Source organism: Equus asinus, chromosome 12, assembly GCF_041296235.1.
Source record: "Equus asinus isolate D_3611 breed Donkey chromosome 12, EquAss-T2T_v2, whole genome shotgun sequence".
NCBI classification, from domain to species: domain Eukaryota; kingdom Metazoa; phylum Chordata; class Mammalia; order Perissodactyla; family Equidae; genus Equus; species Equus asinus.
In genome coordinates, this window is record NC_091801.1 from 6509041 (window position 1) to 6569834 (window position 60794).

At 41.2% G+C, this 60794-nt stretch overlaps 1 protein-coding gene and 1 long non-coding RNA gene across 2 annotated transcripts; one reads left to right on the plus strand and one right to left on the minus strand.

The window, feature by feature from the left end:
• Window positions 1-18119: 18119 nt before the first annotated feature.
• Window positions 18120-22278, minus strand: FABP5 (fatty acid binding protein 5). The gene is made up of 4 exons (XM_014851007.3): window positions 22102-22278; window positions 19415-19587; window positions 18936-19037; window positions 18120-18374 (listed from the first exon to the last, which is right to left on the minus strand). Exons 1-4 carry the CDS (start codon window positions 22178-22180, stop codon window positions 18321-18323), a joined length of 408 nt encoding a protein of 135 aa, XP_014706493.1. The 5' UTR covers window positions 22181-22278; the 3' UTR covers window positions 18120-18320.
• A 12329-nt stretch (window positions 22279-34607) lies between these two features.
• LOC139039874 (uncharacterized) lies at window positions 34608-51207 on the plus strand. Its single transcript, XR_011493098.1, has 2 exons — window positions 34608-34724; window positions 48975-51207. It is a non-coding gene; the product is annotated as an uncharacterized lncRNA (long non-coding RNA).
• The last annotated feature ends 9587 nt before the right edge of the window (window positions 51208-60794 follow it).

The following is a 60794-nucleotide window of genomic DNA, read 5'->3' on the forward strand; positions in this document are numbered from 1 at the left end:
TAATATTAAATCTCCACTGAGGAGGCTTACTGAGCTAAGATTTTTCCTATGATATGGAACACAGCCTGAGGAATACTTTCATTTGTATTATCTTCAAAATTCCAAGGTAGATCCATGAATCTATGTTAAGGAAGGTAATAACTACAGAGAAGTCATAGGATGCCTAGGAATCAGAAGACATGACTCCAAGGTCTAGTTCTGCTACCATCTTTGGACAATGAGCAAACCACTCCAGGCATCATTTCCTAACATAAAATGAAAAGGTTAGAATCGATCATTCTAAGGATCCTTCTGGCTCTAAAAAGCCATCATTTGAAGACAATCTCTGAATGTGTCAGCCTCTTCAGCTGAAACAAATAAGCAGACGAGAGTGGGTCCTGGTGTCTCATGCATGCCCCCATTACAAAGTAATGCAAAGATTTCTGAAGGATATTTCAATGAGCTCTTGTGTTGTGCAGCCCGTCCCTAAAAAGAGGTGCCTGCTGATCTCAGGCAGTGAGACTCAAGGCACATCTGGAAGTCAAGTGGGGAAGGGGTCTGGAAGGAACAAATTCTGCGGAGTTCGAAGTTAAACAGATTTACCCATTTGACAAACTATTCATATACCAAGATTTTCATTTTGTTTTTCCTTGATTTTGTGACTTTTCCTGAACTTTCTATTCTGAGTTTGAATCATATGTAAATGAGAGCTAATATGTGGGCCCAAGTGATATAAGATTGCACGTGGAAAGTCAAGATATTCAGGGGCTCATTTTAAAAGAAAGCTTATTTTTACACCTTCGAGGCATTTGTGTGAATACTTATGACACCTAGTGGTCAAAAACTGGGCAATGGGTTATTTAAGGAAGACAGAGTGGGAATGGCCTGAAGCAGAAAAGGCTGTGGATAAAGAAGTGCTTTTTAGCAACACGCTTATCCCTAAAGGTGTCTAGCTCTGGGAGCTCTCACTTAACAAGAACCAAGTTGAAGAAAACAGAAAATACAAGTGGTGAAATGATCCTTAAAAAGAGAAAGAATCTAAGGAATCTGGAAATATGCCATCTACAGAGAAGGAGGAAGAACTTCATCCATTTGTATTCTTCCCGTCCCGCAGTACGAGAAACAGTCGTTAGAGAACCTAAGTGATCTGCTCCGCTCAGTTGAAGCATGCGTGGGTTCACACCGGTCTTTAGGATGAGTAAAATGACAGGTCAACATGTTTTTCTTTTGTGTCCACATCTTTTTATTTCCCATATATTGACGCAGTCTTAAAAAAATGTTTCCAATAAAAGTAAACTCTCAATTATTCACGATAAGTCTGGTTTTAAAAATCTCCAAAGAGAAGAGATGTGAACCTGTGGTTTCTTTTCAATGAAAACAGTAGATTACCTCCTGTCAATGCGAATAATCCATAACCAACCTATACATCAAAATTGGGGTGAGTTTATTATGAGCCAGAGGGAGGATTATAATCCGGGAAGGCCTTAGAAGGCGTTCCAGAGAAGCATGGGTTTCAGTACAGTCTTATATCATTTTAATCTTAATTTTTTTAAAAGATTTTATTTTTCCTTTTTCTCCCAAAGCCCCCTAGTACATAGTTGTGTATTTTTAGTTGTGGGTCCCTCTAGTTGTGGCACGTGGGATGCCACCTCAGCATGGCTTGAGAAGAGGTGCCATGTCTGCACCCAAGATCGGAACCGGCAAAACCCTGGGCCACTGAAGCAGAGCGCAGGAACTTAACCACTCAGCCATGGGGCCGACCCCCTTATATCATTTTAGAACAAAGAAGATACATTAAACACACCCAGGATACATTTTCAAAGACGTCTTCACTTGCAAATTAGCAGGTCAACATGACCAGGATACCAGGAAAGGGGCTAATCCGGGTGTTGCCAATAGGGTGTAGGAGGGGAAGGATGCATCCTTTATCTTAAGAATGCATTCCTTATTTTAATGGATAAGCAGATGTACAATGTATGTTTGATAGGCCATAAATCAGTCTTTCTAGTTCAAGCCAAATCAGTTTTGAACTCGAATAGTCACCCCATATACCTCAATATGTGAAAATCTCTTGTCACTCCTCTCTTAAAAAATAATGAGAATCAGAAAGATAATAATAAGAGGAAATGCATCGAGTTCTAATGGATTTGAAAAAATAATCTACTGGAGGGGGCAGGTGGGAATGAACACCACTGTTTACAGGGACGTCCTGTTAATAATATTTCCAGAAGTGGTTACAAGTGATCATTCCTTTTGGTTCCTCTCTCAACTTTTTGGCATTTCCCAATGAAATCCATCCTAAGACCTTTATCACAGAAGGTTTATCAGCTCTATTATTCACTTCCCTACATATACTGAATATATTCCATCTTTTAAAACAAAAACCATAATCTATTGCTTAGACTTCTTCCATCTGAAGTATATTCCAGAATGTCAGCTGCTCTTATCAAAATTTCTCTTACAAACTATAGGGATGGTGTTGGATGGAGTTATGTACCTTTTGAATGCAAAATGCCTTGCCTAAGAAGGATGATCTCATTAATATATTAGCCTAGTTATTAATTTCCATATTTTAATCAGTTTGACGTTTCTCAAGAATTATCTATTATTTTGGATTACCTGTACTACTGTTCCCTTTTATTTCTGTAAATAGCCGAGAACTGGGACACTCTAGAATCCTTTCCAGACACTGAGAATTGCCTGAAAATTGGCTCAGTGGATACACATTTCCTATAACTTTGAGGCCAAAAGAGTTTAAATTGGAGTTAGTTGCTGTGCAGAGAGAGAGAGAAAGAAAGAAATCAAGTTCTCAGAATCCAAATGTCTAGTAAACAAGTTCTCAGAGACCAAGAGAAGCCAAAATACCCTTTATGCATTGAAGTTTGTCTTGAGTGGCCTGAAGGAGAAAAGGCTGTAGATAAAGAAAGTCTGGAAGTCAAGAGCGTGGGCCCTACAGAGGCTCCACCATTGACCATGAGCGTATCCAGCCACATAAACATTCTGGGTCTTCCTTTCTTCATCTTATAAAATGAAGATATTTTACTAGATGATGTCTAACTAAGGTCCCCTTCGGCTTCAGAATTTGATTTTTTAAATAATTTATTGTATCTACTTTTTCTTGTTTTATTTTCTCTGCTAATTATGCTACTCAAGTTCCCTGTTCAATACCCTTTGAGATTTGAACTGAGAATAGGAAAACAGAAATGATATCTGTTTTCTCACTGCTATAAGAAAAGAGAAAATAGGAAAATATACCAGAAGATTATCTTGGGAAAGAAAGAATTTCTGTTTTAAATAAAAGTGAATAAATCATGAACTTAATTTAGGCAGTGAGAAATAATGTTAGTTTTATGTGATATGTACAATCATTATTTTATGACATCTTTAAACATTATAGGTTTGAAAATATGGAATTGGTAATTTAGTGTTTTAAGGGGGGAAGGGAGTGAGCTTAAAGATTTAAGGGTTCACAAAGCTAGAAATTGTTTTTAAACAATTCTGCACATTTCTGGAGAGATTCAAATATCTGATATGGAGTTGAAGTCACTTCAGGTTCCTTCCAGCTATGAAAACCTAAGATTCTATATTTCTTTCTCCTGGGTTTTTCTCCCAAATAGTGCTTCCAAGTCCCTCTGAGCTTGGAATTGTTTGATTCCATGACTCCTATTTGCTGAAGAAAACCAGAATATGTCACCATAAAATATACCTCTTTGACATAAAAATTATTTTGGGCTGAAGGCAGTTTAAGAAGTAGTAAATGCAGAAAAAGTTCCCCTTTTCTGCCTAAACACAGGAAATGCATTCTCCTTTTACGAGATAGACTCTTATCAGCCTAGGGAAAGCATCAGAAGAATCTGCAAAGGAACCTGGTTAAACTAACCTTTATCTTCCTAGTTACTTCTTCACCATTTGCTGCCTCTAGCCCAAACCCCTTTGTCTTGTTAATTCTTCACAAATTTATTGTTTCTTTATCTAAAAGATATAAAAGCTTCCTGCTCTGGTCACTTCTTCCAGGCTTCATTCTCTTGTGAAGGCTCCCATAATTGTAGAAAGCCAATAAAATGCATGCGCTTTTCTCCTGTTAACCTATCTTTGTCGTTTTAATCTTCAGACCCAGGCAGGGACCCTAAGAGGAGCGAGAATAATTTTTTCCTCCCCTCTACTGTCAACCCATGAGAACAGGAAAGCCGATTTGTGGACTAACGAAGATAGAAAGGTGAGAAGATTTAGGAATAAAGATCATTTTCACGGTTTTTACCATTTTTAAATTTACCTGGTGAGGAAACAATGAAATGCAGGTGGCCTAGACAGAGTAAGAAATAAGAAACAGAAGTGTAAGCAGACTAGTATTTCCGGGCGATGCCCAGAAAAAAATCAATGTTTTCTCCGTTTGTTTTTAGAAGAAACGCTGTTTTCGCACTCTAGCCCCTCCCCATTCATTTGAGAGACTCCTTCAGGTGGCGTTCAAGTACTCTTTGGAAGTGGGTGTGTGGCTTGTATATTTACGATTGCACTTCTCAGGAAGTGCTGAAGTAAATCCTGTGGCTGAGAGGATTCCCGGACTCGAGGAGGCAGACTGTTTCAGTTCCTGTGATATTTATTTAACGTATAAACAACAGCCTGAGAGCACACATATCATGCACACAATTCAGAGAATACCCACAACCCTGTACCAGCAGATATTTTGATCCAAGAGTGTTAAAAATAAAAAGGCACAGAGATGGGGCCTAATCTGCTAGTGTTGCTTTTTCATATAATAAACTTACGATAGAACTAGATTGAAAAATCAACATGCTAACGTTTCAAAGCTGTTTCTTTCTTAAGCAATAAAATGTTTGTAAAAGCAGTGAACAGATTCACTGTGGAGGAGGGTGTCCGATCCATAGCAATTGAAGAACCTGTATCTTCCCTTTTAAGCTAAATTCTTACCCCATTAGCCTACCTTTATTGAAGCTTATTTTAGGGTCTAGTTCAATATGCTTGACTGTAGAGAATTATGGAGTTTAAAGAAATCTAAACCATGTATATCACTCATGCATTGTACTGTCATAGATGAATTCTGTTCAAAATGACTCATGTTTGTTTAGATAGCATCTTTGTTTCCACTTCAGTCTACTGTATTGTAAACCCACTGAGGGCAGGGGGCATTTCTAACCCAAGGAGAGTTGCCTCAAATAAATATCAGTCTATAATAATAATTTCATGCACACCACACCATCACCCCGTTTTCCCCCACCCCCTTCTCGGCCAGCAAGGACTTCCCTGTTTGACAAAAATACCAGACTCTGAGCTCTTGTCCTTCTCCTGTGACCCCCGGACCCACCACGTCTCTACCCTGAGCAGTTGGGCCCATGTCATCTTTCGCTGTAATGAATCTTCCCTTCTGTGACACGCTGGCAAAACGACCTCCCAAGAACCTCCCTCACATCTGTTCCACTTTCTCTGAGACTGCTTTTCTAGAATGGAATGCTACTGATTTGTAAGCCCTTCTGCTTATCCCGGAAACGGCCCTTTTAAAACACATTCTCGTCTTTGCGCGTTTTAGCAGCAGGCACACCACCGTCAAGCGCTTCCTTTTAGAAAACGCACTGACTCCCAGATGAAATTGAGCACGATGCCGTGAAGTCCCACGCCTCCCGTAAGTGATAATGACATTCGTACTGGTAAACGGTTATTAGTTTTCTTGAGGAGTTACTGTAAAGGATTAGGTGCGAACATGTGTTCACGGTGTCGACTGAAATAAAGAGTCCAGGTGACATGAGTGAAAGACTTTATTCAATAATCAGCATGAGGAGTTCGAACCCCAGGAAAACAGTTCAAGAGCGCTCTGATAGAGCTGCTCCCAGGTGGATGAGGTTAAGCACAGCTTACGTCTCTTTCACAGACAGTGCACGTGCAGGGAAGAGGAAAAGAAAAAAAATTTACAACTAGATTTTGTATGGGTCAAGAAAAAGAGATAAAGTACATCTGGGCTTTTCTCTGTATATTGAAAGTAACATAAACAGGAATTTCTTGGTTACACATCAAACAAGTTCAGAAATGCTGACGTTATCTATCTGCGGAGGGAGGCAAGGACCAGGGTCATTAGTTATTCCCTCAGTCTCCGAGAAATGCAGCTGGGGAGTGTGAGCACGAGGTCCCCCCTTATCTCTCCCTGCTGTGGATCTGTCCAGCTGGCGTCTTCAGTCTTGAGGTGTGGGGTTCAAGGTCATTCTGCCCCAGGCTGAAGGTGCTTCACAGCACGGCATGGGTTTTATTGCACTGACTTAAAGCCTGTGCCGTTTGCTTGCTAGATTCACCTGCTAGGCCAGGGAGAGGGGTCCCCAAAATCTGTCCACAATATCCACTCAAAAAATTCCAGCATTCTCACTGGGGGGCAGAACAGTTTTAAGCGTCAGATAGCGCAGACAGCATCTGCTGAACTTCGAGCTACCTTATCATCGTCAAGTCACCTCAGTCCTATTAGGAGTGTTCAGCAGCTCGATCTGTCGGTCTGCATTTGATACTTAGAGTCTGGAGTCCTTTTAAATTGAGTAAAACAACATAGCCTGGACTTTGGTTTTCTGTAAAAGCAAAGATTGAAAACAATGCCTGTGACAATTGAGCCTTTTTACAGTAAATGTGTAATTATTAAAAAGAACTAGTCAGCTCCATATGCACTGATAAGGACCTAGCTCCAAGACAGGTTGTCAAACTAGTAAAGCACAGTGCAGAGATGCGTGTAGAATTGTGCCTGCTTTTACAAAGAATCTTGCTGGAGAGATAAAACAGAAATAGGTCACCGCGATTGCCTCCGGAAAGGAGACCTGAGCGGTTTGGGACAAGGGTCATAGACAGACATTGTTTACTATATAATCTTTCGAATTTTGTAATATGTGCATCAAATTTATTTACAGATTCAAAATGGTTTATTAATTTTTTTAAAAACTGCATAGGTACTGGAATTAGACACTTAGACTAGTGTCCTGATACAGATAAAATATGACACCCACTTAAATTTGAAATTCAGATAAACAATGAATAAGTTTAAGTATGTCCCAAATAGTGCATGAAACATACTAAAAAATTATCAACTCTTTCTCTGAAGTTCAAATTTAACTGGGGGCTTTGTATTTTTGCGCAATATGGCAACCCTAGGTCCTGATTCCCCCATTTATTTTGTCTCTGACTCTGGAAAGTGAGTCGGGTCAGGTTCCTCTGAAGGAGGAGAGGAAGGAGAGGAAGGCAAGCAAGGATGAGCCTCAGACTCAGCCTGGTTGAGCAAGGGAAGTCTGGAGGGCACGTGGCACTCAGAGTTGTCCAGATCTGCACGAGGGGGCTGTGCGTGGGTGTCCTGCTCCCGCACAGCAGCACCAGGCCGGGGGAGGAGGGGAACAGACTCCCAGGCCTCTCCAGCCCTCTGCCCGTGCAAGCAAAACGCCTCCAGGAGTCTGAGGACATCTGCCCAAGAAGAGCCACCACTGCGCCTGCTGCAAGTGCAACAAAGCTGGGGAAGCAGAAAGGAACCATAAAAACACATCTAAAGGAACAAGAAGTAGGTCACTGGGAGTAACCGTGAGCCAGGCCACTCCTTTCCTGCCTCTGGGTCCTGAGCCTCTACCTTCCCGCTCTTGGGTACCCAGCAGTATGCCATGGCTGTCACTCAAAAGTCCACACCACCTGCTCAAGGACAGTCCCCTGTGCTTAGCTCTGCCTTCAAGAGACTGTTCCATCTTCTGAGTGAGCTGGTTCATGGTAGAACCAGTGGAATCCACTGTTATGTACACTGTGTCACACCTCTTTTACCATAACGTGGGTCCCTTGACCCAAGGCAATGTTGTTTCAGCAGCTCAGACACTCGGTGGCCCTTAGATGGTGGTGTTAGTGGAGGTCCTACAGCAAGAAGGGAAACCCCGTATCTGGAAGGTTTGTCTATCTGTTCAGGACGCACTGAGGCATAGAGCCTTCCGATGAAGAGCTGGAGAAATCCCTGCTGTATAAACGTCCTGGGCGTGGAAGGGAATTCTGACCACCTGTTGCTTCATGACACATCACCGGGAACTGTGGTTTGAACAATGATCGTTTGATTCTCTCTCATGGTTTCCACGGGTCAGGAATTCCCCAGGGCTCAGCACGGCTGTTCTGAGTTCTCCAGAAGCAGATTCTGAGGCAAGAGTTTTTGTGCAAGCAATTTTTTAAAGGAAGTGTTCTGGAAAGGCCTGTAAGGGTGTGGGAGGAGCAGAAGCAGGAGTGGGAGGAGGAGGAAACTGAGGCAGAGCGTGATCTCAGGCAAAGTTCTGCAGAGGCCCAGCTGGCCTGATCCACAGGGCAACACTGGCGTGTCTGTTACGTCTCAGAGCTGTCCTAGCCTGATGCAAGGGTCCTGAGCTCTCCCACTCCCACACCTGTCAGTCATTGGTTGTGTGGGGGACCAGCTGGGCGGGTAACTCCCAGGTCCACCTGGCTCTCTACAGATGCACCTCCAGTGTCCACTGCAAATTGCTTGTAAGCCTGTTTCTTGATTGGTAAAAAGGAAATAATATTTGTATCTACCTCATTTTTTAGGATTAAATGAAATTATTCACATAAATTTCTTATCACAGTATCTGGCACTACTGCAAGAACAGTATTGAAACACATTATTTGGAGCAGGAATTATCCCAAATACACTCTTGGTTTTATGTGCAGTGTTTGCAATAAATTCTGCACAACAACTATTTTACCACAGTCAGATAAATTCCCTTAGCTGTCATAGCAAATGTGACCTTCAGGGACTCCTGAACGGGTCTGGACAGAATCACATTAAAGGAATTTCTGGGAAGCCCATTGTAGATTCTAGCAGCTCACTGTCCTCTTACCAAAAACCCCGTGCTAGACTCTTCTAAGTTAACCGACACGACAGAGGCTTCATGCTGGCTTCTTGGGGTTTGTTGTTTCTGTCATAGTTGAGTTATTAGTAATATTTTACTATATTGGTAGAAAATTAACATTTTAACCTTCTATAGCTATATTTCTAAAACTAGGTTTTCTAATTGGAAATATATGAACATTTGCATGTTCAATACATTTCTAGACGTTCAGAACACCACCTGGCACATTTAGAAGCCTTCAAAAAATTTTGTTGAATTAATGAATATTAGTCATAATAATTGGGGATAAGGGGGAGAATTACAAATCTATAATCTCTTATTCACCAATCCAAAATCCAAAAAGCTCTGAAAAGTGATTTTTTTTCATAATTTAGTTGGTGGCAAAACCTGGATCCAAACTCATTTGGCAGCAGATCCTGAGGTAAACTGACGTGGGGCTACGTACAGTCTTTATTTATCCCTCTTTGTGTGAATATTTCATGTTTCATTGCAGATACGCTAATGTGTGTAATGACTCCGGGTGTCTCTGGGAGAGTTATATAAAATGTGGGTTAAGACGTGGATATTATATATGCACTGTATTCACTTTCTAAAATGCAAAGCAAGTTCTGAATTAAAAAATATATTTGGCCCAAGGGGTTGGGATATGAGTGTCTACCTTTTCTATGACTCTGCCTCATTGTAAAGCCTCCACTGACTTCCCAGCCGACTTGGATGAAATCCCTGCTCCTTCCCTGGACTGCAAGGCCTTGCAGGACCGGCCCACGCCACAAGGTTCTTCCCCCACCCACACTCCCCACCCACTTGCTTCCACTATTCGAACTTGTTACTCCTTCTGCTGGAAATCCTCTCTCCTGTTCCTCTCCTGCCTGGCTCCTTTTCTTCCTTCAACTTAAATTTCTCCTCCCCACAGAAGCCTTCCCTAACCAGCCCATAATTTGCTCCTGCAGCTGGTCTCTATCAAGCACTGTGCTCAGTCCTTCCCGGGAACTATGTGAATGTGTAATTATTGCGTTAGCTTTGTTTGTCGTCCATCTGCCCCTCCAGACTCAAAGCTCCATGAAGGCAAGAACTTCTCACCTTTATTCAATTCTGTATGCCCTGCCCTGGCATCATGTCTGGCACATGGTAGGGGTTCAACATACACTTGCTGAATTGAATGAGTGAATTAATCTACCTCAGACGTGTTGACATTGGGGCTGGATGCAAAGACCTCATCAGATAACTAACCAAAGTTAATATAATAAGGCAGAACTGATTTGTTAATGAGATATATAACTTGTATATAAATTTTTTCTTGGTATAAAGGAAGTTTTTCTCTTAGATCCCTTAAAAAGAATGACTGCAGAGGTACAGATTCCAGGTGTAATTTTAGTAAGAGACATGCTAGAGGTAATGTGATTCTCTACTTGGCAAACAGTCTGCTGGCATTTTTATGAAATTATCTCTTGCATTTGTTGCCCTCATTAACGTTGTGTTGCCTCATTCTGCTCTCTTGCCTTATTTAGTATTTTAACATGTGTCTTTGTGTCCTGATAAGTGGAATTGAAACAGCAACATTTCCCTATCAACTGCCCAAACCTACAGAATTGATTTAAATTTTCTGGGATACTAGCATTACTGCCTATTTCCAGAAAAAAAGAATTTAAGTTCTTATCAGAAAATTCTACTGGTGTGCTGAAACATTTCAACATGAAATCAGAAAGTTTTGAGACTATCTCGTATGTGTCACGATGGTCTCTCCAAAGTTTCTGGGTGTGGGTACTTTCTGGGTGTGGGTACGTATCTCGTAAAATGCTGCATTATACAGGTCAACCTCCAGAACTGTCCATTTTCCCAAAGTCTGCCTGTTTCAGGCAGACTTTTTCTTCCTGTGCTTCTGCCCTGCATGGCTAGGGGAGGAAGCTGAGTTTCGTGGTTAGTGCAACAGACTTGAGTCAGCAAGCTTAGTTTCTATATTTGGTTGGGTGATTTGCTGAAAGCCTTTGTCAAACCAACGCTGTCTAAATCGTGAAAGAAGTCTTTGTTCTTTTACATATAACTTTCCAAACTTCAACGTGAACACCGTCTTCACTGCTAATGTTCTGAAACTCTGAAACATATCGCTAGAATTCTTCTCCCTCGTATTTCTTTTAGGAGCGATCATGTTAGAGAATCCATAAACCAACAAAGCAACCAAGCAAGAGACAAACTGAACCAAACACCAGGGCCTCGGCGGCATTTCCACGCAGGTTCCACATGACCTAGCAGGGCCATCTACGCAGATGATCATGAGAATGGAGGCCCCTGGAGTCATGCCCAAGTTAACACCGTGGCCTTGCAGAAAGCCCGCAAATTAGAAAGAGCAAAATTGTTCCATCATAAATAAAATGTTGGTCCTTTAGTCTGTCCATTAGGGTTGACTTTAGAATCAACCTTTCCCCCACTTTAGATATTTAATTAAAATAGGAAAAAAATGTGCTCCTTGCTAAAGTAGTTAAAATGCCTCTTGGGGGCAAAATATTTTCTATGGTAGAAGTTTCCTTAATCAGCAGCTACTACATTCTACAACTTTGTGAGGTCAGCTTTGTCTGCAGCCAGGTAGTACTTGGCCTGTGTTATAAGAATGGCTGAGTAAGTGCTATGGGGTTCTAACTGAAGGGTAAATGTTTTAAAAATATTTTTAAATGACTTTATTACATCAGTATATAAGAATGTTCATTCAACCATTGTTAATAACTGAAACTTTTTCAAAAACTCAAACATTTATCAATAGAAAATTGATAAAATAATAAAGTTGAAGTAAAGTTAAATATTATGAACTTAAAAAATGTGAATCTATATTTATTTGAGTTTTAAAGGAACAAATAAGTAATGCCAATACAATACTGTGTTGTATGATCTCATGTATACAATATTTTGGATATATACGCATATAACTATGTAAAGAATTATTGGAATGCATCCTAACCAAATATTAATATTGATTTCTATGGAAATGAGACTTCCAGGGCTATTTATTTTTTTCTTTGTACTTTTCTGTAGTACTTTCTAATATAACTACTTATTTATCATTAAAACATAAGTAAAGCTATTTGCATCAAAATGGTTTTGCATTTTTCTTTCTATAGATAGATAAGCAAGTAAATAAAAAAGTAAACATCACCCCAACCCCAAGAGAGAACCATTGTTAACATTCTGCTACATTTTTCTACATATATGCACATGTATATCACACAAATGAGACAATCATCTACATAATATTTTATAGTCAAGATTTGTTTCCTTTTTTTCACTTTACAGTGCATTTTGAAGTTTTTTTCCAAACTCTTGGTAGTCTTTTTATTTTTTTAAATGCCCGTTACTATTTTATTGTATGGGCATATCGTGATTAGTTAACCAATCCCCCTTTTCTAGAAAGTTCTGTGCTAGTGTAAAGAGCATGCTGATGAACAGCCTCATAATTAAATTTTCAACTATTAGGGATGCTTTTTCTAAGACATTAGAAGATGAAATCAGTCCATCTACCATCAGACAAAGGCCAGTCATTTCCTCTGTGGCCTCAAGCACAGCTCACCTCTCTGCCTCTTCTTCTGGACCCACAAATAAATGCTCCAGGGCGACACCGGCCCTGTCAATTGGACTTGGCTCTCTGCAGTCCCAGATCTAGGCCATGTAATTCCTCACGGTTTAGCTCTTTGTCACTTTAAGGAACTTTTAAAAAATATTTTGTCCAGTATTTTCACTTGTTTTTAGTAAGTTATTCCAAATATAAATTTTCCATACTGAAAGTGAAACTAGGGTATTTTTTTCAAAGTCATCTGTCATTTCCTACTCGAGACCCTCCATGGTCTCCCTCGACCCTCAGATCAACCCAGACCCCTCACTAGCAGCTCCCAGGTCCACAGGTTCAATTTCCCACCCAAATCTCAGACGCCTTCTTGTCCCATGTTGCTCCTATTTCAAGAAGCTTCTGTCACTCTGCCACTCTGCCTGTCTCCACGCCTGTCTGCCTAGAACGCTGTGCCCCTCAACGTGACTTGCCTGCTTTCTGCTCGTTATTAAGGTCTCAGTTCAAACATTACCTTCTCTGAGAGGCCTTCCCAACCATCCACATAAAGCAGCTTCAAACCAACTCTCTCATTATCACACGACTTGGTTTAGTTATTTTTCTTGCTGCGTTTATCACTTGATGCCACTTGTTTTCATTGTGTATGTCCTGTCTTCTCACACTAGAATGTCAGTTTCATGAAAAAGGACCCCGACCTGCTCTATCTTGTTCACCACAGCATGTGTCACCAGCACTTTAAAAAAGTGCTCTTTCAAAAACGTTATCATTCTTTTTTCAGACATTTTTGAAGTGTGCAGTGTGGGAGAAGGAGCTATGAGAGGAGGAGAGACTTGAGCCTAAGTAAATGTTCACTTATGTGGACAGATTTTGGGGACCCCTCTCCCTGGTCTAGCAGGTGAATCTAGCAAGCAAACGGCACAGGCTTTAAGTCAGTGCAATAAAACCCATGCCGTGCTGTGAAGCACCTTCAGCCTGGGGCAGAATGACCTTGAACCCCACACCTCAAGACTGAAGACGCCAGCTGGACAGATCCACAGCAGGGAGAGATAAGGGGGGACCTCGTGCTCACACTCCCCAGCTGCATTTCTTGGAGACTGAGGGAATAATTAATGACCCTGGTCCTTGCCTCCCTCCGCAGATAGATAACGTCAGCATCTCTGAACTTGTTTGATGTGTAACCAAGAAATTCCTGTTTGTGTTACTTTCAATATATAATCTAGAGAAAAGCCCGGACACACTTTATCTCTTTTTCTTGACCTATATGAAATCTAGTTGTAAGTTTTTTTTCTTTTCCTCTTCCCTGCACGTGCACTGTCTGTGAAAGAGACGTAAGCTGCGCTTAACCTCACCCACCCGGAAGCAGCTCCATCAGAGCGCTCTTGAACTGTTTTCCTGGGGTTCGAACTCCTCACGCTGATTATTGAATAAACTCCTTCACTCATGTCACCTGGACTCTTTATTTCAGTCAAAACTTATGATCTGGTGACAGAGCCTGACAGACTAGATGTCATAAGACTTCAGTTACTTTCCAGTCGCTGTGGGACTGGTGACATGTCATACCTCCCTGCCTTTCACAATATTTCCAGACACGTGTCATTCAGCTTTGAAAGCAGTTCACCAGCTCCATCAGCTCTTCCGGATAGCCCACATCACACATGACCCACCCACCAAATGGCAGGGAACTCTACGAGGGCAATGCTAAGAAAGGAGAACAGTGAGGATGCGAAACCCAGGGAAAAGCTAGAATTACTCTCATAAACTTAAAAGTGAATTTAAAGTACAATAGACGTTAATAATCACTGATTAATAAGCAGCAAGAATTGAGTAATAGCATAAGTTGAACTGGCAGCATTAAAATCTAGCTGCTAAAAAGATGGTTCTCCATCTATTTATGGTCGTAGGACAATTTCAAATGCCAGAATTTTGATAAAACAGTCGAAGAGATTAAGACTCAGGAGACCACTGAATAAGCTAACCATAAATCAACTTAATTATACTCGCATATAAAGAAGCCTCCTCCTGCCTACAGACACTACAGAGGTCATTCACCCCGGCCATTCATCCTTAGGCTCAGATACCATTAGGCAGGAACGGTTGATGCCTTCGCAGAGCTTGGGGACATAATCCAAAAGTTCAGCCATCGCTCATCTGTACATTTCCTTCTTTGGTGATGGTTTATGTTAAACCATCTTACTTGTAGTTAAATAAACAAATATTTATTGAGCATCTTCTGTGGGTTTCCTAATGTTGTTTCCTAATCGAGTGATGGAGAGAGAACATTGTGAAAATCAAGTCCCTTCTTCACAGAGCTTACTTTACAGTGGGAGGGACAAGAAATAACCAAACCATTTTTCAAAACACAAAAAACCAAGCAAAATATTGGTGATAAGGTCAGGGCAGCAGAGGGGAATAGAGAATACGGGGGAAGGGTGGCAGCTATTATGCACAATGTGGTCTAGGAATGACTCACTGCCAGGGTGACATTTGAGAAGTGAAGGAAGTGAGAAAGCTGAGAAAGCCCAGCCTGCAGATTGCTGAGAGAAGATTGTTACAGGCAGAGAAAACAGGAGGTGCAAAGGCCCTGAGGCAGGAGCACACACGTCAGCAATGGCTAGCGGCTAGAGGGAAATGTTTGAGAGGAGAGTGGCAGGCGAAGAAATTAGGAGGGGGTGTGAGGAGGTGGGGGGACACAGGAAGATCAGATAAGACCTCTGCAAAGAATTTGGCTTCTACTGTGAGTGAAATGAGAAGCCAGTGGAGGGTTCTCAACAGAGGAGTACATATTTTAACCTGTTTTTTAAAATAATAGCTCTGGGAGAATAAAAATGCAAATACAGAGGGCAGAGGAGAGACGGCGGTGGTGTCTGAACCAGGGTGGTATCTGTGGAAGAGGGGAAAAGTAATTGAATTCTAAATACATTCTGAGGGCAAAGCTGAAATAATTTGCTAATGGATTAGATATGGCATGGGAAAGAAAGATGGGTGTTAAAGATGACTCTAAGGCCTTTAGCCTGGGAACTGGAAAAATGACATGCCTATGGATCGAGATGGTGAATACTACAAGAGGAGTAGGTTTGAAATCAAAAATAAGAAGTTTGATTTTGGAAAATGTGTGGTTAGCATCCTGTGCTGTCCAAAACAGCAGTCACTAACCATGGGTGGGTATCTCAACTTACATCTTAATTAACGAAAGTTAAATAAATTAAAAATTTAGTTCCTTGGTTGCACTTCACCACATTTCAAGGGCTTAATATCCACCCACATGTGGCTGGTGGCCACCGTATTTGCAGATGTTACAGACCATTCCCATCACTACAGAGAGTTCCATTGGGCAGGACTGGGGAGACGTTAAGCTTTTCCTATGTGCTGGGTCCTGTGCTACTTGCTTTGCGCACATTATCTCATCTAATATGTAAACAACTCTGTGAGTCAGGCAATGTTGCATCTTTTTACAAAGGAGGTAAGTAGGGTTCAGAAGTTAAGTAACTTGCCCTGTCACATCATTCTTAAAGGGTGGAGAGACAGAAATGGATTCCAGGACCGTCTGCTTCCAAAGCCCAAGCACTTAAATCTCACGCTCTATTTTAGAAAGATTAAACTGGTTTGAAATTTAACATGACATCCAGGGGGAAACGGCCGGTAGCTTATCGGCAACAAAGTGTTAAAGAATAGGAAAGAAGACAGGAGAGCTGAGAGATCTGGGGTAAAAGGGAAACTCCCAAGAGATCCTGTGTGTTGCAGAACCAAACAGAACACATTGTCCAGCATACCACCAGTTAAAAAGAAAATACAAATATTCAATGAAGGCGCTTGTTTATATCTTTTGATAAAGAGTCAATCGATATGAGAGGGCTGCTTAGCAGAAAGAAGGCCTTAACTGACACCAGGTAACATAAGAATGAGATACATTTGCTCACCCAGTGGTTCTCAACTAAGGATGGTCCCATACCCTTAAAGGACATCTGAAAATGTATGGAGAATTTGGGGTAGACCGACGGGTGCCATGAGCATTTTGTTCTCTCGCCCAAAATGTCAACAGTTACCCCATGAAAGGAACACGGGCCTAGTGTCCCTCGAGTGACACTCCACAGCCCATAAACTGAAGCAGTCTAGGCGTTAGAACATGCTGGCCAGCACTACGGGTTTTGCAGTCAGATGAACTTGGGCTCCAATCTGTTCTCACTTGCACCGCTGTGTGGCTAGGTACCATTATCTAGACTCTGAGCCTTAGTTTCCTCATTTAAATAATGCAGAAAAAAATAGTTAACACGCATCATCTAGGGTGGTTCTGAGAATTACAAAACTCTTGAAGTACTTGGCCCCGTGTTTAGTTCAGGAAGTCAGATAAATGTACACTATTATTAAAGTGGGAAAAGAGGATGAAAGAGGAACTCTAGCATGGAGACTAAAATAAGCAAGATGGAAATTCAAATAGAAAGAGAGGTCTAGAGGAGCACTGTCCAATAAAAAAATAGGGACACAAAAATGCCAGCACAGGTAATCTTAAAAATTTTCCTAGCCACATTAAAAAAGGTTAAGAAACAGAGAAAACTAATTTGATTAATATATAATAGGTCACCAACTATATCCAAAAGTTATTTCAACATGTAATAATATAAAAAAGGAGGCATTTTTTTGTATCAAGTCTTTGAAATTCTATGTATTTTACTTACAGCACATCTCAGTTCAGACAAGCCAGATTTCAAGTGTCCAACAGCCACATGCGGCTCATGGCTACATCCTGTGTTGTCACACAGGGCGAGAGCATCAGTTAGTCGAACTTTTACTGATGGCTGACTTTGGTAATTCTCAAGATTCTTACCGACTAAGATTACAGCGCATGGTGTTTTTAGAAAAGTCTGTTACTGCATTTAGCAGCTTTAGACCAGGATCTTTATACAAGTTGAGAAGATGCAGCTTTGCAGAATGATTGAACAGCCATTGATTGGACTCGATATGTCGATTCCCAATCCAGCTCTACTTCCTACGTCCTTGAACAGGTTGACGGTCAAAAACCTGTTTTCTTGGTTGCAGAATAAAGAGAATGGCACCAGCTCCTCTAAGTTTTGCTCTGAGGATCATGCACACAAAGCTTTAACCCAGTGCCTACAAGCTATTTCTCCAAGTATGAACTGCACGTATTTGTATTTGGGTTCAAGAAATGAACAGGAGTTCACTAGAAGACTAGTTATTTATATAAACACAAGAAGTTGTTTAGAGCTGTCCTACTTCCACGGCTTTGGTTAATGAGTACATCGTGTTCTTCCAAAGCTAGGAGTGTTTCTTCTTCTCACAGTGAGGGAAATGATTTGTCCTTGTGTTCAGACATACCTCAACCTCTAGAACACTGCCTGGCACATAGGTTCTCAGAAAGTTTATTAAATGAATTTTTGATTGCTGAATTCTTGAATAATAGTTATAAGTGCACCATTAAAAGTATGATATTAGTCAATGATGGCAATTTAATCCTTACTCTAATATTTAAATTATTAAGTTTATGTACTTATTTCTTAATGAGAGCAGTGTCTCCCAGAAATGTAAGATTCTTGAGTTCAAATAGTACGGGGCAAGCCTAACTGATTGGCAGTGTATTTGCCACAGAAGTAGCTCTACAAATAAATTACTAAAACATAATCTCAATATAGTACCCTTAAGACTACCCGAGAACCTATTCAACTCATAGTTATTAAAACTCATCACTCATTTCCTATAAAGGTAAAAAAAAAAGCAGGCAACACTGGTATAGCACAAACACATTTATTTACTAACCAAAGAGATAATCCTAATTAAACCAACACTTTGAAACAGTTGCATGCAAAATGTTTGTGATAAAGATAATCGCACACAGTAATGAAAAAAAAGCAGCAGTATGAAGATTTGCTCATTGAACTGAGCTTGTTCATCCTCGCAGCTAATTCCTGTCCAAAATGATGCTGGCATTCTTACTCCACTTTTTCATAGACCCGAGTACAGGTGACATTGTTCATGACGCACTCCTAGGACACAGAACGACATTAGAGTTAGATTACTCTTGCACCCCAGAGCAATGGTGCTGGTTAAATGCTAGGATCAGAATCCTACAAACCTCTAACGTACTTCACAGATGAAGAAAATGGGTTTCAGGATTCCTGGGTTTGAAAAGCTAGAACCTGTTATTTTGCTTAAGATGTGACTGTGCTTTACTGAAACTTAAAGTACTGATTTGCGCTATCTAAATTATTCATTTGGTCTTGGCAAATATTATTCATTTCAAAGAAAGGGGAAAATGTATGCGCAAGAGGGCACTTTGGTGGCTTGCCGAAGATTATACTGTAATGTAACAGCTGAGGATGGATGACACCCAGCTCCGTCTAGTTGACATCCTCTGCTTCACCATCTCACCTCTCTAGCCCCACAAAGGGCTTTCTTAGTTATTAGTGTTCTAGTATTTGACTTGTTATTTTGAATTTTTTTCTTTCACATGTAGTCCTCCTCTTCATGATCAGTGACATAGAACAGTTATGTGAACTATGAATATAAAAAAGAACCCAAGAACACATAAGTTGTTTGGCACTTACCACCACTAATTTCCCATCTTGCAATTTTCTCGTTATTGTGCTTTCCTTCCCATCCCATTCCTGATGTTGAACCAATGCGCCGTCTGTAAAGTTGCAGACAGTCTGCAAAAATAAAGCACACTTCTTAATCTTTCAAAATACACTACAAGCAAGTTTCCATGACTCATAACCTCCTCAATCAACATTTTTCATCTTCTCCTTTCTGTTCTATTTCATTAACCCATACTGATCTTATTCATAATACTTTATGCTTTTCAATCTAGACACACATATGAGACACTCTTTCTCTCTCGTGGTCCTTAAAATATTTTTACAAAATAGAGAAAGTTATGAACCTAGAACCCTCATTAATTGGTCAAAGCTCAATTCATAAAATAACTTGACACTTTTTCATTATGTTCTTGCCTGTAAACAGTAAGACTGTTATTAATACCATCTATCATTCTAGAAGCTTCCATGATTTTATAAGTATGACTGACCTGAGTTTTTCTGCCATCAGCTGTAGTTTCTTCAAACTTCTCTCCCAGGTTACATGAAAACTGCGTTGTTTTCAAAGTGCTCTCGGTTTTTATGGTGAGGTTTTTGCCGTCAGAAGTAATGATACAATCTGGTTTGGCCATTGCACCCATTTTCCGCAGAGCCATTCCCACTCCTGTGTAATGTTATATCACGTTAGATAACAGGAAGACCAGAGTTATATTATAGTTCACATAACAGCAGTAGTCATTCAACTATAACTGCTATGCTGTGCATATCTTCACTTATCAATAACTATTGTAAACACATATCCAGTGCTCACCACATGCCAGCACTCAACATATGCTAATTCATGGAAGCCTTGCAACAACCACCCTGTCAAAGGTGGCCAGCACTGCCTCCATTTTACAGGTAAAAGAGTGAGGCACTGAAGTCACTTAGCCAAGCTCATTCGGCTAGGAAGTGACAGAGCTGCAAGCCAACAGTGCAGGCAATTTGGCTCCAAACCTCAGCTCTTGGCCACCGTGCTATGCTGGCCATCAGAAAGTCAGGGAAGAAATCCAGACTTCTCAAATGGATTTCTCAATTCTGCCCACCATGGATGAGATGACTCCAGCACACGGTCTGGCACATAAAAGGCCCTGGATAAATACTTGATTAATAGACTACACCAAACAGAAATCTACCCTGAGATACCCACATAGCACAAGGTTTGAAAAGTTAACAGCACAATCCAGATGGCAATATATGGAAAAAATCTCACCCTCCATCACAGAGAACATTTCATAGCTGCGTAACTCAATTACTATATTGATATCATGTTTAATTTATAATCTGTGTATTTCCCCTTGGTGTTAATATCTAGAAGGAAACTTAGATCCTAAGCCAACTGCCAGTTTCACAAATGAGGAAACTACCACCTAAGCAGAGTGACTGGCTTGACAAGAACACCCAGTGTCCCCTTGGAGCCTTTTCTTTCGCCAGCTCAGGGCTGGTGCCTTGTGTTGTTGGTTGAGTCATTATTTATTTCCACTTGGGATAAATAAACGGATTAATCTCTAACGAATTTTGCCTTGACAACACTCCTGACACCAGAACCCTGGAAACCAGCCATCTCATAAACACATTCATTTTCAACGGGCAAGACAGCATTCTCTATTTGGTGCTCACACAGGTGAACACACGGATGCTACATTTCTTGGATATGAGCGCAGCCATCAGCTTTTTCCAGAGTCGTCTGGATCCAGGCTTACAGTGAAAAAAAGAGAAACACTGCCTTCCAGTTTTCCTCACAGTAGCCTAAATACACTCAAAATTCACCAGAGAACCAGCCCTAACCAGTCACTGTCTCGCATAAAGGCTAATGAAGGAGTGTTTCTGAAGTGCCTGAGAAACCAGGTTTCAACAGAGTCTTCGTGGTAATCTGTGCACCAGAGCACAGCCATGTGCGATGGTGTGTGGGATGTGGGATGTTGGCTTCTAAAGCACCCTCATAGTCCCAGCTGTTTAGGGCTGGAAGGCCCCTTCCAGACAGGACCCATGCGATGCTACGCCATCCCACTTCCTAGGGGCCTGTGACAAAGGTCCATTTTTGTTTGCTAATCTGCCCACTGTCTCAAGCAGCATGCTATCGTTGTCACCGGCTTAGGAAAGGACAATAATAGAAAAATAAAGCACAGTTTTGAGTGGGAGAGAAATCTTGAATCTTCTCTTAGGGACTCATTCTCCTCCGGAAGGTCAGAAGTCAGGCGCCCGCTGCAGGACCACGCCCATCTCGCATGCAGTTAGAAGGCAGCCGAGGAAGGGCCAGCTGTTTCTGAAGGCGGTTTTCCAAACAAGTCCACTCACTACCTCTTTGCCCCTCACGCTCAAGACACAGCAGCGCACTGCCACCCCCAGGCACAGGTGGCCCCCTAGCGCTCCTCCCACAGGCCACCCGCCCACTGCCGTCCCCGGCGGGGCAATGTCAGCAGCAGGTCAGCGCTGCCAGCGCCACGCGTCTGAGAGCCCCCCTGGGGCTCAAGGGTGAGGATGCGCCGAGGCGCCCCGGGGATCTGCACCAACCCAAAGGGGCCGGCTCGCCCGGTGATGGCGGGCGGAGGCCCTGGGGGTGGAGGAGATGGGACGGAGAGCGGAATGAAAGGGGACGCTGTAGCCCTTCGGACCCTCTAGGGTTTCTGCTGGAAACCGCGCCCCGGCACCGCGTCCCTGTGGAAGGGAGCGAGCGGGACCCACGCGCCATCCAGGAACAAAAGATGCAGCAGTGCGGGTGCAGCCGCAAGGGACCCAGTGGGAGAGGCGGCATGGTGGCAGGAGGGATGATGGGTGGTGGGAAAGCAAACTTGGGAGATCGAAAGGCGCTGCGTGGAGGGGCTCGAAGGAAAGGGTGAAGGCGCTAGGGCAGGAAGCAGGGCGGCGGCGGCCACGTGGGTTGGGGGACAGGAGCAGTGCGCTGGGGGGACCACCAGCCAGCACATCTTGGAATCCCGGGCCGGGCTGCGTGTCCGCGCCGTGCAGCGCAGAGCGCCAACGAGCGCCGCGTGGCGAGGGATGGAGGGCGGCAGAGGGGCCAAGAGGTGGGCGGGAGGCGACCGAGCGTGCCCGGACCCTGCGCCCAGCACGGTGAAGGGGACCTAGGGACAGACACATGCACGCCACGTTGCAGGCGCCGCAGGGCCGGATCCCTCACCTACTTCCTTCATGTATTCGTCAAAGCCTTTGCTCTCCACCAAGCGCCATCTTCCTACCAGCTGCTCAATGGTGGCCATGGTGGGCGCCGCCGGGGTGCAGATGCAGCAGAGCGGAGACCCAGGCAAGGAGCGTGGCGTGCGATCTCCCGGCAGCAGCCGCTGCTTTATAAAGGCGGCGCACGCGCGGGCCGGGCCGAGCAGCCAATGAGAGGCTGGGAGGAGCCGGGGAGCCAATGGGAGGCGCGCACCGCCCGGTCCACGCCCCTCCCCGCCCCCCGCGCGCCCTCAGGGCTGGGCTCCCGGGGGCTCCGCCTGCAGGACGCGAGGCTCCGCCGGGGCCGCCGGCGAGCCCGGCCTCACGCGGCGCGCCCCACGCGGGCCCGGCCGCCGCCTCCAGCACCTTTCGGCGCCTCCGCACGCCGGGAAGCCGGAAGGGCGTCCCGCTTCACCCGGGCCCCACCGTTTCGCCATCCAGCCGCCGCCCTTTTTGCATTCAGAACACCCCAAGGAATGAATGAGCCCTCGCTGGGCTTGGGTGGCAGCAATTGATCAATCGGTGGTTTGGTGGACGCAGGGTGGGTCTAAGTTGAATCAGACGATGTTATCCGAAGGTGCAAGGTGGGTGGACGTGTCCCAGCAAGTTCGATTTCCAAACTAAAACTCCGGGGGAAGTTTCAGCTTGAGAGACTGTCATTGCTATTAAACGTTGCCATTCAGGAATAAGTATTAGTTTATATTCCCAGCTGAGTGAGCCCTTCACAGTTTCTTCTCAGACCCCAGAGTCTTTAGACTCTGGCACATTTCCTCCTCGCCTTTCATCATCATAATACCGTGCGTTTGTGTGTAGAACGTTATACTTTTCAAGGTGTCTTTGTCACTTATCCTGCTTTGCGCTCCCCGGTCCCGGTGCGAGTGAGTTTGGTTGAGGTGAAGAAGTTGCCGCTTAGAGAGGCCAGCCGCCTGAGTGGAGCTGAGGCCCATTTATTGAGTGCCTATTTGTGCTGGGTGCTGTGCTTCCTGGACACTCGGTATCCATTAATTCTGCTAAATCCTCTAAAGTTTTGCTAAAGAGCGTTATCCCAAGTTTTTGAAAGAGGAAATGAGGCAGAGAAAGTTCACAGAGTGGCAGAACCAGCTTCCCTGTCCAGGTCCTTGTCACCCAAGACCTTGTGATGTAGGAGCACACTTGGCTGCCTGTTGCTCACTGTACTCCTCCTGGAGCTGAGTAGAGGCTCCAGTCCCCTGAACCATACCAAGACACTAGTGCTTGGACCATCTGCAGCAAACTGACATCTGAGGTCGCTTTGTCATCTCCCAGCATGGCTCGAGACACTTACTCCCTGCCCTGTGCCCTTTTTATTTCAAGTCCTACCTCAATTTTAAGGTCACTCCAGTTTCCTTGTGGTACCATTTTGATACTGAGTGACTCAGGCGGCATAATTGTGCCACGGAGGGCCAGCCTGTCCCATGCCCCAGGCTCTACTGCTCAGAAAACGTTGATGTTCTCGGGGCAGCTGAGTGTGTCATTTGCTCAGTGAGGCAAGTGCCGTCTTCCAGATTCCTGAGGCAGCCCCCGCCTCCAGGGAAGGTAGCTCCTGTGTCTCTGGGCTTGACTTTTTAATGTGCTGATTTAACATGTTTTATCCATTTTTGTGTAGACTATGGTAACAATAGCCAGAATTCGGTACTGGAATCCTTATTTTTAGATTATCATAATCAACCATATTACAGCAATATCAAAAGGAGAATGGCACCATAGTACTAAATAGTTAGGTACTTCAGAAAGTTTTTATACCAGAGGCGTTACCTAAAACGTAGCTTTTAAACACACTCTTGGATGTGATGAGTGGAAATAACCCTTTTGTGGTTACAACACATCAACAAACAAAATAGAAACATATAGGCCAAAATACCTGTTAGTGTCTCCTATGGAACCAAGAAGAAGGTCACAGTGGTTGCTCTGCTACTGTGGGCACAGGCTGAGCCCCCCATTCTCTCATGCCTCCTATCTGTAATATAGAGAGAAAGGGAGATTGGGGTAGATTATTTCTCATGTCCCTCAAGCCCTAAATTCAGATTCCCTTTCTTCCCTTTTTCTTGCAAAAGGATCTAATTTTTTTTTTCAGCTGCACGTCATTATGTTTCCATTTCTGTATAGACTGCATCGTGTTCCCCGCCCAAAGACTAGCTACCGTCCGTCACCATACACATGTGCCCTATCGCCACTTTCTTATTTAAGAATAATGGTAATAGATTTCAAGCTCTGACAAACGTTAAATACTTCCTTAACTTGCTAACTAAAGTCTTGTTCCAGGCTACTCTACTGGAACCCAAGATGAGGTGTAAAGATCAAAAATGTTGTGAAAACAAATCTGATTAAAGTCTTGTATGACTTTAGGGGCAGGTGGAGTATCTCTTCATTGGAAAAAGGGAGGAGAATTATTACTCGATTAAGACTGATGCATTACAACACAGGGAAGCAGGAAGACCAGCTTTATCCCAGCCTGTCCTTACAGACGTGAGTGACTGCGCTGGTCCCTGGTTTCAGTAGCAGCACAGAGGCAGCGAGGTGTCGCACCGTGTCTTTCCTCATGCCGGAGGATAATAACACATCATTCTTAAGGACGAAAATGGTTGAAGAATCAAGAGTTACTACCAAGTCCCCCCCCCCCCAGTGGCTCTAGAATGCTACCATTTGTAAGACAGATGCAATTTTATTTAATCTCTCTCGACCTCAGTCTTCTCATCTATGAAACTAAGGAAGTAAGAATTAGACTAAATGATTTCTTGGGTCCCTTTCAGCTTATGAAGCACTCCTGCTGTAGTTCATGGCCCTGAAAAATAGACTCAAAATGACTCTATTTCCACCTAGTGGTAAATTGCAATATTTCTCTTAGTTTTTCTTCGATAAACGTTACCTTGTCAACTTCACATCCCACAATCACACACATAGCTTTGGTGTGTATTGTGTAATTTTATTCAAAGACAACTTCCCAGTTACAGTTTGTACGGATAAATGTGCCTTCCACAAAGTTGATTATAGTATATAATCATTTCCTGAGGACAGCAAGCTTTGGTAGCCTAGAAGGGTGCAGCTGGTGGAGAAAGAGAGCAACACTTTAAATAGATCATTCCTGAGGAGGCACAAAGCAATCCACATTCACACAAATGAGTCTTCTTTAAGGACATGCCCAGCTTAATCAAAAAAGGGGAGGGGAAAGAAAAGCGATCCCTATAAAGTGGTCCTTCTCAACTTTTAGTGCACAAACAGATCCCCTGGTGATCTGGTCAAAATGCAGATTCGGAGTCGGTAGGTCCAGAGTAGGGCGCAAGATCGTGCATTTCTAACAAACTCCCGGGTGACATCAGTGATACTGGTCTGGGGACCAGGCTTTGAGTAGCAAGCTTGTAAAGTATAAAAGAATCTGCATGTGGCTTTGCCATGGTGAGGTGACTTTATACTTCAGTGCGTAAGTATTTTCTGATTATATCTCCATAAAAATATATAGAAAAGACAGGAATTTGGACAAACTCACTCCAAAAATTTTCTTACTCAATGTCTGGACATTTTTTCTAATTAGCCTAGGCAGCTATTCTGTCTCCTTACCAGGAAGCAAGATACAAGGCTTCCAATGGGGTAGGGGGGGGCGGATAATATATGTATTTAAACCTAGTTTCTCCCTTAAATTTTATAACCAGTTTTTTGATCTTGACTCTTTCTGGCTTGTCTTGCTCTAGACAAGCTTTGCCTGCCCAGCTTAAGACCAGATCTTCCCTTAAGAAAATCTCATTTGATATCAGTTCCAAGTCAGAACTATCTATAGTGGATAGAGCATGGATCTGCATCCTCTGAGTTGTCTGTAGCAGCAAAAATTCCCAAATGAGAATCAGGTCAGGGAGCTATACCACTTAAGGCACACCCTGAATGTTAAGTTCTGGACCCTTCAATGTGTCCAGCCACGACAAGCTGCCATCCATCAGTGGAAGGTTGTTTTATTTGGTTTTTGGAAATGAGATGATTTCTTAGTAAAGCACTTATAAACATGGAGTTATTTATAGACTTTGTTCTTTTTGAAGCAGTTTGATTCTTACACAACATGATTGCAAGTGGCTAGCCATCATGAATCCGTGCTTGCTAAATTAACTGGGTGTGAGAATCGCTGGAGGGAAAATGAGATGTTGCAAAAGTTACAGTAATAAAAGGTGATTGGTTTCAAAATAAGGCAGGGGGCATAATGGCTCATTGTAGTGTAAGATCAGTTTGTTTCCTTTACTTACATAGATCTCCCTATTGTCCAAACTTATCTATTATTGGGTATTATATTTGTCCTTAGCTCATGGGAACAGATAGCGGGAATATGTAGATTGGGCAAATCCTTTCATGCCTCCTGTGGGCTGTGTTCAAAGTGTTCTAGGTCTAAAAATACAGCACCTAAGGGGGCATCTTGAAATGGAGCAGGAGGATGTTTGCAAGGACATCCTAGTAAACACAAAATCTTAGTAAGAACACTGCTTACTAGGCAACACCGCCTCAAAATAGATCTCCTAGCAACCCAGACCTCCTCAAGCCCGCCTCCAACCAAATTGCCACTCCTGATATACATTACATTGTATACAAAGTCTGGGGCTGGCCCAGCCCCAAACACACAGGCGAATTCATAAAGGGCACCTTTGCCCTTTAAAAACTGTAAAAACAAAAACCCTCCCACTAAGATTTTTCCACTGGAAAAGGCCAAATTCCTTCCTTGCAGATCGTACTTTCCCATTTTTCAGTCCCACCTTCCATGTGATATTCTACGATTTACTGTTTTTTCTCTAGATTCAAACACCATTTGATTGTTTCTCTTTATTCGTATTTATCCACAAGAATTGATGATTTTTTAAATCAAACTTGCGAAACCACAGGGTTGCTGACTTCTGAGCCATTTATCCCGATGGGTCAGTCCCATGGCTTCCGTTTGCCTGAATTAGCTTTTAAGAGGAGTCATCAGAAGTTAATTACCCACCTGAATCTGACTGCAGACACTCTCTTGATCCTATCATTGGCCCTCAGAAGGCAGTGGTGGGAAAAGCTACTCTGTAATGCCTCAGGCCTCCCTAGTGCTGCGAAAACAGCACTGAGGTGGTTCTGTGTGCTCCTCAAAGGAGCTAGGAGGCTGGATAGAGACCCTTTGTTCATCCACCGAACACACCACAGGGTACTTTTCGTTCATCTGCTCGCTTCTGCGTTGATCAACCTTCAATACATGAATTCAACAGCGCCTGGTGAAAGATTTGTTTTACTTTCCCATGCCTTTCCCCAGGCTGTCTTGCCTCTTGTATTCCTGACTTTCTCCTTTTAGAGCAATAGTTTCTACGTGAAGTGACTCACTGTTAATCATGAAAAACCAACGTGTTTCCAATGAGCCACATTCTGTTTTCTAGGTTGGCTAAATGCTATGACTTCATACAGGAACTGGGAGGCTGATGTGTGTTACCACTGAGGGCAGCCATGATCTTGCTTTGGGTCTACTTTAGAAGGTCAGATAAAGAATATTTGTGCCACGAATCTCAAATCTTGTCACCTATTTTGCAGCCTCAAAATACATAGTTAACCCATCAGGGCAAAGCTGGGGTTCCTAATGGCCTCTCTGCCCCGGGAGGTCAGCAGAACTGAGGCCGCCATTTTTTGCATAACGTAAAATATGGTGACCATGAGTCCTAGTTTGCCTGGGACAGGTCAGAGTTACACTTGCTGTCCTGGTCTAATTATGGACAGTGCTCTCTCTTTCACTCCAAGTATCTCAAACGGAGCGATGTTGGACGATGAGTTGTGAAATTTAATTCTCACCTATCAGGCAGCTCCAGAGCCTAAATGTCAAGGATGGCAGTATTATGGCCCCCAGTATCATTTAACGTACAACCTGAAGATTGCCTGAAGGAGGCAAGAAATGCTGTGGGGCCATGTTCAGTCTTTCCTTGCTCACATGGCATTATACAAACATGTCATATGCAGACTGTTCTGCTTAGCCACAAATGGAGGGCAAGCAGAGCTGTCCGCGTGTGACAGAGTCCTTTGATTCAAGTCAGCCTACGTTTTCAGACCATCTGATAATTATGTAGAATAGGATCTAGTCCTTGTCTTCAAGGAGTTTGTTACCTAAGCTTGTACCAGTTAAGGAACTGCATTTATTTATTTTTTATTTAACCAATATTTATTAAAAATTTTTCTGTTTTAGTTCAGCACATTCTAAAAAGCCTCAAGTATTAAATGTCTTTGAAAAATGTCAGATAAATTCATTTTATCTTTGTAATATTAAATTAATTTTCTTTTTTTTTTTTTTAAAGGTGTGCTTTTTGGTGAGGAAGATTGGCCCTGAGCTAAGGTCTGTTGCGAATCTTTTTTTTTTCCTCCCCAAATCTCCAGTATATAGTTGTATATCCTAGTTGTGGGTCCTTCTAGTTCTTTTATGTGGGATGTTGCCACAGCATGGCTTGGTGATCTGTGTGTAGATCCATGCCCAGGATCCGAACCAGAAAACCCCGGGCCACTGAAGCAGAGCACATGAACCCAACCACTATGCCACCAGGCTGGCCCCATAAGTGAATATTCCAAGAAGATACCACAGTCTTTTTTTGGGGGCAGCAGTAGGGGAAAAAAGGTACATAGTCCTATTGCTTTTGACTGTGTCTGGAACTCTAGATTTTTGTCTGTTTCTTTGAACAGGCCATCTCTTTGGCAGGAACCAGGGGGTTGTACTAAATGGACACATCCTGTTTAAAATTAACATGCTAAATGCCACAAAACCACCCGAAGTAAACCTTGCTCAGATTAGAAAGATCTTGTCTGAGAAATACTGGGTTAGTGATCATGAAGCAACCCACATCACTACCTGACTCTCTCTGTGTTTTAGAGTTAGTTCATTGCTGTGACCCTGGGAATAAACTGACACCTGGTAGACCCTAAGGTTGTGACATATGCTAAGATACACAACTTGCATAATAAAATCTGCCAGGGCACAAGTTAAAACGGGTATTCCCCATCACCCCAGTTTTGTTGTTAGTGCCTTGGAGTCAATTCCGACTCCTAGTGACCCTGTGTACAACACGGTAGAACCTTCTGGCGCTTGGTCCTATTCATGGGGTTTTCATAGCCATTCTGTTTTTCAAAGTGGGTGGCCAGGTCCTTCTTCCTAGTCTCTCTTAGTCTGGAAGTTCTGCTGAAACCTCTCCACCATGGGTGACCCTGCTGCTATTTGAAATCCTGGTGGTATAGCTTTCAGCATCACAGTAACACACAGCTGTCACAGTATGACAACCGACAGACAGGTGATGTGGTTCCCTGACCAGGAAACAACCACTAGACCACCAGGGCTAGCTTGTTAAGGGTCATAAAATCATGCTGTCTTCTCTTTCTCGTGTCACTGACATCCTCTTTTGAGAAAAGAGATTCAGAGATTTCTACCGCACACACTCTGATGCCCTTGACATTCAGTAGAAACTATATGTGGTTCCTAGGGGAAGATTATGGCTCTGTTACGAGAAGTTTTATTCTTTTTGTTGCATGGTATAAAATATTATCGCTTCTGCAGCTGTGTTATCAGTACACCATACAAAGTAATAAAAACTCTAGTCAGTCAAGAAAGACAGATAGAGGCATTATGATGAATCTTCTGAGAAGCCACAAACCCAAACCAGTCTGGCAACAAACAACTTATGCTGAAATCTATCCTAGAACTCTCTTCTCTTCTACTGTTCTAGAGTAGGACCAGCTTCCGGAAACAGGAAAGAATGTCATTTACCAGTGTCCCTTTGAATGTTGCTTACTATGTGAAAGTTAGTTACTTTATGTCACTTACTAAATGAAAAAAAAAAAAGATTTTTTTCCTCCAATTGAGTATCTTTCCATTGTATTGTATGTTTGCATTCGGGTTGACATAATTATTTCCGAGATATATTTACAAAAACAAAAGTTTGGTTCCATTATAGAACAAAAAATCCTAACTGCCTAGTATCTCACTTGAAAGCAAGAGGGGATATAAATCATAATGGGTAACAAAATAAAAATCACTTCAGAAGTCAGCAAACCTTGTATTTATGACTTTCCATTAAACATGAATGTTGACACTAAATCTTGTGAAAAATGTAACAGGTTTCTTTTTGCTTTAAGCTTTGCTGAGCTGGTGGCAGCGCCTCTCATTTTGTGGGGCCAGGCTCGAGTTCTTCCTCACGATTATCTTTCTCAAGTTGAAGCCTAGGGCCTTGGTGCTCAGAGGGAACCCAACTGGTTCAAGTCACTAATGTACGTTCAGAAGTAAAACTTGATCTTTCATGCCCACACCCAAGTCATGTAATTTTCAATTGCATACTTGGGCAGTAATTCCCGCTCAGACTTGATCTCTGCCCAATTAGCAGACATATTATTAGTACATTCTTTAAACTTACATAGTTTCATTTCTGTATATGGATTTGTGACTTGGATTCAGAAATAAAAGAGAATCTTAAAATCCTAGAGTTTGGAGGAATTATAGATATCTTCTGCTTCAACTAAAGCCCACTAAGATCCTCTTTAAAAAACAAAACAAAATGAAAAACAAAAACAAATGGACATTGTAGATTCATCGCTATTAAAATAATTACTGTGGCTTGCAAAAAAGAAAAGAAGATTCCCTCAATATAAATAAATCCAACTCAATTTAAATGCTTCTGTGATGGAGGTCTGACTTCCCCACCAAGAAGCCCATTCCATGTTTTAATAGGTCTAATTGGGAGAACACCATTATCTCTATTGTGCGGAAATCTGCTTCCAGTAATTTCTGGCTATTGGTTTAGTTTGATCCTCTGAATTAACATAGAATGTCTGCTCACTTATTCTCTCATGGTGGTCCCATAAAGCCTACAAGTATTTGATGATGCTATTTCATCCACATAAAAAATTGCCTAGAGGGGCTGGCCCCGTGGCTGAGTGGTTAAATTGGCGCGCTCCGCTGCAGGCGGCCAGTGTTTCATTGGTTCGAATCCTGGGCGCGGACATGGCACTGCTCATCAAACCATGCTGAGGCAGCGTCCCACACTAGAAGGACCCACAACGAAGAATATACAACTATGTACCACGGGGCTTTGGGGAGAAAAAGGAAAAAATAAAATCTTAAAAAAAAAATTGCCTAGAGACCCAAATGTATATAAAATACTTGAGAGAAAGAACTATAAATAAAGTTCTATAAAATATATATTATGTGTATATTTGTGAGTATATGTGTGCATGTCAGAGGGAGAGGTATCAATTATAGCAAAAATAATAATGAAAAAGAAAAAGAATTCCAGTACCATTTTCAATTTAGAATAAGCTGGAGGCTAGGAAGGACCAAATAATAATGACTTTAACTTGTTTAATCTCACTGTTAGAAAACATTCTGAAGAGTCATTTACACTCTAGTTAACATAATTGGAATATTTGCACAATCCAACGACAGTTGTTCCCTGAAGGAAGCTTTTCCAGGGTAAGCAATAATGTAATCCCAAATTATGAGTTCACTAAGAATACCGAATATATTCAGTCATTATTTAAGTGTTTTAAAACATACTTTCTAGGGGGATAGTAAAATGAAAAATAAGAGGAGGATTAGCATAAGAATTAAGTTATTTCTATCCATTCATATTTGGTCTATGACAATAATAGTTAATAATTGATGATTATGGCAGTACAAGTGTATGGATTTTCGATATCGATGGGAAATTTAACACTATGATTAGTCATGAAATTGTTTGGTCTCCACTCCTGTTTCTCAGGGAAGTGTATGTCATAATGAAAATATGTGTTATACAAACACACACACAGTTTGCTCACTATTTGAGCCATAACAGGGCCTTTTAGGTTGCTTAGAGAAACTTTCTTTAAAAAATGTCATAATCTTGGGGCCGGCCCAGTGGCATAGTGGTTAAGTTCGGCACACTCTGCTTCAGTGGCCCAGGTTCACGGGTTCAGATCCTGGATGTGGACCTACACCACTCATCAGCCATGCTGTGGCAGCGACCCACGTACAAAATAGAGGGAGGTCCGCACAGACATTACTCAGAGACAATCTTCCTCAAGCAAAAAAAGAGGAGGATCGGCAACAGATGTTAGCTCAAGGTGAATCCTCCTCAGCAAAAAAAAAAAAAAAGTCATAATCTTTGTGGCCTCAATTCCCCTTTGTCTTCACTGGAATTCAAAAAGATTATCTTAAAAAGATTATTTAAAAATCAAATTAGACAGAGCAGCTTTTGTCTCTATCATAACCCTATGCTTCCATATTTTAAGATAGTCCAGGAAAAGAAATGCCAGCATCGCTCATAAAACAATAATTTTATTAAGTGTCCACCCTAAAGGCACAATGGTATAGTTGCAAGAACAGTGGCCTAGGATGTAAGAGACCCTCTTTCTAGACTTGGCTTTGCTACAAAATAACTGTATAAACTTAGATTTTTGTTTTTCCTTTGTAAAATGAGAACAGAGTATATCAAAATTTCAAGGATATATATATTAATTTCACAGAGCATCTCTTTAACAACCTAAAAAGAAAGCTGCATTGACAAAAACAACCACAAAACCCTAATTTTGTCCTTTAATCATTTGTCATCTAATTTAAGGGTGAAATACAATAGAAAACTCAAATATGTGACATGGACTGTTTTCAGACTCAGACTCCTAGGCAAATTTCATAATATAACCTTTATTATTGTGGCCCAGCCCCCTTTTGCCCAGCAAGATCTCGCTGAAGGCGGCATTATAAGCAGCGAGGTGGGAAAGTTTCTGAGTCAAGGAAACCGCAAGTGAGAAATTCTCAGTGATCGGGGGATAGGGTCCTCCAAAGCATCCACAGTAACGTCTCATGAAGAAGAATAGTCAGCTTTAAATATCGCTAAGCACAAAATAAATTTCAGCTACATTTAAATTTATTATCCAGATGGAAATAAGTTTGAGGTCAAGCCATTCCAGTCAAATGAGACTTCTTCTACCCTTTCTTTTTCCTCTCTTCCCTAACCCTAGAGCTGCCTCGTGGAGGCAGGAAGGTAGCTAAGGAGGAGTGTCCACCTTTCCTTGATGGAGGTTTTCCACTCTGCAGAAGCTGAGCGAGGGCAGGAAAGTGCTTTCTGCTTGCACAATGAGGCTCACTTTTAAACCTACCGGTCACAGCCCTATTGACTCAACACCTGTGAAAATACGCAACGGCACTCCTGCTCTCTGACGCTTCCTCCTTCTTCCTTAGCCCCATTCTTGCTTTCCTCCTTTTTTCCTACCTACCAGGGATTTCTACCGTTTCTTGAAAAAATTGCCAGAGTCTATGCCAAATGCATTATATACATCAATCAAATCAACTGATGCCACTGAAAGCAAACGGCAAGAAGACAGCATCAGGGAATCTGAACATGAAAACCTCACTTTCAGGTTCCTGGGAGATTTTTTGCTATCACTAGACACTCAATGATGACAGTACCATTCTGCGCATGATTCCATGGGCTGAAGAAAAGGTGATTAAGAATATTAATGCTCTATTAGAAATTAGTGACCATTCACGTAATTAAAAAACAAAAAGACAATCTGAGAATGGATTTTGTGGTCAAAGAAACTTGGGTACTAGAAATACCATGGCGATTAAGCCTCTGTTAATCTTCTATTTATTATTCAGAGATTACATCACCTTTTCCTCTTCACCTCCTTAAGATCCATGAGGCAGAGATGGGAGGTTCTCTTTGAAGGCTACGCGTTTAACTTGCTTGTTTAGTTTCTCCTTAACTTCAGCAAGAAGAAAAATTGTGGGGACATATATATTACTTACAAATAAATTCAATGTCCTTCCCTTTTCTTCTCCACACCGTCTCCACACTCTCACTGAACTTTTCAAAGAAAAGTTAATCTATTCCACTTTGCAAACTTATTTCTGGAATTGTCCCTGGTACCCAGGATTATCTAAGGTAAATGATCGTCTCTCCATCTCTCACAGTTTTTCTCTTAACTTAGTAAAAAGTGGGGATAGCTTACAAGAATTTCTGAAATAAGATTATTAGGACTTATAAGGAACTTTTATAAAAGGCTTTGACCTACTTAAAAGAAACGGGTCCGAACTTTTACGCACCTATTGTCAGTTCGAATAACACTACCTTCCAGAGTGGTGCTTTGCAGGAGTTCCGGTATGTTCAGAACTTCCATCCAAATTCTATAATAAGCGTCAGATTCATTAAGAAGAACTCGTTCATTTTCGCTGTGACTACATTAAGGCCAGGCTTAAGGTGCCTCCAACTTCTGAGCGGCTTACTTTGCCATTGCTCTTTCGGACTAATGAATGAACAATACTAAGATGATCTTAAAGTGGTTACTCACACATGAGATCATCACACTGGTGCCCCGCCGTATGTTATTAAATTGTCCCCGTTCACAGCATATTCCAGAAAACACTTTCAGCTAGAGTGCTAACACTTGCAGTTAGGGAGTAGGTCAGAGTGACAAGAGTCCAAGAAGACAGCTGAGTCATCCTGGGTGGAATATATAAAGTCCCTGTGCTGCACTAGGACAGAGGTAACGCTTCCTCTGAGCTCCCAACCTTTTCAACAAACATCAAAAGGTAGGACTGAAATGGAGAGTGGGAACACTCATTTACAGCAGGTAAGTTTGTAAATAAGTACAACCACTTTGGAAATCTGTTTGGAATTATCTACTAAAGTTGAACACGTATACCAAGAGACGTGTACAAAACTGTTTATAGTAGTGTTATTTGTAATAAGTCCCAAATGGAAATAACTCACATGTTCATTGACAGTAGAACGGATTTTTAGCGTGGTGTATTCATGCAATGGAATAGCATTCAGCAAGGAAAATGAAAGAAATACAGCTACGTGCGCCACGTGAGAGAATTTCATAATGTTGAGCGAAAGAATCCGCACACAGATTAGAAACCTGAATATTCTACTTATAAAAAACTCAAAAATAGGTAAAACTACTCTATGGTGTTGGAAGCCAAGACAGTGGTCTCTTTGCGGAAGAGAGAAGGGGGAGCCATTGGGAAGGGAATGAGGGGGCTTCTGAATTGCCAGCAGAGTTTTCCATGTGGAAGATGATTACACAAATGGATTCACGTGATATGTCACCAAGCTGTGCACATAATATTTGTGCAATCTTCTTTATCTAGCATTGGGCTTTCGTCAGGAATGCTTATTTTTTCAAAGAAAATATAAGCATTAGTAAAAGAACTATGAAATATCTTGTATCTCAGAAAAAAAATAGTAAATGGTTCAATAAAATTCTACATACGTTATTAATCCTAGCTTGTAAAAGAGTCCTCTTAAATTATTTTAATTAGTTTGGGCATATCGACTTAGAAGTTTTTCTTTTGTTGACTTTAACCTCTCAGCTGAGTGCAGCTAGAGCTGGTGGAGTTCAGCAATTAGGGAAGTGGATTTTGAGGGAGCGGCATAACAACTTTTGATCTCCCACTTTACAAGGTTACACTAAGAACTGCAAGGGTAATATGTAACCAAGAAATATCTGAAGCCTCCTTTGGAGGCTGCATGGTGGGGTGGAAAAAGTGTGGAATTTGGAGCCGGATGGAACTGAGTCTGAATTTTAGCTCTGCCACATACTAGCTGTATGATCGTGAGCAAGTCACTTATGTTCTCTGTTTCCTCATCTTTAAAGGAGGATCATAATATCCAATTAAATAGGGATTATATCACATACATATGTATGTATATTACAAATGGCATATATGATTTTGTGAATGGTAACTATTATGAATAGAATCACTTAACTTGTTTGCTAACAAAGTAAGTAAACTGAACCAATATAAAACGTAAGTTTTCTTTTATTCTCAAGGTTTTTGCTACATTTTAAATGTTCCAAAAGCAGAGCTTTAGGCCCCAGCAAAGAACTAGTCTATCCCAAAATGTCTGAAGCTGGTCTTCTCTGTGGTCCCAGACACTTTCTTCAGAATCTAAGCTGCCCTATATGCGCCTGAGGCTGAGTTGGTAGTGCAGTATAACTAATGTCCCCCGTTTGGGGACTTCAGATCTCTTCAATGACTTTCACTTGAACTTTGATCATGGACTGCTTCTAGGAAAAGAATACAGTGGAGACGAGGCTAGAACATGAGCGCTGGAAAGGCAAAAAGAACATTACTGTTAACATAAACAGGGTCAAGGGAAGAAAATACATAATTCCTACATATTCATGTAATCCATTAAAAGAAACATATAGAATAGGAACTTAGTGCATAGTGTGTTATAGGTAAGCTTAGACATCAACTGTACAACCAGCAGTATACAGCCTAAGCATTAATATCTTAAAATTGGAGTTTCTTATCTATACAATGGATATAATTAGAACTTTTAAATTTTTCTTTAAAAAAAAGAAATGATTTAATTCTTTAATTCTTAAAAAAAGATTTTATTAGTTTCTCTGTTTATTTGTTTGTTTTTTATATTTTCAAAAAATACATCAGTCTGAAACTACTTGTGGGGAGTGGAGAGTTGTGGAATTAATACAGACCACTTTCCCTCCCATGAGCCCAAAGTATATTAAAAATGATGTCATTTGTCATTCATTTGTGAATTCCATTTGAATCACTCCCTGTTACAACCACAGATCTTTATAGATAAAAGAGGCCTCAAGAGCTTATTCTGGTCCCGTAGCCAGAAAGTCAAAAAATTATTGTCTCCATCTTACCTGTCTCTGAAACTTCCTCCCCAAATTTTTTTTGACCTAAAAGTATTGGTACTGACATAATTTAATTAAGCACGTGTGAAACTGCAGTGTTCCAGAATCTGCAGTTGATATAATTAAAGTGAAATGCAAAGTGTGTAGCTCCATACCATTTCTTAATGTCACACTCCATCACTTCTGTTTAATATCAAATTGCAAGAGGTATTTTTCATCTGTTAATTGCATTTTACATGCCCTTCATCATTGGCCAGGAAGCAATTAAATTTGAGAAAAAATTATTGAAGCAGGGAGTAAGGTGCAAAATAATCAAGTTCACTACAGCTGCTTTCACTCAGTGATGTCTGCAGCACATAAATTACGATTCACCCTTTCATTCTATTATAGCTATTTCATTCTAAAAAATATTTAGAGTAAAAACTGATGGATCTAGAGGAAGATTTTTATTTTCAGAATATTTGTGAAAATCTAACAAAGAGAAAGCAGCTTATTTCTAATAGTGTATTATAGAAATTTTTATTCTTTACATAAAGCACACGTTATTAGCAAACTCTAAAAATGAAATTAATAATTTGTCACTTTTCATTATGCTGCATCCGTGTATCCCGTGAACCACAGAGTATTCCTGGAGGTTTGATGTTTCAGAGATTCTCCATAGACGGAGAAGTGACAACTGACACGGAGGACCTGAGAATCTGACTGCTGGTCCGTAGGAAACCTAGCCCATGATATTTTTGAATATTGGGTTGAACCATATGAAATTGCCATATTTGTAGGTTAAAAATGGTCAAATCCAGGTAATTTCATATAATACAACCAAATAGCTGATGGGTTTTGAATACAGGCGTCTTGGCGTATCTGGAAACATCATGGAGTTCTTTCACCATTGAATTGATGTGAATATATGTTTTGGAACTATTCTCTGATCAAGGGCCCTCCTGTTTTCTGCTCTCTAGCTTTTCCCTGTCCACCCACTCCTTTATCCCTTAAGTGGATGGCTTCTCTCCTATCCACCCAATGGAAACTCCTCTCTCCAAAACCACTGACGATCATCAGGAAATGGCCAAATCCGAAAACCTTCCCTGATCGCCTCAGCCTCTCTACAGCCTTGGACAACTTGATCACTCTCTCCTTTAAAATTCTTCCTTCTTTCGTATCTGTGTCACTGCATCACTTGTTTCTTGACTTATCTCTCTAAATTTTTCTCTTTTCCATTCACCACCTAAGTGAAGCCGTTCCGATAGTCTCCAGCTTTTTCTTGCTCAACAGATTTATACTTTCACCCTAATCTGCTTCACCCTGGGCAAACGAGCTCCCTTTCTGCTTTCTGGCCATGGGAACATACACACCACTACACTCTTACCTGTTACTCTGGCCGCCATCTCTCCTTTCCTCTTGCTTAGTGGAGAGGTGTCCCTATTCCTATTAACCCAACTTGTGCTATCACCTGCCTTCAGCCATCCTGGGGACACTTCTCGCTGAGCTCATCACTTGTCCTACACCCACACCCCTTCTTACAGGCTCTTTCCCTTCACTATATAAACTTGCTTGATTTTCTCCTATGATAGAAAGAAAAATCTCTTGACCCTATGCCACCCTCTAGCTACTGCCCTGTCTCCCTTCATTCATTCAAAATTAAGCTTAAATGTTCTAATTTGTTTTCTTCTTAATTTCCTATAACTTTTCTAACCTAATGTCTGAGGTCTGTCACCTCCAGAAGGTGATTCTGATAAGAATTTGATGGGCATAGTCTATTTGGGAGACAATCCCAGCTAGGGGATTGGGGAACTGAGTCAGGGGAGGCAAAGAGCCAATACAGGATGTGTCAGTGCCTCGGGGACTACTGTGGGAAACCGTGATTTGAATGTCATTGGGGACATTTGAGAAACTAGGTAGCATGTGTCTGAAAGTTTTCCCTTTTTGGGGGTGGGAATACTGAGGTACTTAGCAATCAACCCTCATCCTGGATCATTGAGGGTTGCTGCTGGGGGCATGAACTCTCTAGCACTTCCAGCCTGCTCCAAGACAAAGCTGGGCTCCTTCTGGCCTCAAAGGTAGAAAGTAGCAGTGGTGGCAGTAGGAAGCCATCAGTAGAGATGGGACTGGTGAGTGCCAAAGGGATACGGGAGGAGCACCAGCTGTGTCTGCTACACCCACAGTAATTAGACTCCTGCTCTTACTTCCCATGATCTCATAATTGCAACGCCTACTGAGATCTCGTTTGTCCTCCACGCCCCTGACCTTTCTGTGTGCCCCAGTTCTTATCCTCCTGGATACTTTCCCCTCCTTGGCTTCTAAGAAGCCACTCTTTCTGTCTTCTTCTGCCTCTGTGCCATTTTTGTCTCCTTTTCAGTTGTCTCTTCTCCCAGTGTTGATGCTTCGCAGGGCTCTGCTTTGGATTTCTCATTTTACACACTATTCCTAAGCCATCTCTTCTAATTTTCTGACTTCCACAACCGCAGACATGACGCTGACTTCTGAACCTGTATGTTCAGCCTGGACTTTTCTCCTCGGTCGCAGCCGTATGTCAGATCGCATTCCAGGCTTCCACGTCCCCGAGTGCGTGATCGTCTTAACCCAACTGTCAGAAGTACTTGATCCTTGCGCTCACGAAACAGAAGCATTATCCTCCCTGAAGGCACATGTTCTTCCTCGTGCATTCCTTCTTGGCTAACCAGGAACACAACGGAAAACCTGCGAGTCTTTCCCTTTGCCTTTTTGTTTACTCTTCACATCCAACTAGTGACCAAGCCTGGGCAGTGTTACCTTCTCCATGCTCTCCGGTCCAGTCACTGCTGCTCTTTCTCTTCCCACCATCTCAGTGCCCCCTCCTTACTCGTGTTTGCCTCTAACCTCACCTCCTCACGCTGTAACCCTTACCCTTCTGCCAGAATGGTATCTCAAAAACAGGAAGCTGATCAATTGCGTACAGAAAAAGCCCAAATTCCTTACTATGATATGAAGGGCCTCCATGAACTGGCCCCCGCCGGCCTCTCAAGCCTTATGACTCATCATTTCTTCTGCCTGCTCACCCTGTGCTCTCACATTATAATTTCCAACTTGTTCCATAGAATTCCAAATCTCTATGAATTTACTTCTTTATAGCATATACCAGGCTATGTAATCTAAGAATTTTACAAATATTAAATTATTTAATCCTCAGAACAACCCTAAAATATATGTACTGTTATTATCCCCATTTCATGGATGAGGAGATTGAGGCTCAGAGAGGTTAAGTGACTTGACCAATGTCACACAGCTAGTAAGTGGCAGAGCCAGGATTCAAATCCAGGCAATCTGGCTACAGAGTCATTGCTGTTGACCCCTCTACCACAGTGAGCTGGAGTCATTCATCTCACCTCTCTCTGTGTGGAGCATCCACACCCCACTTCTCATGGCTCCTTCTCTGTGGAATCTTCTTGATCCTTCACTGCTTTGATAGGCTTGACCCCTCTCTGTCTCCTTCGAACCCCCTCTGTAATGAATACAAACATACATTTATTTCCATATGTGTCTCCTTTTAGTATAAACTTCTTGACGGCCACTCCTTTACTAGTTTCTATAGTTTTCTCTGACTCTAAATGTTGAGTGTTCCAAGCTTAAAGGCTTTCAGCTCTTTTTCTCTCTATCTACACCCATTCTCTTGGTGGTTTCATCTGCTTCGGGCTGCAAACATGGTCTGTACGGGACAACTCCCACATTTATATCTCCTGCTTCAAATTCGGTCCTGAACGCCAGACTCCCATGTAAACCAGCCTCCTCCATGACTTCACTTGGTTGCCCCACGGGTATCTCACAGTTAACCTGTCCAATGAAAATGCCTCGCTCCTTCCCACAAAGTGCATCTGGATCTTCTCCATCCCAGTCAGTGACAACGCAATGCTTCCAATGGCTCAGGGCAGAAACACGAGAGTCAAAAGATTTCCCTTGTTCTCTCACGCCCCACAATCAATCAATCAACAGATCCTCTTGGCTCTACTTTCAAAGCCTGTCCAGAAGGCAACAACCGCTCTCTGCCTCCTCTGCTATTAACCTGGCCTGGGCCACCCTCATTTCTTACCGGAACCAGCCTTCTCACTGCTTCTATCCTGCCCACTTTAGTTATTCCTCCCAATGGAAGCCTGAGCGACACTATCAGAATTTAAGTCACATGGTGTCACTCCTCCACTGAAATCCCTCTAGTAGAAGCCAAGTCATGTCACCAGCCTGCAAGTCCTACACGAGCTGGTCCCTGTTACCCCGACCTCATTACCTTCTATTCTACCTCTGCTTATTCTGTTGCAGAAACCCTGCCTTCTTGCCATTCTTCCAGTGCCCCAGGCGTGTTCCCGCACCCCAGGGCCTTTGCACTTAGTGTTCCTGCTGCCACTTGCTGCTCCGCCTGGAACATTTGTTCTCCGTCTGCCCTTGCTCCATTACTTGCCTCTGGTCTTTGCACAAAAGTTATTTCCTCCATGAGGCCTTCCCTGATCACCCTACTTAAAACCGAAACCCCTAACTCTCACATCCTCTAGCTGCCTTTCCAGGATTACTTTTCTCCTTTCACTGTCTAACAGTATACATTTTACTTATTACTTTTGTTTTCTGTGCCTCCCCACTAGGATCTCAATTTCCTGCAAGTTCATTGCTCCAAGCCCAGCACCAGGCACAGCCTGTCATATAATACGTGCTCCAAAAATGTTGGCTATTACTCTCCCCAACCTTTAGCTCGGTGCCCAGAACACTTAGGTCTTTGATAAATGCTAGTGAACGGATGAGTACATTCGTGATTAAATATGTTCTTTTTATCATATAGCTAAACTATCCTAAGATCTCTCTGAAGAGAACCCCAGTCTCTATTTCTATTCCAAACCTCTCTCCAACCCTTAAAGTTGTGACACCAACAGCCTCTTTGTTTATCTCATCCTGGATGGTGTAGCATCTCCAGCTCTAACAGCCTAAAGTTAAGCTTGTCTCTGGACACTCACCTCCCAAGCTCGATTAGCCTTCTAATTCTTTTATTTCTGTTCAAGTTATTATCATCCCTCTGTCACCAGTCATTTTGGTACCCACTGACTTCTGTATCCCAATATCTAAATAATTTTCAAACGCCAAGTGTCTACCTAGACAGTGTTTCTCTAGTTTGTCTTTTTCTTTCATTCCCACTGATAATGTCCTCATCAGACCTTGCCAATCTCTTTATTCTGTCAGTCCCATCAGCCATTCAGTTCTCCATCCATCTCTTTGTACATCAGCAAACATTTTTTGAGTCCCCACTGTACTAGGTACTTGGCTGGGATTGTACAGACGTGCTGTGAAATGGGTTCCTTGATCAGGAAAAGTGTCACTTGCTAAGACAAATTGCTACAGTATCTTTGTTTCAATCCTTCGACTGTATTGTTAACATTAGTTTGTATGCCTGGGTAAGCAAAGCCACATCCTGAATCCATGCCAGTCAAAACCCACTCGCATCTTGCGCTAAAGGCAGGGGTCTAAGGTAGTTCACCTGCCATCTGTGTGTTGGTCCTTTACCCCTGGGAATATGGTCCACTGTGTTTTGTAAATATTCTGTCTTGCTGACAAACTAGACAATTACAGTTAACAATTTGTACTTCTCCTTGTGCTCTGGTAAAGGACATCATTCAGCTCAGAGCTGGGTGGCTCAGTTCCTCCTGTGACCACACATGTCATGTACCGAAATGGCCACCTCTAGGAAATTCACCAAAGCACCTGCCCGTTGGTCTCAGTTCCCCTCTGATCTTGGTAAGGGATTATATTTTGTATTATTCGATTTATTTACACGCTTCTCTTAACACCCCTTTTTCCCCAGAACTTTGTTTTTAGTGAGAACAGGATCAGTATTTTAGTAATCTCTTGTACCTTCAACACTATTTGAACATATTAGGGGGTCCGTGTGTGTTGAGAGTAATTGAATAGAATTGCTTACAGGTTACACTCACTTTGAACATATATAGCCGTTTTGGCTTTGTATATAGCTGTCCATAACATGGACGGTAGAAACTGTACATCCGAACAATAACATTTCCTCAAGGATGAGTCAAGAGGCCATTCCTTCTTCAATTCAGCCAATAAGAAGGAAAAATTCCCTTGATCTTTAAGGATTAGAATTATGACAGCAGCTCCCTCTGTTGATCATTTTAGAAATGGCATAGCATTTGAAGCTACTTTACACAGCCCTAAATTAGAAGACCTGCTCAAAAGTAAAATATTCATTAAACTGGAATAAGCCATTGAAGACGCATTTGAAATTTTACTTGTTTGAGACTACCATTCTGAAAACAGAAGAAGGAAATAAATAATATGATATTAAGAGGCAATTTCATAGAGCGTCTCCTTCCCTGTTGGTCATTATGCTAAACAAACATAAACTGTGTTTAGGAGAATCAATGATAATGAGTCTAACATAAACACCACTTCAGGCTCTCTGAAGATAGTGCTTATCAAGTTTTAGTTTGCATCAGGATAATCTGGACAAGTGCTTCCCAAGCTTCAGCATGCAACCGAAATCACCTGGAGGGCTTGATAAAACATGGATTGTTGGGTTCAACCCACAACATTTCCGATCCAGTAGCTTTGTGTTGGAGCTGAGAATTTGCATTTCTCATATTCCAAGAACCGCTACTCTAGACCGTGGCTACTAAATGTGATCTACAAGATGGCAGCAGCAGCATCGCCTGAGAGATTTGAGCCACACAGAATCTCAGGCCCACCCCATACCTACTGAATCAGAATCTTCTTTCTCTAATGACTCCTGAGTGATTCATCTACACATTAAAGTTTAAGAGGCATTGGCTTAGAGCAGGGGTGGCAAACTTTGTCAGTTAACGGCTGGATAGTAAATATTTTAAGCTTTAGGAAGATAGAGTCTTTGCCACAACTACTCAACTCTGCCATCTTAGCACACAAGCTGCCATAGACTGAGTGTGGGTGTGTGCCAATTAAACTTTACTTATAAAAACAAGCAATGGGCCAGATTTGGTCCACTGGTCATAGTTCATTGACCTCTGGCTTAGAATGTGTGTGTTTATGGGTTTTGCTGTGTTTTGTTTTTGAATGTAGTTTCACTTCCCACAGTTTCTGTGCCAGTCTTCTAGGGTTAGACCTACTATTTGTATTTCCAACAAGCATCTGAGGAAGTTTTGATTGAGGTGGTCAGCAGATCGTACTTTGAGAAATACTTTCAGTCATCATTTTCCCTTGCGATATCGAATTATTTTATCAGGTATTTATGGTTTTCTTTTAAATAGCTCATAGAAAGAAAAAAATCTCTCATCTATTCGTCTTTTCAACAACACCTTCCACGTTATCCCAAATGTTGCCCACACTAGGGTTAGGCTGGTACGAATTGTATGTATTTTTCCCCAACAGAGCACACTAAACACCGTAAGAAAACTGGGCTCCTTAGCAGTTGCTTCTGCACACATTTTCCCATAAGGAAAGAGGACACACTGCATGCGCATTTAAGCAGGAAACTCATTACAGAAGAAAATTAGAAGCAATGGGAAGTGCAGATCCTTCTTTATTTCTGCTCTAATTTTTTCAGACCAAAACTCATCCGCTCCAGCTAAAGTCTTCAGGGAATAGTTTTATGGCTAAAGCAAAAAAAAGGTATTGTGCATCTACTTTCTCTCGATTCTATATCAACCAGAGAAAGGGAGGGGAAACACACAGCTGTGAAGTAGACTTTGTTACCATTCTCTAAATGGCTAGTTGCTTCTTTTATAAAAGTAGATTTGAGTTGATATTTTTTGTCCCAATAATATCATCCTTTCTCACCAACTCCGTTTTTCCCCCCAGAAGCACTCGCTCTATAATAAGTCTATGAACTTTTCTGCTGCCATTCTTCTTACTTTGCATAAAAGAGTTCTGGGAGGCAGCACATGGAAAGAAATTTAATTGTTAATGAACAGAGGCGAAAATTACAAACATTACGTTTTTAATATATTTTTAAAAGATGTGCTTTTCTCAATATGTGTAAAAAGATGCCTAGATTTCTCTTAGCCATTCCTTCCAGCTGCCTTAAAGTGTAGTTTGAAATTGTAAGGTCCTTGGGGGTTAATTTTTTTTTAAATAATCCTTTCCTAATTATTAAAACAGTACTGATCGTTGTTAAAATTTTTTAAATGCAGATAAACAACAAGAAATCACACATAATGCCCTTACCCAAAAATAGTCTCTACTAACTTAAAAAATAATTTGAGGGGAAATTCCTATAACATAAAATTAACCATTTTAAAGTGAATGATTCCATGGCATTCAGTATATTCACAATATTGTGCAACAAGCACTTCTATTTAGTTCTGGAACATTTCCATCACTCCAAAGTGAAACATCTTGCCCATTACGCATTCTCCTCATTCCCATCTCCACAACCCCTGACAACCACCAATCTGTGCTCTTTCTGGGTTTATCCATTCTGGATATTTCGTATAAATGGAATCATGCAACATGTGACCTTTCGTGTCTAGCTTCTTTCATGCAGCATGTTTTTGAGCTTCATGCATGTTTTTGCATGCACCACTAAGTAATTGATTTTTATGACAGAATAATATTCCATCGTATAAATATTCCACATTTGTTTATCCATTTATTCATTGATTGACATTTGGCTGTTTCCACCTTTTGGCTATAGTGAATAATGTTGCAATGAACATCGTGTACAGGTGCTTGTCTGAGTGCCTGTTTTCAATCCTTTGGGGTAAATATCTGGGTCATGGCAATTCTATGCTTAACTTTTTGAGGAGCTGCCCAACTGTTTTCCATAGTGGCCGAACCATTTTGCATTTCCACCAGCAATATACAAGGGTTCCAATTTCTCCGCATCCTCGCCAATACTTATTTTCTTGCGTTTTTTAAAATGATGGCCATCCTTGTGGGTGTGAAGTGGAACTTAATTGTAGTTTTGATTTGTATTTCCCTAGTGACTGATAATGTCGAACATCTCTGCGTGTGTTAGTCATTTGTATACCTTCTTTGGAGAAATGTTTATTCATTTCTCATACTCATTGCTTATTTTTTAATTGGATGGTCTTTTTGTTGTTGAGTTGTAAGATTTTTTTATATATTCTGGATGCTAGACCTTTATCAGAAATATAATTTGGAAATATTCTCTCACATTCTGTAGATTGTCTTTTTACTTTCTTGATAATGTCCTTTAGTGTGCAAAAGTCTTTAATTTTAATGAAGTCCAAAGTGTGTATTTTTCCCTTGTTGCTTATGCTTTGGGGGATCATATCTAAGAATCCATTGTCCCATCCAAGGTCATGAGACTCTACTCCTACTTTTTTTCCTAAGAGTTTTATGGTTTTAGCTCGTATTTAGGTTGTTGATCCATTTTGAGTTGATGTTTATATATGGCGGCAGGTAGGGGTCCTAATTCACTCATTAGCATGTGAATATTCAGTTGTCCCAACGCCACTTCTGAAGAGACTGTTCGTCCCCCATTAAATGTTCTTGGCATCCTTGTTGAAAAGAAATTGGCCATAGACGTATGAATTTATTTCTGGACTCTCAATTCTGTTTTACTGGTCTATATGTCTATCCTTATGCCAGTACCACAGGGTTTTGATTGTTGTAGCTTCGTAGTAAGTTTTGAATTTGGGAAGTGTGCATCTTCCAAATTTGTTCTTCTTAAAGATTATTTTGGCTATTTGGAGACCCTCGTAATTCCATATGAATTTGAAAATCTGCTTTTCTATTTCTGCAAAAATTACCATTGGAATTTTGATAAGTATTACATCAAATCTGTAGATTTCTTTGGGTAGTATAGATGTCTTAACAATATTAAGTTTTCCAATCCATGAACACAGGATGTTGCTCCATTTATTTAGGTCTTTAAAAAAAAAATGTTAATAGTGCTTTGTAGTTTTCAGTGTGATTATTTGTTTAGGGTAAATTTCTGAAGAGAAAATATTTTGTGTTAAAAGTATACAAAGTTCAAAATATATCATCAAATTTTCCCCTAGAAAGTTTTGCCAAATTACACTTCCATTCAATCTTCACCAGTTTGAGGGGTAGAAAATTGTATTTCTTTGCTTTAATTTTCAGTTCTTTGATTCTCAGTGATATTGATACCTATTCATGCGCTTATTGGTCATTTATAATTCTTAGTCAGGAATATTTATTTGTAACCATTCCTCAATAATGACTGACTTTTAAAATTGAATTTACAAAACTTATATATCTGGTTGCCAAAAACTAATACGAATGAAAGTGAGAACATTATTATTATTACTGTTTCATCAGTGATGTTGAGTATCTCCTACAATATATTTACTGATATACAATAAAGCATATTAATCTCAAAACCCCTTTATTTTAATTTTATGGATAATTAATAAATCAGAATATTTAAGAAGAGGGAATAGTTTGGTTTGTCTTTTATTATACGTTCTGCTTGGAACTATGACTCTATTTCTAAACAGTAAGACTTCAGCAACTAAAGATGAACATATGTCTTTGGCACTAGGTACACCCCATGTTCCTACTTAAGTTGGCACTGCAGTTGAACTTTACAGAAAAGACCTCAGAGACCATGTAGTGTAGCTCCCTAATTTTATAGATGAGGAGCGTGTGGCCCAGGCTGGTGATAGAGTCCAACACAGGGCACAGTCAGCCAGGGGCAGGATCCAAGTTGCCATGGTCCCTCCAACAGGCTACAGTTGTGTCTAGTGTAGCCAGCAAAACAGTGTAAGACCTGGAAGGCTGTGGGCTCCCTCTTTGGTCCCCAAGGCTAAAAATGGCTGCCACAATCTAATCAATCCTTAGAACAAGTAGTGGAAAAAAATATGGACCCTTTCAGCGTTGCTAAATGTGTTTTTCTTGTCACACATAGACCCTAGCTAAGGCTATGCCAATATTTCAGGTATTTCCTCCTTCCAAATTGTCTTCTCACTTATATTAATAGTGCAACCAGAGAAAGCAGTATCTTGTCGTAGTCAAGAGTCTGGCTCCTGGATTCAGAGTTTCTGAGTTTGACTTTCGGCTCAGTCACTTGCTAGCTACAGATGCTTTCAAGCCTCACAGTTTCATCTATGAGATGGAGATGATTAGAGTCATAAAATCCACATCTGGTCCACCACACGCCCAGCTGGGATCAGTTGCAGAGACACCAGAGAAGACCCGAGACAGCGAAAGAGACACATGGGTTTATTGGGAGCCACTTACAGGGAGGTCCAGTGGCGGCTGGCTGGACGGCAACATGCACCTGCTGCTGCGGGTGGGGAGGGGGTTTCTTACATAGGCGGGGGACACAAAGGCTATATGCCTGCCAGGAGGGGCTGTCCCTGGGACGACCAGCCTTCCCAGGAACAGGAGCTCATGCGGAGGGGCTCTGCATCCCTTTAAGATGCAATGTTCTTTGAGTGAGATAAGCTAGGATCCGGGCTGGCCAGGCCCTGGCTTGTTACAAATCATGGCAGCAGGCTTCCTGCCCAGAAGGGAGCCAGGAGGACACATGGTTGCAATGGGCTTGTGGGCTTTTGCTTAGCAAGCAAGGCCCTGGCCCTACAACAACTAATAGGATACTTGTGGAAATAAGAAGTAATGCACATAAAGTACTTAACATTGAGATCAGCATATGACAATGGTAAAGACAAGTGGCCATAAGTGCTCTTTAAAATATTAATAAATTGCAAAATGTGTGCAGACTGCAACTCGTTCACTTAATCTCCTTGGTAGTCAAAAACAAAATGCCTTTGCAGTGCCTGAAATTGTTGACTATTTCAAATTCTGCAACATTGTTTCATTGTGTTTATACCTTTGCAGATGAAGCACTTTAAAGACACGTGACCTAGATTTTTCTTTAACAACATGTGTATTTCTTTAACAAGTCTGGAGATGAGATAATATGCTCATTATAAAGTTATTCAAGACTTAGAATGTGGGAATAATAATAGTTTAAGAAAAGTACATTTCGAAGACTACGAAAAAAACTTCAACATAATAAACTTATTCATAAAGATGATAACATTTACATATGCCATTTTAACTGTAATTTGGAAAGGTGTTTCAATAAAATAGTGAGAAATTACAGGCTCCTCAATTGGATCAATATGAAGAATATTATATTATGTTACATTTATTTATTAATAAATATAGAGACAATTCTGATAAAAAATTAATAGACTATGAAACAAAGGCAATAAAGATGAGAAAGTATTTTGACATCTAAAAGCTAACTATAACTTTTTTAAACTTCAGGTCATACCAAGAGCCAAATTAATTAAAATGAAGAGAGAACTTTTGAAAAGAAATAATGAATAAGCTTTTGGATTATTTGATAATCAAATTAACGAAGAGGAGTAAATTATATCAACACACTGAAAAAAGATATCAATTTCTCGCTGACTTGGCAAGAAATACCAACATTGATTAAGATAACATAAAATTCATAATATGCTACTACAGACAGGGCATTGTTAGCAAACTGGGTGAGAGTTGTAAATGCAAGAGTATTTGAAATTCGTCACTGCTTGGGTAAAATGGAAATGCCCAGAAATCTTACCATTTGTCATATAAAGAAGTAACCAAAAGAGCCAAGAACATACAATGGGGAAAGGACAGTCTCTTCAATATATCGTCTTGGGAAAACTGGACAGCCATGTGCAAAAGAAGGAAACTGGACCACTATCTTACACCACACACAAAAATTAACTCAAAATGGATTAAAACTTGAATGTAAGACCTAAAACCATAAAATTCCTAGAAGGAAACATAGGCTCCTTGACATCAGTCTTGGCAACGATTTTTGGGATCTGACTCCAAAAGCAAAGGCAATAAAAGCAAAATAAAGTAGGAATACATCAAACTAAAAAGCTTCTACACAGCAAAGGAGATCACCAACAAAATAAAAAGGTAATCTACTGAATGGGAGAAAATATTGGCAAGTCAAATCTCTCATAAGGGATTAATATTCAAAATATATAAAGAACTCATACAACTCAATAGCAAAAAAAAAAAATCCAATTAAAAAATGGGCAGAGGATCTGAATAGACGTTTTTCCAAGGAAGAAATATAGGTGGCCAACAGGTACATGAAAAGATGCTCAACATCACTAATCATCAGGGAAATGAAAATCAAAACCATGGTGAAATATCACCTCACACTGGTTAGAATAGCTATTATCAAAAAGACGAAAAATAACAAGTATTGGGAGGATGTGGAGAAAAGGGAATCCTTGTGCACTGCTGGTGGGAATATAAATTGGTGCAGTCAATATGGAAAACATAATGGGGGCTTCTCAAAAAGTTAAAAATAGAACTACTATATGATCTAGAAATTCCACTTCTGGGTATTTGAAGAAAACAAAACACTAACTTGAAAAACTATATGCACCCCCATGTTCATTGCAGCATTATTTACAGTAGCCAAGATATGGAAACAACTTAACTGTCCATTGGTGGATGAATGGATAAAGAATGGATAAAGAAGATGTGGTATATATATATATAATGGAATATTATTCAGCCATAAAAAAGAGTGAAATCTTGCCATTTGAAATAATATGGATGGACCTTGAGGGCATTATGCTAAGTGAACTAAGACAGAGAAAGACAAACACTGTATGATCTCACTTATATGTGGAACTTAAAAGACAAAACAAAACAAAAACCAAGCTCATAGAAACAGAGAACAGATTGGTGGTTGCCAGGGGTTGAAGGGTGAAATGAGTGAAAGGGGTCAAAAGGTACAAACTTACAATCATAAAATAAAAAGTCATGGGCCTGTAATGTACAGCATGGTGACTATAATTAATAATACTGTATTACAGATTTGAAAGTTGCTAAGAGAATAAATCTCAGAAGTCTTCAACACAAGAAAAAGAATTTTAGTAACTGTATGGTGCTGATGTTAACTAGACTTATTATGGTGATCATTTCACAATATATATAAATATCAAATAATTATGTTGTACACCTAAAACTAATATAATGTGATAAGTGAATTATACCTCAATTTTTTTAAAAAAGTAATTAAGTGTATGTAGCCAAAAATGGTATGAAAGTATTATTATAGAGTTGCATCAGGCAGTTAACGAGTTTGAAAAGTTATATTATTTTGTGGATTTTGTGATGCCAGGGGAATATGTCAGGTTTTGGGGGTTATTTTCTTTTTCCTTTTGCTGAGAAAGATTAGCCCTGAGCCAACATCTATTGTCAATTTTCCTGTGTTTTTGCTTGAGGAAGATCAGCCCTGAGCTAACATCTGTGCCAGTCTTACTCTATTTTATGTGTGGGTTGCCACCACAGCATGGCTGAGGAGTGGTGTAGGTCTGCGCCAGGGATCCCAAGTTGTGAAACTGGACTGCTGAAGCAGAGCGCTCTGAACTTAACCACTAGGGCATTGGGCCAGCTCCTATGTCAGCTTTTTAAAATGTGTAATTTGTTGTGATTTTCTTTCCTCAATTGAAATAAATATTCATTTTATAGCTAATTCTGTATTTGTAATTTTCATTATTGTTTAAAAATAAGAACTCCCAAATTGTACAAGTTTCAAGCCCACAAAATCTGGATCTGTCCCTGGGTAAGGGAGATACGAAGGATCAAAGGGAAGAAATCCAGGGGTCTCCATTATGAGGGGCCTCAGTTGCCAGCTGACTTCTCCTCACAGCTGCTGATGTGGCTTCCATAGCCTGAGAGACCAGTGGAGTGCTGTGGACCTTTCACAGGTTCCCCACCTTTTCTCCCTTATTTACTAGCACTATTCATGTGGTTACAGCAATGGCTGTCTGCCACAACACTGAATCGAGGATGCAGTATAGTATGAAATAGCTGTACAGGTGGCTTCAGGTAAAAGGTAAGCAGAGTGATCAGTGCCAAAGTCAAATGTGAGGATATTGCCTCTTGACACATAAAAGAGCATGCGCGAGGCAGCATAACGTAACGCCAAGGTGTTAGGAAATAGGTATTAACCAGAGGCAACTGCAGAATTTCTAGGTAGGTTGGTTATCTGTGTGAAAGGTGAAGATAAGAGACATATAAACTGAGTTTGCATAGCTAGCTCCAGCCTTTATTTAAACTGTATGTTACCTGGGGTGGCTCGCAGCAAGGGGCATGCCAATGAAGACTGTGTGGGCCATGGGGTGGGTACTGCACCTCTTTGCCCATGCCGTCACGGGGGTCTGCCCTGACCCCTTGGCGTCTTACAGCAAAATATCAGCTAGAGGCTGTATTTGCTGCGGAATTATTTAGCTTGTTTTGTTCCGTCAATCTCTTAAAACGGGCCACCAAAAATTTAAGAATGTTGAAGTGCATATAAATACAAAAGGTTGAGAACCACAAAACTATAAGGAAACTCTTCTGAGTTCAGATGTAAACTCTAACTTTGGAACAATTAACCCCAGAGAAGCCTTCAGTCCACTCAAGGTTCTCTGTTCTCTAGTAAATGATGGACTTGACGAGATCCTTCAACACAAATTCCCTCATCATACAACTTGTGGGTCCAGGCATGGTGCCTCCCACTGGGCACGTGAAGAACAGCAGGCAGGTACTTGAGCTTTTTATCGGAGCTCATTAAGCAGGAGGCGAGCACCTGTATTGTGTGCAATATGTGGTAAGTGCTTTGGGAAAGACAAGGCTGACGGGAATCTAACTACGCTGACTCTGTTCTGGAAAGAACTGGAAGGAAAAGAGCTTTTGTTTTTTATGGAAGTCAAATCACTGCCTAAGAGAAAAGGAATGGAAGGAAGAAATTATCCCATGGTGAGAATGGAGGTTAATTGCTTATTTCTTCCTCTGGGATGCTTTTGCAAAGCATGTAATTCTTTTATCTCCAGGGCCCTGACATGTTTTAATTAATTTATACTAACATCCTAGTGTTTTAATATATTTTTTCTTATGATAGAAAAAAAATATGCTTTATAAGTGGCTTGGAGACATAGTGGGAACAAAAACGGAGAATGGTGGAAAGGATGTTATGGCAGCTGCACACTTACTTGTCTCACTTCCTGATTTTGCTGAAAATCAGCTAAGATTGCATCCTTTCACCTTTACTCCATTTTTTAAAAAATCTGTTCCATTTAAAAATAATCTTTAAGTAAGCAATCCTACACTTTTATTTATTCAGACAAAATCCTCAAAAGTTATTTTTGAAAACCGATTAAGGTTTAAGCTCCTACTTTTAAGAGACGAGCATTTTTGCCATGAGTTTCAAGGAGAGCTTAGAAACCTCCTTGATATTTGTAAATCTCAGGGAGATTGTCACAGTAGGAGCCAAACCATATCTTGGTTCACATATAATTTTCTGCACAGCTAATAACCTGGAACAGTTAAGAACTAATCATCGCGGCATGGCTGTACCTGCTGTTCGAAGCTTGGCAGAAGATAGCTGCAGCTTAAAGTACCAGAGGAGAGAAGATGTAATATTATTCCCTTTGTAGAGAACAGGGACCATTGAAGGAAAGAATTAGATAACTGTGATTTCTGAATTATTTATCTGGTGTCACAGATGTCACAAGGCTTTTGGGGACGTTTTTGGTCATTACTTAACGTGAGTGTTAAGATGCACAGTCTAAAGGCTTTCCTAATAAAATTTAAGTCATTCACTCTCCCTTCAAGGATGGAAGAGGAGGGAACTTTTCTTGCTGCCATTGCGTTCCACAGACGTGGGAAGTACAGCCAAGCAAAGAACCCGCAGAAGGAAAAAAGCTAGGCATTTGCGAAGAAGTGGGGCCTGCGTTCCATATGGCTCGCCGGGGTGCAGAGCAGATGGCCTGGGCAGCGTGCTCTAAGAGCCTACAGAAGCCAGCAGGCAGCCACTGAGCGTGCCCACCGAAGCCTGCCATGTGAAAAGGCTTTCCATCAGTTAGGGCAAGGAAAAGTGATGATTTTTATGTTTATGATTCTCTGCTTTATGCATTTCTGGAGTGAAATAAAATGGCAGGAGGACAGGTGTGAGGATAAGGTAGAATAATCTTTCGATACGTCTACTGGTGCCGGAAGCCCAAGAAAACAGCTCTGGTTGCTAACGGAGGAGCCTAACGTGTCCCCAATGAAAGCTGACTTTTGTGTAGTGCTTTATGTGCCAGGCTTTTAAAATGTCACAACCTTACTGGGTAGGTTTTAGTTTTGTTCCCAATTTAAAATGAGGAAATGAGGCCCAAAGAGAGATGCTTGATCAATGGTCCTCAGTGAGGCGGAGAGCCATTCCTGACCTCAGTGTTCACGCATAGCCGTGACTTCAGGCTACTTCTCCGGGAGATGTGGACTTGCTGAAGAGCAGGTCCCCTTCTCTGTTATACATATAGAGGGAAGGATAGAAGTCATTCATTCAATCAACAAACGTTTACTGCCTGTCTGCAATGTGCCAGGTGCCATCAAGACCAAGTGGATATTTGAGGTGTGAGGATTCAGAAGGATTTACAACCCAGTGATTCGCAATAAAAAAATTTTCCTCCTCTAGAGAATTCACTTTCACACCCCTTCGAAGTTAATATTTTAACAAGAACAGTGCCATCATAGTGCTCTGCTCTGCGGTTTGCGATGGCTTGCTGTGGCATTCTGGTGCCCTCTCAGGCCTTGCCCTCCGTCCTCAGGGACATGTGCCTTCTGCGCCCCTCAAACTGGGGCACATCCTGCTCCTCCCAACACACCCAACACCTGCCTTCTTCGGCTTCTCTGATGATTCTCTTCCATCTGCCTGGAACAAATCACCTCTCACCTCAAAATCCGTCTTGTCCAACTTAAACGCAAACTTCCTCCACAAAACTGTCTCAGGCCTCTGCCCATGCGCCACACCCAGAAGCTCTGCCCTCCCTGGGGACGTGCAGGACGCCTCGTCCACACCTCTCGGGACATTGGGTACATTTTGTCTGCATTGTGATCATTTTGTACTGGTCTTACCAACCCTTCTTGCCTGGGAGCTTTTGGGGGGAAGTCCTTTAGTTCATCCATCTTTGTGTACCCCAGGATCTAGCTATGGGTTGAATAGATGGCTGAATAGGTAATTTTCCTTGAACACAGTTCTTCTGTGTATTAAATCCAGAACCCTGGTTTTTAATCCTGTGGTGAAAAACCAAATCATGCCAGATCGTGAGAAAGAACGTCATTATCAAAGGCCAATCAGAGATGGATAACTTTCTCCTGGAACATTATGATAGACAGTTTCTGAAAAGCAGGTGCCACAAATGGGGAAATTTTTCAGTCTTTTTAGCAAAATGTATCGATTTTTTTCAGAATGGCAGTGATTTTCCATTTATCCAAGCCTTATTCCTACAGCTGTTGCTTTTCCAATCTCTCAGCCTCCGTCATGCCCTCCGAGTTCTGGCATTCATCACCTCTGTCCTGTTTTCTTGCATCGCTCCTCTGCTGGGCTCTCTGACTACTGACTGTCTACTATCAACCACCTCCCTTCACGCTAGAACGTGGTGTTTCTAAAATATCACTCTGAAGAGGCAAGAGGCCATAGCGGTTAAGAGGCCAGACTCTGCAGTCAATGACACTCAGGTCTGTGTCTCTCTGTGGCCACCCACTAGCTCTGTGACTTTGGACAAATTACTTCTCCAAGCCTCATTTTCCTCTTCCACAGTATTGAAGAAAACAACTCTACTGTCTCATAGCATTGTTGTGAAAACTTCTCATGCAAAATGCTCAAGTAGCATGCCTGGCATAAAGTCTCAACTACTGAATGCTATCATTTTAATGTCATTCCTTTGCTTTAAAAAACGATGAAGAAGGAAAAACTTTAAGTGGATTCTAATAGGTTGCAATATAAAATAGCCGAGTCTTGGCTTGGAATATAAAAATATAAAATCCTTCCTCTTCCACCCTCCTTCTATCCTTACAGCATGATTTCCCGCTCCTTCCTTTTATGTAAGCCCTCCCTTCAGCCATAAAGAATTTTTCAATGTTCCGTGTCATTCACTTTCACACCCATGAATATATTGGTCTCTCTGACTGAAATTCTCCTGAGCCCACCTGTTAAACTCCTCCATCCTTCAAGAATCAAGTACAAGCTCCTTTGTGAAGTCTCCTTATCACCCCAGACAGAATTAAGTCCCCCATTTTGCTCCCAAAGCATGCTATTCTTACTTCTGTTACAGTAAGTTTCGTATGGCATTGCCATTGTTTATCTTTTTCTCATTAATTTATAACCTCTTCTAAGAATGTGGCTTATTAATGTCTGGTTAGATAACACTAGTAGAAGTGCCTGGCATAGAGTAAACTTGCATAAATATTTGCAAAATGAATTAACAAATGAATAAATCCAGGAACCAAAGGAATCATTCTTTGTGAAAGAAAGATATGAAGTCAGCTACCATGCCTTGGGCCCAACTATTTCGCTTATAAAATGAAATGACAAAATATATACATGCACTTGAATGCACAGAGAAATAAACAGTAAATAATAAAGGAGACAATTTCATATCAGGGAATGGTTTTAGAAAATAGTGCGCTTTCTGTGCTTGCTCAGCTCATCTTCTAAAGCCTTTCTTCACATCTACAGTAAGTTCTGGGCAGTCAAAGTTCATGATGGTGACCTGGAGCCCTTATAAGTCAAAACCCATTTTCTGGTTACCTTTCTATTGAAAAGACATTCAGTCTATTACAATAGTCCAATTCTTGGTCCATCAGAGCTTACTATAATAAGAAAGCCAATAGGCATTATACTTCTGAGACTCATAAAAGCAAATAATCCTAGACAAAGGAAAACCTTTATGCCCAAAGATTTACTTTGTGTTATTGCATTTAACAACAACAAAAAATAACAAACAAGCTAAATGTCTAAAATATAATGATGTTAAGTACACTACGGCACATTTATTCAGTGGAATTCTGCTTTTTCGAATCACGTTGTCAATGTGCATGTAGTATAATGGGAAAACACTTACAATATATTAATTTTTAAAATCAAGGTATATAACTGCAAATTGACAAGGATCACAACCATGTAATAAAAATAATGTATAGACAAAATACTGTAAAAAATACATCAAATATTAATAATATTTGGGTAGTAGAGCCGTAATTTTCTTTTCAGTGAGAAAGATTGTCCCTGAGCTATTATCTGTGCCAAGTTTCCCCTGTTTTGTATGTGGGCTGCCACCACAGCATGGCTTGGTGAGCGGTGTGTAGGTCTGCACCCAAGATACGAACTTGCGAACCACAGGCTGCCAAAGTGAAGCTCACGATCTCAACCACTATGCCCCTGGGCTGGCCCCCCATAAGTTTTTTTTTTTTACTTTTTTAGTAATTTTCATATGTTCTTTAATGAAATCTATTTTTATTTTAAAAATATCACTTAATTTTTTTAACCTAAAAGCATACTTTGATGGATTAACCCTGCCAACTCAAACCATTAGGCCAATTTAATCCAATGTACATTAGAAGTCTTGATGACTCACTCAGCCTTCTTAAAAAGTTGCTCTACCATATTAGCTAAGCTTTTGTTTCCATTCAGCAGGCTTCAACGGAGCACCTATTGTGTGAAGTCTTTGTGTTAGGCACGGGGTTGGGAGAGAAAAGATACAACGATAATACACACTGTCTCACAGTGGGCACTTCGCAATCCAGGTATGTGGCTACAGACACCCGGTCCCCCATTCTCTCCAGTACAGCCTGTCTGTGTCAAAAGTTCTGGTAGAGATGAGAGCAAGGGGTTCCATATTTAACTCTGCTTGACAGAACTAGAGAAGTGTGTACGGGAAGCTGACATTTGAGTTGGGAATTAAGGATTGTGAAGTGTAAAAATGTGAGGGAGAATACTCCAGAAAGAGGAAGAAAGGCATTAAAATGCATGCGCAGTGATGAGCTGTCTGCTGTGATGGGAACATTCAGCGCGAGGTGGAGAAAGTCTTGGAAGGAGGCAAGCATAATTGCAATAATGCACTTGTTGGCAGTGTACATGAAAAGCCTACATGAACTTAATCCTCTTCCAAGCTTTAATATTAAACACTTAATTTATTCCAAAATACTCGGATATCCATTACTTGATTTCCCATGCTTTGGCCTATTTTTGTTGGCAGTCCTGAACTTGCATAATTATAGTCATAATTAGAAATATAACAACAACATCAAATCTTTATTCAAGATTTACCTGTGCCTGGTACTCTGCTAAGCATTTTCCACACGTTATCTCACATGAGCCTCGTGAAAACCAGGGGAGGTAAGGGCTTTATCCCCATTCCACAGATGGATAAACTGAGTTACAGAAATAGTAAATAATTTTACCAAGGTCACACGGATGGTAGGTAGGAATGAAAGGACGTGAAGGCCAAAACTAATCGCTTGACTCATTAAGTTAAAATTAATTCTCTGGGCTCAAGCAGACCAAACAAGGTAAGGCCCTCTCAGTGCGGTTCAGCAAGGCAGACACTAGGTGGCAGAACAGCCCAGCTTGGATGGAGTTGAGACTGGGTGCGGTCTCATCTTGGAAGCCAGTTAGGGGATCTAGCCATGGTTAGAGATAACTGTTTCCCTTCAAATTAAGCAGATTGGGACTGAAATAATATTCTTCCCTACGTATTTAAGCCTCAAAAGGAAAATTTCTCATTTTTCAAATGAGAATCACAAACATAATCCAAATAGTTTCCCACGTAGTTGGAAAGGTATAAGCTACAACCGAAGACGAAAGAGGATATGACTTTTCTCGTTTCCTCCTTCACAGGAGAGGGGGATACTGCAAACCTGGCTAATTTAGGTGACGAGATATCTGGTTTTACATGGCCGTACTTTTATCTGCTACCATAACTGTAGTGTGGTAGACCTTGTTTCAGTGAATAAATGCCCACAAGGACTGAGAGGGGAAGTCAAGACTCCACAGAAGACCTGACTTAGGCACCACATGTCTACCCTGGATTGACTTCTCCATTTTCCTTCACCTTGTCAGCTCTCCAACTATTTAACTTAGGTTAAATAGATACAGATATTTAACAGGGATAATTAAAGAGAAATATCACCCAAAAAACAAATTTAAGAGGCAGGGTCTGATTCTGTTATTTGTCATCTGTTAGTCCGTTCTTTAGTCAGGTTGAAGCCAAAACTCAAGCAAACTTGACCCAAAGACCTAAAATCATTGAATCTGTTAATAGCACTGACCCTAAGAAAATTCACTCTTAGAAGGATTTCCTGTCCAACTTATAGGTGTGAATAGACCAAAGGAACACTCCTACAATCCTTGGGCTAAAACACAGGCTCTACCCAAATCACCATACTCTGGGACTTTTGTGAAAATGATGAGTTCGTGATGGGGACACTCTAAATGTGTAAGGGGCACATCAGGTCAAGGCACATCAAGTTCCAATCAGAACTTAACCACACGAACCATGAAAAACCTTGACTCTCCATTTCTTCTTTCATAGAAAGAGCATAAGCTCTCAGCAGCTCACTTCCCCCTCATGCCCCCTGACCATCCTCTAACCCTGTTTCAATGGAAAAAAAAAATCCTAGCCAGAAAACATGCCACTGAAGAACACAAAGAAGAATTTGTAATTCCAAAATGAAATGAGAAGAACCATTCAGAGCCATGTGGAGTGAAACAGAAAGTATGTCGTCCATTGTCATTTTGCTAGAACATTTCCCAGAGGCTATTGTGAAGTCTACCTTTTCTCTCCTTCTCCCCTTCTTCTTCAAGAGGAAGACGTACTAATCTTTGCATCACGTTCCAGAGTATTTATTGGAATGTATGTAATCAGCTTTATTGAGATATGATTAATATAAAATAAAATTCACCCGTTTTAAGCGTCTATTTTGATGAGCTTTGACAGATGCATACTGTTGTGTGTGCACTGCCACTATCGTGAACATTTCTCGTGACTCCCAACGTGACAGATCCCGTTGTGCAAACAATACCCCTCCTGCCTCCCCATCTCCCACCTCCTCAGCTCCTGACAAGTACTCTGCTTTCTGTCTCTGTAGTTTTCCTTTTTCTATAATATCACATAAGTGAAATCACACAGCGTGCAGCCTTTTTTGCCTGGCTTCCTTCACTCAATGTAGTGTTTTTAAGATTCATCTATGATAGGGCATGTATCACTGGGGTTTTTTAATCGCTATCGATATGCTATAATTTGTGTATCCATTCACCAACACAAAATATTTTCTTGTTTTTGGTTTTTCGCTATCATGAATAAAGCTGCTAGGAACATTCAAACACAAGCCGTTGCGTGAACACGTGTTTCCATTTATCTTGGGTGAATTCCTAGGAGTGAGCTTGCTAGGTCGTCTGGAAATGTGTGTTTAACTCTGTAAGAATCTGCACCACAGTTTAGATAGGGATCCATCTACTCTGTGTGGCTCTTCTTCTAAATCTGTGTCTGGAATCGTAAAAGAGCAAAGGGCATCTCTCACGCAGAAGGAGCTGAGCCAATGCCCCGTCTTTGGATTTTCAGACATTTACTATCATTTGTATCTTTAGTTGGCCAGAGAGTGATAACATTGCAAGATTTTTATCTGACCCTGGGAAGATAAAGCTATCAAATGGCGCTGCCTCTCCTTCACACATCTTAGCCCACAGGCCCAATCCTCTTGCTCTAGTGCATTTTACCAGCAACTCTGCACTGGGATCGGAGATGCCAGAACCGCCAATAATAAAGCTGTTCTTGGCTTTCCTTGTCAGTGTTTCTCTGCATGTGCTTCTCCCTCAGGAATGCCAAAGTAGAAGAGATGCTAGTAGCAAGACAACATTCACCTTCCTGAATGCCCCAGCCGGATGTGCTCCAATTGCACGCCTCACAGACCTTAATAACCAGCATCTGTGTATAGTAGTATTTGGAGCCTAATATTACATGCCAATGTTGTATATCATTCTGGAGTTCCAGAAGTCAGAATTTGTAAGATCTCAGACCGAATATAGAACTTGGAAATCAGAATTTGGAGTATCTAGGACTGAGAAGAGAAACTGTCAAGAAAATAGATATATAGGAAGCTTTTGCTTTGACTATATTTAATATGTATATACTGGTATCCCCTAGGTACTAAGATCCGTTTTAGGCACTGGGTATACAGCAGTGAACAAGACAGACAAGGTCTTGTTTTCACGGAGCTTATTTTTCAATGGGATGATCAGTTCATCGATGAATGGGC

What these genes read in the sequence shown, in the direction of transcription:
- FABP5 (XM_014851007.3), bottom strand. Translation starts at nt 22,180, where the DNA reads ATGGCCACCATTGAGCAGCTGGTAGGAAGATGGCGCTTGGTGGAGAGC. An exon ending in CGAATACATGAAGGAAGTAG is followed by an intron (nt 19,588 to 22,101) that starts GTGAGGGATCCG and finishes AACATTACACAG; the next exon opens with GAGTGGGAATGGCTCTGCGG. An exon ending in AAGATGGGAAATTAGTGGTG is followed by an intron (nt 18,375 to 18,935) that starts GTAAGTGCCAAA and finishes TCTGTGTCCTAG; the next exon opens with GAGTGCGTCATGAACAATGT.